This window comes from Panicum hallii, chromosome 3 (genome assembly GCF_002211085.1).
Source record: "Panicum hallii strain FIL2 chromosome 3, PHallii_v3.1, whole genome shotgun sequence".
Taxonomy (NCBI): domain Eukaryota; kingdom Viridiplantae; phylum Streptophyta; class Magnoliopsida; order Poales; family Poaceae; genus Panicum; species Panicum hallii.
The window spans coordinates 54,742,362-54,814,450 of NC_038044.1; the positions used below are offsets into that span (position 1 = coordinate 54,742,362).

At 45.0% G+C, this 72,089-nt stretch overlaps 3 protein-coding genes, 1 non-coding gene and 1 pseudogene across 6 annotated transcripts; 2 read left to right on the forward strand and 3 right to left on the reverse strand.

Moving 5' to 3' along the window:
* The first annotated feature begins 21,154 nt into the window (after positions 1–21,154).
* LOC112885724 (nuclear pore complex protein DDB_G0274915-like) lies at positions 21,155–28,602 on the forward strand. Of its 3 annotated transcripts, XM_025951351.1 has the most exons (8): positions 21,155–21,652; positions 22,026–22,075; positions 22,477–22,595; positions 23,457–23,625; positions 23,912–24,181; positions 24,551–24,634; positions 25,635–26,386; positions 26,788–28,602. In XM_025951351.1, the coding sequence occupies exons 1-8, from the start codon at positions 21,271–21,273 to the stop codon at positions 28,250–28,252; spliced, it is 3,291 nt and encodes a 1,096-aa protein (XP_025807136.1). In that variant the 5' UTR covers positions 21,155–21,270; the 3' UTR covers positions 28,253–28,602. The 3 variants fall into 3 exon arrangements, with proteins under 3 accessions (XP_025807136.1, XP_025807137.1, XP_025807138.1); XM_025951352.1 differs by lacking the exon at positions 24,551–24,634; XM_025951353.1 differs by lacking the exon at positions 22,026–22,075 and having other exon boundaries at positions 21,515–21,652.
* Positions 28,603–29,627: 1,025 nt separating this feature from the next.
* On the forward strand, positions 29,628–30,818 carry LOC112885506 (putative cyclin-dependent kinase F-2). The gene has a single exon (XM_025951110.1). The coding sequence runs from the start codon at positions 29,628–29,630 to the stop codon at positions 30,816–30,818; it is 1,191 nt and encodes a 396-aa protein (XP_025806895.1).
* Positions 30,819–31,000: 182 nt separating this feature from the next.
* On the reverse strand, positions 31,001–54,222 carry LOC112885507 (annotated as a pseudogene).
* LOC112888260 lies at positions 43,964–44,099 on the reverse strand. The gene has a single exon (XR_003227797.1). It is a non-coding gene; the product is annotated as a small nucleolar RNA Z247 (small nucleolar RNA).
* Positions 54,223–56,582: 2,360 nt separating the features above from the next.
* LOC112885508 (UDP-glucosyltransferase UGT13248-like) lies at positions 56,583–57,989 on the reverse strand. Its single transcript, XM_025951111.1, has one exon. It carries the CDS (start codon positions 57,987–57,989, stop codon positions 56,583–56,585), a length of 1,407 nt encoding a protein of 468 aa, XP_025806896.1.
* Between the last annotated feature and the right edge of the window lie 14,100 nt (positions 57,990–72,089).

Consider the following 72,089-nt stretch of genomic DNA (forward strand, 5'->3'; position numbering starts at 1 on the left):
TATTTTTAATTTGTTTCAGTCTAATTTCTGACCAATAAAACCATACAAACTATCAACCCCCTGCAAATTCCGACCGGTTCACTAACCCCTACTTACAAGAGCAAGAGTAATGCATTGATTGCAGACGAATACACAGTTGAGAAGGCTGCAAAACTTAAAGCACACAAATATTTGGAGGATTCCGACAAAAAGAAGTTCTATTTATAGGGAGTACTGGCTTCGGTTTTGAATTCTGTTGCAGCGCGCTGATAATAAAAATGAGGAGCTTGGCAAAGCATGGCAGTGTTTACAAGGTCGGCTGTATGTTTTGGAGGGCCCTAGGGTGAAATCAACACCATGATCCCTTAAGATTGAGGACATGTCAGATAACTGATTCTCTAGTTTTTTTTCTCAGTGCCTGACAAATATGGGCAACATTCTAACATCTAAATTATGAAGAAAAATAAATACATGGAAATTGAAGTTTAGAACCCCAAACAATCTAGCATGCCAAGGAAAAACTAATAATAAGCAAACGATTGAGCCATTGAGGGAATCACTACGCGAGGGCCACGTCTAGGCAGCTACTCACTTCCTACTGACTGAAATTGGGCATCAAATCCACTGAACAAATCTTGGGAGAAATTTTTAGACAGTTAGACTTCACTTTATACAATTCGACTTCAGAACAGAATGGGATTATATTACTGGAGGACAGCCACATACATTGAAGCCAGATCAAGGAGGTGGATGCACGCACCTATCGAGCGGGACGCCCCGCTGCGATAGGCAATAGCACGTGTGCACTGCACGATGCCATGATCTATCGCGAGTTCGGGAATCACGTCATGCATGTAGCACGGCCGCTTCGGTTTATTGTGTCCTTAAATCGCGATTCGTTGGGTGACATTCCGTCTCACGAGCAGCAACCAATCCTTGAATGCTGGAAGTCTACCGTCTAGGAATGAAAACGGTATGGATATTTTCCGTCCATCCTTCTGATCCAAGGGGGTCAGACACTAAATGGAGCAGGTACTATCCATACCGTATTTATACTCGAATACTCAAGTGGGATATATGATATGCTAATATGATGCATATCAATATCCAGCACATTTGACACTATTAAATCCAAGTAAAAATAAATATACGTATTCATATCTGTATATATCCTTTCGTATCCCATCCGTTTTCAGCACTATTGCCGATTGTAAGTGTGGCAGAACCGCCTGAATTATTCCGGCTTAAGTGTGCTAGTCATCATTATACAGCCGATACTAACTCAACGCACTTCAAACGGAATAACCCATTGGTCTGTCGGGTCTCCGCCCGATGCAACCACGGTTCAACAGGATCGAAGCAGGTTTACCTCGCACGAAGGCAAGTTTACAATCGCACAACAGCTCACCAACTTTTAATTCACATAATATTAAATATTATTACAATCATTTCAAACTTAAGTATACTTATACAAATATTGTTTAAAAACGACAAGCTATGCAAGCTTGTGTAGAGTCACAGCGGAAGAAATTAACATGCGACTACACACGTCGCGAGAGTTGACACCACGTTCAGCCCGAAACCTGGTGTCATTCCGGAGGGTCACTGCCAGCCGGGGACGGATCCCACTCCACGGACCAGCCAAACGGAACAGAGGTTGGCCATGTTGGACCATCCGTGGGGTTGTCAAAGGTCATACCTGAAAAGTAGACTAGCAAGACTGAGTATACTAATACTCAGCAAGACTTATTCGGGATCGGGTATACTTAGCCCATAAATAGACCATGGAGGATTCGAGAGGTTATGGTTTTCTTTTGCTGAAAAGCAACAAAGAGTATGATCTAACTTCCACGTTTTAACTTTCAAATTCTAGTTCCATTAACCATTCTAGGTAAGCACCTATACTAGACAAGCAAGGTAGAGATTAGCATCCATCAAGATTATTCCAACAAGAGTTACTGTTCTTACTCTATGTGGCAGAAAGAATAAGCAGTCTCAATCTCCACGAGAAACGGACGATTCTGAATCGAATTTCCAAACCTTACAAGGCAAACCTAACTCACACACTTGGAACATCCAATGATAATTACGAAGCAACCGTTTGCCTTTCACTCCGACTCGTGGAACAGGGCCACCACAAGCGACTGTAGGACCGTACGCACACCAATTGTGCAGGATATACGTTTGTAGCGCGACTACATGACCGTACTCCTGTCCGCTGCGCAGAACGTACTCCCGCACGTCGGTGCGTGAGAAAAACCAAATTACGAGTGGTGGGAGGTATGTCCACTTCTCGGGCCGATTGGTTACTAGGCTTACCGCTTTACCATATTTCACGGCATGTGGCTAGTAATTTCAAACGCTTAGCCACCACTACCACACACTGCGACCTTATCAACTTTTATCAACACAGACGGGGTTGTGACACCCTAGCTGTCAAATTGTACCATGATATGTATGAAATGTAAGGCATGTGTTGATTTGTATAAGATTGGGTGTATTTGTAGAAATAAGACCCTATGTGTAATTTTATAAGGATATGAGTCCTTTTGTGCAAAATGCATGAGTTACAAAAGTAATCTTCAAAAGTTACTAGGGGCCAAATTATAAGAATGCAAGTAATCATGACAGTTCTGAAAACTTGCATTAAGGCCCAAAATTATGTGTGTAAATATGTAGCAAGGACAAAATCTTATAAAACTTAAAGTTAGTCCAAAGTTTCAAAATAAAGTTGCATACCATGAGTTTTGGAGTTCAAACCCTAAAGCAAAGTTATAGAGCTTGAAAAGTTGTACAACTTTCATTTTGGTCATCTCTCCATTAGAGCCCTGTATCAGTGGGAAATTTAGTTTTACTTCCAGGCCCTTGAAGTCTTTACAAATTGCAAACAGGTCCTTGGCGCTCTCCTACCTTTCTTCTACCTCTGGCCGTTTTTCCTCTGCTCCTCTGTTTTTACTGCGCCGCCGCCGTTCCTCGGTCTCCAGTCACTGCAGTGCAGCCCCCCTGCCCTCTCACCCTCGTGCGCCGCCCCTAGCCCTGCCTGCCGCTTTAGCCTGCCTCCGTGGCCCCCTTCCTGCTCTGCCACGCGTGCACGCCGGCTGCCTGAGCGCCGCCGGCCCTGCCTCTTCACGCCACCGTGGTTTCCCGGCCCTGTGCCCTCCCTTATCTTCTCTTCCCTATAAGTAGTTGCCCCACGACCTCCTGAAGCTAAATTCCCACTCCCCTTGCGCCATTTCCCTCACCGGAGCACTGCACCAGTGCCGCCCCGCCGCCCCCGCACTGCCCACCACCGGTGACCATCTTCCCGGCCTCCCTAAGCCCGGCCAGGTCCTCAATCGGGTGCGTCGTAGTTCCCTCTTCCTCCCCACCCCCTTCCCCTTGCGGTTTAATCACTCCATCGCCGGAATCGGGGATGAACCCGAGCTTGCCCCGGTCGGCCATGGCAGGAGGGCCTATCTGCGAGAGTTTAGTTCTTTCCAAGGGTCTAAATGAAAGTTTTTGGGTCTTCTTCATTTCTAATGTGCTGAACTTTGAAAATCCCTAGAAAATCGTAGAAAATTCAAAAAAATGTGAAACCAGTTGGACTTGAATCCTCATTTCAAACTCTATCACTTTCATTTTATGACCATGCTGTGAAAATAAATAGTTTGTACTGTATTTAGAATAAAAGTAAATGGATGTTTGTTATTTCATGTGAGTGATATTTTTGACTTGTAAATTCAATAGAGAATTGTAGGAAATTCCAAAAATTGCAAAACCAGTTTTGTTTGAAACTAGGTTTTGAACTCTATAACTTCTATTAAGTGAGTTTGATTTGAAACCAAATAGTTTTGAAGCAATATTGAATCTAAGACATGGGAATGTAATATCCTATCCGTAAATCCAATTTTAATCCTATAGGTTAACCATGTGATCATGATTTTTGTTATGCAACCTCCATTGTTTAAATATGAAGTGATGTGGAAATTTCAAACTTAATCTTGATTTATAATTTAATTCATATAAGTTAATCAATTCAATTCGTTTTATATGAAAATTTGCTAAAGTCTTTTCAATAAAGCTTATTTGATTAAATCTTTTGATCAAAATCTTTTAAGTATGCAATAAAACTGTGTTTAAATTTTCAAAACTTTATAACCCTAATTATCTAGGGTTTACATTCAATTTTAAATTTAAATTTAAATATTTTAATTCTTGTTTCCAATTAAATTAATGTAGTAGTCATGAGTTGAATATGTATGATTCAAAGTTAAGTTTCTTTTGCACCATGAGTTCTTGGGTGTTAATCTTTTGGATTGCAACTTATTGTGAAATAAAATAAAAAGACTATGCATTCCTTAATTATACATTCTTGCATATCATATAGACCCGACTATTCTCGCTGGAGGAGATTACACGCTGATCGTGGACCAAGCCACGGAAATTCTTACAGATCCCGGAACCAGGAGGAGGTTGTTTTGAAGACCCTAAGGACTTCGTCAAGGAATTCTCGGAAGGCCCGAACCAAAGTTTCGGACGTTATTAACTTGACTAACCCCAGCCTCACCAGTAAAGGCAAGCCCCGGACATAACCTACTATTTTTATTACACTGCAATCTATATCTATTACGTATTCTATGCATTAAGTTCTTAGGAATTGCTTGACACCCTAGTTGCATTCTCCTAGGAACCAATGTGATGGATACTAGTACTTGAGTCCGACTAGCTGCTATGCTAATAGGGCCGGTAGAAGTCGGGTGATTTCCTGTCACTCGCGCGATATAGGAGTTGTAATGTTTACATTCCTGTTTTCACTATGAGGATGCCGGACGGGAGTTTTGTGAGGTATCATGGTTGAGGTGATACCCCGTCTGTGTTGTTGAATTGGATAAGGCCGCAGGGTGTGTTAGCGGTGGTTAAGCATCTGAAAGTACTAACCACATGCCGCGAAATATGGTAAGCGGTAAGCCTAGTAGCCAATCGGCCCGAGGAGTGGACATACCTCCCACCACTCGATTTGCTTCTTTTGGTTACTTATGTTCGACTGAGGAAATACGTGTTGCAAGGGCAACCAGGAATACGGGTTTTGTAGTCGCGCTACAGACGTATGTCCTGCACGAGTGATGTGCGTATGTTCCGGCAGTCGCTTGTGGTGGATCTGATCCACGAGTCGGAATGAAAGGTAAACGGTTGCTTCGGAACTATCGTTGGATGTTCCAAGCGTGTGAGTTAGGTTTACCTTGCAAGGTTAAATTCGATTCAGAATCGTCCGCCTCTCACGAAGATTGAGACTGCTTAATCCCTTTATCACATAGAGTAACAAGAGCAATATTATGGTTATCAAAGATGATGCTTGACCAAAGATTACACCATGCTTGTTTAGTTATAGGTGCTTACTTAGAATGGATAATTAACTAGAATCTGAAAGCTAAAACTTGAAATTAAGGATCCACTCTTTGTTGCTTTTCAGCTGAAACTAAACCCAGAACCATTATAAGCTTTCATAAGTCTAGTTATGGGCTAAGTATACCCAACCCCGGGTAAGCCTTGCTGAGTATTAGTATACTCAGTCTTGCTAGTTATATGTTTTGCAGGTAATGTCTTGAAGACCCTACTCTTCCCTTGCCCTGGCCCTGTGCTCTTTCAGAAGTTTGGTCCGTGGAATGGGATCCGTTCCCGGCCAGCACTGGAGATATCGAGCGATGTCGTGCTCGGGCTTAGCATGACATTCGTCTTATCGACGAGTTGTAATCATCGCGTATGTTTTCCGCTGCTAAAAACCATAGTTTTCAACAACTTGTAATATTTTCTCTGAAATTGAAACTTCGTACCTCTTTTGGAAACCCTTGTAATGTAATTCCCTGTGTTGTAAAATGTGATGGTGGATGTATCTCTAGACTCACCTTCATGTGAGGTAACCTTATTTGATCCTGTGTATCGGTGGTTTATCGGGACGTTACCCGACAGGCCAAGAGATTATACCATTTGAAGCACGTTGGAGCCCTCGGAAGTGGACTCGCGTACTTGAGCCGGTATAATTCAGGTTGGTTCTGCCACAGCTGGTATCAGAGCTATAAGGTTACCCTGGAGATACATTTTACCTTAAAAATGATTTCAGTATAAAAATTTGACCAACAAAGTATTTGGCAAAACTACGTTGGATTCGTTAAGGATTGTACTTAGTACGTAAAGCCCTAGGGTAATGTTTATAAGGGAAATAGAGGTGGCTATATATATATAACCCTAACTACCAGCATTACTTTTCTGTCAAAACTTAAATTCATGCACAACCCAACCTTACTTTCTGTAACGACATCTTCGATCGTGAGGTAAGGAGGTAAGGATCCTCAGCCAACTGAGGGAGCTTGGCCTTCCTGTCGGTGATGCGAACCGAACGCTGTTTCTCAAGCAGTGGCCTATTTGAGATGCTGCCAATGTACCAACTTTGGTTGACTACATTGGGAGTATATGGTTCGGCGCAGGATATGGCGATCGCTGTTCATATCCCCGCATTTTGCGGTACCCCCCGTGAATACGTTATCTCGATAACGTATGTTAACGTTGTCTGTACGGCGGTAATTGTACAGATGCTGTTTCTATAGTGAACAGTAATGATTGGGGACGCTTTCATGACATGCTGGCATGAAAGGTTCATTAGATATATATATTGTGGTTTTCTGCAGGTACACTAACCACGAATACGAAACTAGGACGGATAGGGTTTATCGACTAGTTAATAGTGAGAGACGTATGTACTATGCCACCGAAACTAACCACGTAAGTCCGAAGATATTCGGCAGTTGTTTTTGGTTTGTGAGGACGAGTAGAATGTGCATGCATAACTCATCATCAAATACATGAATGCAATGTGTGTTTTGGTTCTTTTAAGGAGATGTGGTAGGTTGTTGATCTTTGGTAGGGTTAGCGGGATTCTTGTGGTAGTGTTAGTTAAGTCTCTTAAGTATCTTCCTGCTTTCCATCCCTTGCTATATCAGAATCCATTGTCTCATCCTATTTGCCCTGTAAGTCTTTAGCAGGGTAAATAAATTTCATCATCCGAATCCTTGTTTCAGATGGTTGGAGTCACTCGTGGAACCCCGGAAGGTTTCCGGGCCGATCAGTCCAGCAATTCCCAACAACCATCCCTATCACTTTCACATCTAGCCGAGGTTATGGCTCGGCAAACCGAACTTCTCAACCTATTGGTACAAGCACAGCAGAATCAACAAAACCAGCCGTCACAAGGTCGTGATGAACCTCTGGTAGCAACCTATCAGGATTTCCTCAGTACTCAGCCCCCGCTGTTCAGCAAAGCGGAGGAGCCCTTGGATGCTGATGCTTGGCTCCGCACCATTGAATCTAAGTTTGCTCTTCTTACGATTCCATGTGCGGATTCCAACAAGGCTCGGTTCGCTGCCCAACAATTACACGGAGCTGCTCGTATTTGGTGGGATACTTATTGTGCTATGCAAACTGATGGCCATGTTATCTCCTGGGAAGAATTCCGTAATGCCTTCAGGGCACATCATATACCTGAAGGGCTGATAGAACGGAAACTGAATGAGTTATTAGCACTTACCCAAGGCACCCGCACCGTACTGCAGTATGCATAGGCTTTTAATCACCTGTGTCAGTATGCGGGCTACCATGCTGATAATGATGCCAAGAAGCAAGATCGTTTCCGTCGAGGTTTGAATACTAAGCTCAAGGAACATCTGAACCTTGTCAAGGCGAATACCTTCAGTGAGCTGGTCAACATGGCACTGACTCAAGAGAATTGTATTACGGCACACCGTGCTGAAAAGAAGCAAAGGATTTCCAGTGGACCCACGAGCGTTCAACCCTCGCAATATCAGTTAGTTCAGAATGGACCACCCAGAGCGCCACAGCGAAATGCTCCGATCGGCAGACTGGTTCTTAGGCCGCCTCAACAGCAAGAAGAGTATCAACCTCCTGTACTTCTACAACAACCACAACAATTTGGTCTATGGCCGAATATTCAACAAGTTCGCCAGAAAAGTAAGACTCATTGCTGTTTAAAGTGCGGAAGTGCGGATCATCTCCTTAGGAATTGTCCGCAACTCAAGAGGCCTAATCAAAGGCAGAGTTCCAGTCAGAATGATCAGAACAAGGGTAAGAGGCCAGTGATGCAAGTCCGGCAAGGACAAATCAATTTCACTACCCTTGCAGAACTTCCGGATGGAGCTCCTATTATGTCGGGTACATTCTTTATACACCATAAACCAGTTGTTACATTATTCGATTCTGGAGCAACTCATAGTTTCATCAGTAACAACTGTGGTACCCGAATAGGACTTGATCTTTGCTCTACTAAAGGGTCATATATGATTTCTACCCCTGGAGGAAAGATTACTTCTAACCAAATGGTTAAAAGTGTGCCAATTCAGTTCGGCAGTAAACTAATCAAAACTGATTTAGTACTGCTAAATCTAGAGGGTATTGATGTGATACTCGGGATAAACTGGATGACAGAACATGGAGTGCTGTTAGACATCTCATCCCGAGTTATTGAGATTAACTCACCACATCAAGAAGCTATTATCCTCTATCTGCCTCAGCAAGAGTATTTGCACTCTTGCACTTATGCCATCACAGACGTTAAAGTAAAAGATATCCCAGTAGTCTGTGAATATTCCGATGTCTTTCCGGACGATTTGCCTGGAATGCCACCCGACAGAGATATTGAGTTTATTATTGAACTCCAACCAGGCACAGCCCCTATCTCGAAGAGGCCGTATCGTATGCCTCCAAATGAATTGGCTGAATTGAAAATTCAACTTCAAGATCTTCTTGATAAAGGATTTATACGCCCAAGTGCGTCACCTTGGGGTTGTCCCGCTCTCTTCGTCAAAAAGAAGGACAATAGCCTAAGGCTATGCGTGGATTATCGTCCACTCAATGCGGTCACTATCAAAAATAAGTACCCTCTTCCCCGCATTGACATATTGTTTGATCAGTTAGCTGGAGCTAAGGTCTTCTCAAAAATTGACTTACGCTCTGGCTATCATCAGATCAAGATTAGGCCTTGTGACATTCCAAAAACGGCCTTCTCAACCAGATATGGACTTTATGAATATCTGGTTATATCATTTGGTCTTACTAATGCGCCGGCATATTTCATGTATCTTATGAATTCAGTATTTATGCCGGAACTTGACAAATTCGTCGTGGTCTTCATCGACGATATTCTGATATATTCCAAGACTAAAGAAGACCATGCTAATCATCTACGTGTCGTGCTTCAACGACTACGTGATCATCGCCTTTATGCCAAATTCTCAAAATGTGAATTCTGGCTAGATAGTGTGAAATTTTTGGGACACACTATCTCTAGTGAGGGCATATCGGTTGATCCAACTAAAGTCCAGGAAGTTATGGATTGGAAGCCTCCAACTTCAGTCCATCAAATTCGAAGTTTCCTTGGATTGGCAGGATATTATCGCCGATTCATTCCAGACTTCTCCAAGATAGCTAAACCAATGACTGAGCTACTAAAGAAAGAAGTTAAGTTCTGCTGGGATGCTAAGTGTGATGAAGCATTCCACACTTTGAGAAGACTTCTGACAACTGCCCCAGTACTAGCTCAGCCAGATAATACTCAGCCTTTTGATGTCTATTGCGATGCCTCTGGAACTGGCCTTGGTTGTGTTCTTATGCAAAACAACCGAGTCATCGCTTACGCATCCAGAGCACTTCGAAATCATGAGCAAAATTATCCAACTCATGATCTTGAATTGGCAGCGGTTATTCATGCTCTCAAGATCTGGAGACATCATCTTATGGGTGCTAAGTGCAACATTTACACTGACCATAAGAGCCTCAAGTATATTTTCACTCAAGCTGATCTAAATATGAGGCAAAGGCGTTAGTTAGAACTGATCAAAGACTACGATCTTGAGGTACACTATCATCCTGGCAAAGCCAATGTGGTTGCAGATGCACTTAGCCGCAAGGCACGATGTCATTGCTTATCCGTTGAGGCTTTCAATGACACTCTCTGCAATCAGATGAGGAAACTCAACTTAGAAATCATTCCTCAAGGTAGTCTGAATCATTTATCCATTGAGAATACCCTTCGAGATAAAATCATCAAGTCTCAATTACATAATGAGGGTATCAAAATTATTAAATCAAAGTTATCTCAGGGAGAAGCTAAATATAAGTGTTTTCACACTGATCATCAAGGAACTTTATGGTTCAACAATCGAATTGTTGTACCTAAAGATCATCAGCTTCGCAAGCAAATCCTTGATGAGGCACATCTGTCCAAATTCTCTATTCATCCTGGTAGTACCAAAATGTATCAAGATCTTCGGCAGAATTTTTGGTGGACCAGAATGAAAAGAGAGATTGCTAAATATGTATCCGAGTGCGATACATGCCAGAGAGTCAAAGCTAGTCATCTCAAAGCATCTGGTACACTCCAGTCATTACCCATTCCGTCATGGAAATGGGAAGACATCAGTATGGATTTCATTGTTGGTCTTCCCAATACCCCTCAAAAGCATGATTCTATATGGGTAATTATAGATAGACTTACTAAAACTGCTCATTTTATTCCCGTGCGTACTATCTACACCACTAAGAAGTATGCCGAAGTCTATCTAGATCAAATTGTTCGGTTGCATGGTATCCCTAAGACCATTATTTCTGATCGAGGGCCCCAATTCATTGCACGCTTCTGGGAACAGTTGCAGTCAGCTCTTGGAACTAAACTAATTCGAAGCTCTGCATATCATCCCCAGACTGATGGACAGACTGAGCGAGTCAACCAAATTCTTGAAGATATGCTCCGAGCTTGTGTTATCCACTATGGCACAAGCTGGGATAAATATCTTGCTTTGGCTGAATTCTCTTATAACAACAGTTATCAATCTAGCCTTCAGATGGCTCCTTTTGAAGCGTTATACGGTCGCAGATGTCGAACTCCTTTGAATTGGTCTCAGACCGGTGAACGCCACATCTTCGGACCCGATCTGGTTGTAGAAGCCGAAGATAAGGTCAAGGTTATTCAAGCCAATCTCAAAACCGCTCAGTCTAGACAGAAAAACTATGCAGATAAAAGAAGGAAACCTTTGCAGTTCCAAGTAGGAGATTTTGTCTATCTCCGAGTATCTCCTACCAAAGGCGTCCAGCGTTTCGGCATAAAAGGGAAATTAGCACCACGGTATGTTGGACCCTTTGAGATTCTTAAAGTCTGTGGCCCAGTGGCTTATAAAATCCGCCTTCCATCTCAATTGGCTGCCATTCACGATGTTTTCCATGTCTCTCAACTCAAGAAGTGTATTAAAGTACCTACAGAGATCATTGAAACCACCGCCATTGAGATTGAGCCTGATCTGTCTTACACCGAGCAACCTATTCAAATTTTGGATACCAGGGAAAGAGCCACCAGAAGAAAGACAGTTAAAATGTACAAGATTTTATGGGATCACCACACCGAAGAAGAAGCAACCTGGGAAACAGAATCTTATCTTCAACAAAATTTCCAAACTTCCTTCAAAGCCAATCCCCAAATCTAATCGTCTGATTCTTTCTGCCTTCGAATCTCGGGACGAGATTCTTTTTAGGGGGGAGGGCTGTGACACCCTAGCTGTCAAATTGTACCATGATATGTATGAAATGTAAGGCATGTGTTGATTTGTATAAGATTGGGTGTATTTGTAGAAATAAGACCCTATGTGTAATTTTATAAGGATATGAGTCCTTTTGTGCAAAATGCATGAGTTACAAAAGTAATCTTCAAAAGTTACTAGGGGCCAAATTATAAGAATGCAAGTAATCATGACAGTTCTGAAAACTTGCATTAAGGCCCAAAATTATGTGTGTAAATATGTAGCAAGGACAAAATCTTATAAAACTTAAAGTTAGTCCAAAGTTTCAAAATAAAGTTGCATACCATGAGTTTTGGAGTTCAAACCCTAAAGCAAAGTTATAGAGCTTGAAAAGTTGTACAACTTTCATTTTGGTCATCTCTCCATTAGAGCCCTGTATCAGTGGGAAATTTAGTTTTACTTCCAGGCCCTTGAAGTCTTTACAAATTGCAAACAGGTCCTTGGCGCTCTCCTACCTTTCTTCTACCTCTGGCCGTTTTTCCTCTGCTCCTCTGTTTTTACTGCGCCGCCGCCGTTCCTCGGTCTCCAGTCACTGCAGTGCAGCCCCCCTGCCCTCTCACCCTCGTGCGCCGCCCCTAGCCCTGCCTGCCACTTTAGCCTGCCTCCGTGGCCCCCTTCCTGCTCTGCCACGCGTGCACGCCGGCTGCCTGAGCGCCGCCGGCCCTGCCTCTTCACGCCACCGTGGTTTCCCGGCCCTGTGCCCTCCCTTATCTTCTCTTCCCTATAAGTAGTTGCCCCACGACCTCCTGAAGCTAAATTCCCACTCCCCTTGCGCCATTTCCCTCACCGGAGCACTGCACCAGTGCCGCCCCGCCGCCCCCGCACTGCCCACCACCGGCGACCATCTTCCCGGCCTCCCTAAGCCCGGCCAGGTCCTCAATCGGGTGCGTCGTAGTTCCCTCTTCCTCCCCACCCCCTTCCCCTTGCGGTTTAATCACTCCATCGCCGGAATCGGGGATGAACCCGAGCTTGCCCCGGTCGGCCATGGCAGGAGGGCCTATCTGCGAGAGTTTAGTTCTTTCCAAGGGTCTAAATGAAAGTTTTTGGGTCTTCTTCATTTCTAATGTGCTGAACTTTGAAAATCCCTAGAAAATCGTAGAAAATTCAAAAAAATGTGAAACCAGTTGGACTTGAATCCCCATTTCAAACTCTATCACTTTCATTTTATGACCATGCTGTGAAAATAAATAGTTTGTACTGTATTTAGAATAAAAGTAAATGGATGTTTGTTATTTCATGTGAGTGATATTTTTGACTTGTAAATTCAATAGAGAATTGTAGGAAATTCCAAAAATTGCAAAACCAGTTTTGTTTGAAACTAGGTTTTGAACTCTATAACTTCTATTAAGTGAGTTTGATTTGAAACCAAATAGTTTTGAAGCAATATTGAATCTAAGACATGGGAATGTAATATCCTATCCGTAAATCCAATTTTAATCCTATAGGTTAACCATGTGATCATGATTTTTGTTATGCAACCTCCATTGTTTAAATATGAAGTGATGTGGAAATTTCAAACTTAATCTTGATTTATAATTTAATTCATATAAGTTAATCAATTCAATTCGTTTTATATGAAAATTTGCTAAAGTCTTTTCAATAAAGCTTATTTAATTAAATCTTTTGATCAAAATCTTTTAAGTATGCAATAAAACTGTGTTTAAATTTTCAAAACTTTATAACCCTAATTATCTAGGGTTTACATTCAATTTTAAATTTAAATTTAAATATTTTAATTCTTGTTTCCAATTAAATTAATGTAGTAGTCATGAGTTGAATATGTATGATTCAAAGTTAAGTTTCTTTTGCACCATGAGTTCTTGGGTGTTAATCTTTTGGATTGCAACTTATTGTGAAATAAAATAAAAAGACTATGCATTCCTTAATTATACATTCTTGCATATCATATAGACCCGACTATTCTCGCTGGAGGAGATTACACGCTGATCGTGGACCAAGCCACGGAAATTCTTACAGATCCCGGAACCAGGAGGAGGTTGTTTTGAAGACCCTAAGGACTTCGTCAAGGAATTCTCGGAAGGCCCGAACCAAAGTTTCGGACGTTATTAACTTGACTAACCCCAGCCTCACCAGTAAAGGCAAGCCCCGGACATAACCTACTATTTTTATTACACTGCAATCTATATCTATTACGTATTCTATGCATTAAGTTCTTAGGAATTGCTTGACACCCTAGTTGCATTCTCCTAGGAACCAATGTGATGGATACTAGTACTTGAGTCCGACTAGCTGCTATGCTAATAGGGCCGGTAGAAGTCGGGTGATTTCCTGTCACTCGCGCGATATAGGAGTTGTAATGTTTACATTCCTGTTTTCACTATGAGGATGCCGGACGGGAGTTTTGTGAGGTATCATGGTTGAGGTGATACCCCGTCTGTGTTGTTGAATTGGATAAGGCCGCAGGGTGTGTTAGCGGTGGTTAAGCATTTGAAAGTACTAACCACATGCCGCGAAATATGGTAAGCGGTAAGCCTAGTAGCCAATCGGCCCGAGGAGTGGACATACCTCCCACCACTCGATTTGCTTCTTTTGGTTACTTATGTTCGACTGAGGAAATACGTGTTGCAAGGGCAACCAGGAATACGGGTTTTGTAGTCGCGCTACAGACGTATGTCCTGCACGAGTGATGTGCGTATGTTCCGGCAGTCGCTTGTGGTGGATCTGATCCACGAGTCGGAATGAAAGGTAAACGGTTGCTTCGGAACTATCGTTGGATGTTCCAAGCGTGTGAGTTAGGTTTACCTTGCAAGGTTAAATTCGATTCAGAATCGTCCGCCTCTCACGAAGATTGAGACTGCTTAATCCCTTTATCACATAGAGTAACAAGAGCAATATTATGGTTATCAAAGATGATGCTTGACCAAAGATTACACCATGCTTGTTTAGTTATAGGTGCTTACTTAGAATGGATAATTAACTAGAATCTGAAAGCTAAAACTTGAAATTAAGGATCCACTCTTTGTTGCTTTTCAGCTGAAACTAAACCCAGAACCATTATAAGCTTTCATAAGTCTAGTTATGGGCTAAGTATACCCAACCCCGGGTAAGCCTTGCTGAGTATTACTAGTTATATGTTTTGCAGGTAATGTCTTGAAGACCCTACTCTTCCCTTGCCCTGGCCCTGTGCTCTTTCAGAAGTTTGGTCCGTGGAATGGGATCCGTTCCCGGCCAGCACTGGAGATATCGAGCGATGTCGTGCTCGGGCTTAGCATGACATTCGTCTTATCGACGAGTTGTAATCATCGCGTATGTTTTCCGCTGCTAAAAACCATAGTTTTCAACAACTTGTAATATTTTCTCTGAAATTGAAACTTCGTACCTCTTTTGGAAACCCTTGTAATGTAATTCCCTGTGTTGTAAAATGTGATGGTGGATGTATCTCTGGACTCACCTTCGTGTGAGGTAACCTTATTTGATCCCGTGTATCGGTGGTTTATCGGGACGTTACCCGACAGGCCAAGGGATTATACCGTTTGAAGCACGTTGGAGCCCTCGGAAGTGGACTCGCGTACTTGAGCCGGTATAATTCAGGTTGGTTCTGCCACAGGGTAACCTTCCGAGTCATGATACTGCACATGACCCCGTCCATCATCCTTATAATGATTGCAGAATAGTAAACATTCAACTCCTATATCGCGCGAGTGACAGGAAATCACCCGACTTCTGCCGGTCCTATTAGCAGAGCTTCTATGCGGTAAGGACTCAGGTACAATACATTTGTTCCTAAGATTTATACATCTAGGGTTCCATTTCAACTCCTAGACTTAATGCAAGATATAATATATAAGTATAAAATTGTATAAATATAGTAATTTGAAGTAGTAGGTTGTGCACCGGGGCTTGCCTTCTTGAGCGGGGCTGGGGGCAGGAGTATCAAAGATTTCTGAACTTTGGTTCGGAGCTTCAGTTAGAGTCTCGACGATGTTTGCAGGATCTTCAGAAATCTCTTGCTCAGTTTCCGGGACTAGCTCGTAATCTCCGTCGTCGAGTGTCGTTGACTCTACATGATATACAATGATTTGATTTAGATGGTTCTCGAGTTAAGAGTTTTATTTCACGATAAAGTTGCAATCCAACAGATTAATACATATAAATTCATAAAGCAAGAGGTTTAAATATGAACTTATTATTGGTATCCTAATTCAATTATCCTAATTAGTTGAATTAATTGAATTAGTTAACAAGTTTGATTTTTAATTTGAAATATATAAAAGCTATGGTCTTGAATTTTTGTGGATAAGCTTATTCCTAGTGGATAAGCTTACTATGAATTTTTCATAATTTTTTGAAAATAGAAGCTATAGTGTTTGAATTAAGTTATTTCAAGTATAAATTTAAACCTTAGGCAAAACAGTGCCATAAATTCTTAAAAAATTAATTATGAACTAAATATCAACATATGGTAAAAAGATCTAAGCATGAAAAGCTTAGGAACATGTTTGAATAAATTTAAATCCTTTCAAGCTTGATTTGTACAAAATTAAATTAGCTAAAGCTAGGGTGCAATACTGGTGCTGAAATTTTTACACAAGCTTGTATTCACTTTAAACAGACTACACACCAAAAATCATAGGAAAAAGAGCTAGCACGCAAAAGTTATGCACAAGATACCCTTTTACTAAAGTTTAAAATAAATCAAAAAGTATTTAGTTTCAAACCAGACTCTATTAACAAAAGTTGTAGAATTAGACTTCTGGATTCCAACAAAACTAGTTTGGCAATTTTTGAATTTTTCTACAAATTCCTATGGATTTTACAAGTTAGCTGATTTGAATTAGAGAGGGGGTACTGATTTCCTACAGAAGGGCCCCTGGAAAGATTTGAATCGTTACAAATAGGTCCTTGGTCGGGTTTTACAGAGGGGGCAGATCGACGGCGACCAAATCCGGTGAGGGGGTTCACCGGCGGCGAGGGGCAAGTGAGGGGAAAGGTTCAGGAGCTCACAGCGGTCACGGGGGTGGCCGGGGTTGAGGCAGAGAGGGGCTGTGGCGGTGTATCGACGGCGAACAGAGACGGGCGGAGGAGCTCCGAGGGCGGCGGCGGTGTTCTGGTGGCTGGGGTGCCGGAGGGCGGTGAAGAAGCTGCTGGGAAGCTTCTACGGGATGATGTGGTGCTGCTGGTGCCCTTGGCTGGGGCTGAGGGGCTCTGTAGCGGCAAGTCGACGGTGAGGCCGAGCGGCGGCGGAGCTTGAGCTCGCCGGCGCTGCGAGGGACGACGCTCGGGTGCGGGAAAGTGAAATTGGATGGGCCAGTGAGCTGCAAGGAGTCGTGGTGCTACTGGAGCACTGGATCGCGGGTGGGAGGCGGCGTGGGCGGCTGACGACGGCGGCCAGAGGCTGCGGCGGCGCTCCGGCAAGGAGCTGCGCTCGGGGAAAAGAAATGCCGTGGAAGAGAAGTGCTTGAGTGAGTAAAGAAGATCGTGGAGCAGCTGCTGAGCATGTTTTAAGGCCGGGAGAGGCGCTACGTGCGCGAGCAGGAGCTGGCAACGCCGGCGGCACGCGTGGCGGCTCAGGAGGCGGCGGCGCGACGTGGAGAGGCAGCGAAAGGCCAGGGCGAGGCCGGGAAGGCGGCAGGCAAGGTGCAGGAGGGCACGTGGCACGGCTTAGAGCGGCACGGGGGCGGCCGGTGCGCGGCACATGGCCGGCGAGGGCGGCGGGGCGTCGGGCAGAGAGGAAACAGAGCGGAGAGGCTGGAGGTAGACGAAGGGGATTTAATTGCAATTTTCCAAAAGTGCAGGGACTCCACTGTAAAGCCTAGGTAACTTTCAAACCATAGCTCAAATGAAAATGTGCCCAAAAGCAAAAATGTAGAGTTCAACAAGTTCTACAACTTTTATTTAAGGTTCAATTTCAAAAGAGTTAAGGATTTGAAATTAACTTAAAACTTGGCAAAATTTTAAACTTTAATTAAATCCTATTTAAAATCTACACCACACTTGCATCCTTTGGGTAGTTTCACCTATATTTGCGGTTTAAAAGCAAGTTCTTAACTTTTACAAATCAACCTTCATATGTTTTGATTTTACCTCCCATTCTCACCCATTTAACACTAAAGGACCTAATTTTTTTAGAATTACATAAATATCCTTTTCCCTTTGCATTCAAGTCTTAGCACACATACAAAAGATCAAACATACATACTTTCTACTAGCATTTAGTGTGTTTTAATTTAAGTACCTGAATGTCACAGTAAGGCTACGCCTTCATTTGTGTATGGACTCCCGGGTCCCCTACCGGCCTTGGCCCTGGACCGTCACCCCTTTGGTCTAGGTAAAAGCTACTCCAGCAGACTCTCTAAATAATTCCTATCTTAAGTTTAGAGGGTAAAAAAAATGCACTCCACCGAACCCTCTACTAGGTCCTCTATTATGGAGAGGTCTCCAAAATCCCTCCTGCACCCTCTATTTCTTGGGGATCTCTAGGGAGCCTTCTATTAGAGCAACTCCAGTAATGACCCCTAAGTCAGACCCTCTAAACGTCAAATGGGCGTTGCCTCTATTTTTAGATGTTTTAAAATTTGCTTCAACTCCAGCAATAGCGAGAGCTATTATTGGAGTTGAAACAAATTTGGAAGAGAGGCAGCTTCATTTAGCATTTGGAGGATCTGATTTAGGGGCTATTGTTGGAGTTACTCTTAAAGCCGGCCCTGAGTGTTTAGAGTGAAGCCCATAAAGTATTTTTGCCGCATGGATGGTCGTTTATTTACGATTGCTCAATAATGATGGACCATTATGTTTTTTAAACATATAATGCCTCTTATATAAAGAAGTTTGAAGCCGGATGTTTTCCATTATCTAAAAATTATGCCAGTAGCTGTATTCAGTGAAGAAAAGGGGGTGACAAGAAACAACGATCGATTATTGTGATCAACAGGCAAACAAAAAAAATGACTGAAAAAGTGAAAATAAACTGGAATAATAAAAAAACGGCAGCGGTCCCCAAATATCCTTTGCCTTGGCAGTGAGGAGCAGTCCAAGAACCGGTCTCGCAGTAGGGGCTTGGGAATGACCTTGTTGGGGGCAGTAGAGAGGACGCCTTTGCTGCCATCGGTGAGCTTGGTGGAGGGACGTGAGGGTGCTTGAGGATCACGAAAACCCCCTTCCTCCGCTGTCGCTCATCCTGATGTCCCTTCTTCAGCTTGCAGTCAAAAACCAGATCCTCTTATCCAATCTTAGCTGAATCCAATCCAATCTGTGCAGGATAGCAAGATGACCTAGCAAGTGAAGGGGCAAGAACCGGACAGCAAGAGGTATGCAACTTAGCTTGCTGTTGTTCAGAGATGGTTAACAATAATTATCAATAACAAAGAGAAAAACAAAAACATAGAGTAATGATTAGAAATTTTGCTATAAGATTATATATATGGCTGACAAAAACAAAAACAATAGAGTATGATTACAGATTTTATTATAATATTATAATATGTGGATAGCTTAGATGAGGTGGAAGAACAAAGCAACCAGCCTTATGCATGACATATGGCGCATTTCTATTAAAGGAGATGTGTGGGTGATAATAATTAAAATTTAGTTGGAGTTGCAAACTTGAAATGTACTTTTATCTGAAACCTTGAATCGTTTTTTGTTCCATTTGAACCGCTATGTTGTTAAGAACAAATGTAACAATATATTGTGTTCAATATGATAATATTTTAAACATTTTCTAAAAAACACTATTCAGAATTTACTACTTCGACATTTTAAATATGCAATGCCACGTAAAATGTTAAATTAATTTTTCTGAAATATTGGTTAGGCTTTATATATTGTTGACTCAAGTTTGAAAGAATGTTGAAGCACATATAAAGTACAAGAGCATAATCCAGCAATCATGGCTAGTTCCATAGATTTGGAAAAATAAGTAAAAAAGAAAAATAGCTTGCACATATTTGTTGTGGTCACTGTTCACCTAAAAGATCGTTTAGTCCACTTAAATACCATTTAAATGCCATGCGATGACTAGTTATGTATATTATCTAGCTGTTTATCCCATTTAAACGGACATTTAGCCTCAATAAACACCTAAACAATTGGTGGCCTACTATTTAGCGTTTAGGCAAATACAAATTAGTAGTAAGTGAAACTATTGGGCTGTGTAATTTATAACCAAACCATCTTCCACGAGATGTACAGGTGTCCTGTGTGAAAGTCAACACCACCATCAGAACAATAGTCAATAGACATAGGCCTTTGAAGTTTACACATTATTAATTAATGTTTTTTCTAAAGTTGATCACAAACTGGTTGCATTTACAACAATATATGCTTCATATATAGATGTATCGAAGCTTAGTAGTTTATTTTGAACAAGGATTTTGGAAGCTTATAGAAATTATTGTTTTAACAAACAGGATTAGATCAACATAAAAGAATAACTAGGCTTCCTACTAAGAGCACGAGCTAAGAGGGCAGCATGGTTGATCCCTACAAAATACATCGAAATTCAAATTGAATTAAACCAAAGGATAAGCAGAGTAAAATCTACTAAAAGTACCACAAAAATGGAATTTCATCAACATCCGGATTTATATATATATATATTATTTATTTTTATTCTTTGTATCTAGCAAAATTGTAAGGTAGAACGACATAAAAGACCCTGGCTTCCCCATTTAATTTAGAGAAAAAAGTGAAATTCTTGTTCATGGAAGACAACCTTGCAATTTTTTTTGAGAATGTTTCTTTTTAAAAGTTATAATTTATTCACACACTTTTACACACAACTTTTTTTTAGACAACTCCTGCGAACAACTTCTCATGCTATCTCTTTTAGCATTTTTTATGACAAATTTCTATTTTTATAAACTTTTTTGGAAACTTATAGACAATTTATTTTGTTGTTCAAGTTCTCCGAAAAAAGTTATTCTAAATAACTTTTAGAATAACCCATTCAAATACGTTCGTAATAAAAATCTACAATGACTTCATCAACTTAGTATTGTAAACAACTTGTTCCAATTACGACCCCGCAAGACTTGTTGTTTTAGGTTGGGTGGAGCATTACTTTTTAGTTTGGCATTTACCCCTAACTATATTGTAATGTGCACAACAACCTTCATGCATGTGTGAGAAGGGGCAGGTAAAAAGGTTGCGTTTACAATTGCACATGAGTGGTTTGCTTACCTCTCATGTTTATTTTCCGGCTCCAAATTTTGAAAACAACAATACCAGCCATTTGATGCTTTTATAAACATGTTCTTGAACCTGTCTAACTTTTACCACTTAATCTAAAGCTATTATTTGAAATGGTCATGTGGAAATGATAACAGTGATTTTTCCATGTAAACAACTTCTATAATACAAAACTTTCATAGTTTCACTATTTTTTCATTAGAAAAGGTAATGATTTATAAGCTGTATATTTTAAGATCACATTGAAGTAGGAAAGACATAGAAAGCCAAATATATGCCGTTGAAACAACAGGGGAAGTTCTGTTGAAGTTTTACTTTTGGATTTTTTTTAGAAGAATTTTGGATTTGAATATAGTCAGGACGCACGCGCCTACCCGCGAAGTATCCACGAAAATTGTTTGCAGTTTAACCCACCTTAAAGTTCTCATTTATTTTGCTGATGACTCCTCGCCGCTTCTCCCCCCCCACCTAAACCCTAGCCTCCGCCCCGCGATCCGGCGAAACCCTAGCCCGACATCGCCGTCGCATGGAGCCCCGGGGCTACGACTACGGTGGCAGCTCCGGCGCTGGCGGCAAGATCCGCCGCCGCCCTCCCTCCCGCGCTGCCGCCGCCTCTCCCTACGCGCGCCCCGCCCCGGCTTCGGCGCCGACCGCGGCGGCGGCTTCGCAGGGCGGCGGGTGGTTCTCCCGGATCATCACCGTCGGCGCCTCGCGCCTCCTCCCTTCCTTATTCCGCAAGCCGCCGCCTCAACTCACTGCGCCGTCCCCCCCGCCGCCGCCACAGCTCACCGCGCCGGCCCCGCCGCCGCCGCCGGAGCCGCTCGAGGAGCCGCCTTCGCGCGTCTGGCTGCACGAACCGCGCCCAGAGGCGCTCGACGCGCTGCCCTCGTCGCTGCCTCCACCGTTAGGTTTGTGTCTTCAGCTTTGTCTTTTGCTTGCTTGTGACTGCTGTTGCTCTGCTGCTCAATCGGTTTTCATGCGGTCGTAGCCTAGCAATTAGTACCGGGGAGGATCATATGTATATACTGTACGAATAGCTGGTTTAGCTCTAATCAACACTAGATCATACTCATGCTGGTGCATGAGGGCTACTGGCTGTGGGAAACTGGGAATTTGAGTGTTTACTCTGTCTGTTGTGCCAGCTGAATAAGTTATACTGTTTGATTGGTGTGAATTTGCGATGCTATTGTAATCTAGTTTTCTCTAAGGAGGACTGTTTACCGTACCTCCGTTCGATGATTACTGACAAACTTACAGAAGTTCCCCCCCTGCAATGTACAGAGGATGATCTTCCAGAAGATGAAGAAAACAGTGAAACAATCGCCAATGATGTAAGCTGATTTAGTAAATACATCCTGTACTTGTTATGTTACTATATTTGAGTGACTGGGAAAATGTTTTTATATGTTATCACAACTAGACGCTGAGTTTGCCATAAACAATCTTAACTTCATTCATTTAATTCAATCCAAAACATTTCATTCAGGATCACCTCGCGAATCTATTTCAAGCCAGAAATTTTTATCCTTGCTTCATGGAAAACTTATTTCTGGAGAATCTTGAAAACTTTATTGATTTTAAGCTCTTTGACAGATATTTACTTGTCTAAACAAGGAAAAAGTTCTCAAGTTTTCTTTTTAGTAACATCCTGACTAGTTTGAGTGATGATTATTTTATTTTCAATTTATTTCTTCTGTAACATACTCCCATGTATGTGCTTGCTTGAATGCAGAATCTATGCACTCAAGATCCTCAAAGTTCTGCCAAGGAAAAAGAAGACATGCTGAGAAATTCTGAAAGCCATCGTGGTATGGATCTTGAAGAATTATTGAAGCAGAAAACTTTCACAAGGTAAGTATCTGGTATTTCAGTCCAGAATCTAAGTCTTAAGAGACCATGGTTGTATCATATTTGCTGATGGGAGCAGGGCATGGTATATATAGTCTTATAGTCTTGCATTAGGTGAAAAATTGCCAAATGCTTTTTTACCTGTTTCAGCCCTTACCAGATCCTAATTTGTATTTCCATTTATACCACATTGGTACTTTGTCCTAGATGTTTTTTTCTGAACCACATGCCTTCCTGGTTACTCTGATTTTTCTCTTACGTTTTTCACTCTATATGCAGCTACCTCTTTGTAATCTGATTGCATTAATATTTAAGAAATTTTAGAAACCTACCAAACTTTTGAGCTAATAATCAGAAACTTAAACATTTTGTGCCCATTTCACAGCCAGTATTTTGGGCTACATTCTCATAGAACTACAACTTTGTGATCAGCCAGGACCACATGTAAGCACCGTGTTCATGTCCAGCTGGCCCACATGTCAAATTTGATGAACCGTCTCTGACATCTGACATGTGGGCCTGATTGGTCATGAAAGGGGAATAGTCACAATGATGTAGTTTTGTGAAAAGAGAAGACAACCCAAGGTGTGAAATGGGAACAAAATGTGGTAGGTTTGCAACTTAACCTAGGATATTGGTTGGTTTGTTGTGAAATTTACTCAAATAGAATAATATTCAAGGTCTTCTTTTTTTCTCTTTGCTAACTTCATCTTTCCATGCTAGTTTATTGCCATTTTATTCTATGGGAACTACTAACATCTGCATTGGTCTACCTATTGCATGTTGGTTTCCTTGGTTTACCTATTGCATGTGGTTTCCTTATTTTAACTGTATGTTTGTCAAATGATTATCTGCATGTATTAGGAGCGAATTTGAACACTTGTCCAAGTTGTTATGGTCTAGAACTATTGGATCAAGTTCGTTGAAGCCAGAAGATGGTAGCATTAGGAAAATGCCTATTTCTGAGCAGGAAAATGGATCCAGATGCTCCAGCTTACCTGTTGATTTCTCCATTACAACATACAGTGTTGCTGTAAGCACATATGACTGGCAACTAGTATATAATTCAGTTGAATATTAAACTATTTGGATTCTGTTAATGAAATATTTATGTTTATTTAATAATCTGATCTGATCTTGAATGTAACATTTTTGATTCAGACTCATTATCTTAGTGAACATAATAGCTTGTATGATCTAATGTTCTGTTCTAGCATGTGTTTATATGTATCGGAAATTTGATCAAGCAATTCTATAGAGTACATATAAGTTGCTCCGTGACTATGTGCTTCATATACATCTGTTATGTCTCGCAACAGGATCACGTTGCCTCGCCAGCAGAAATTGCAAAAGCATATATGGGTTCAAAATCTTCTAAGGGGTCTCCTCTACGCCTTAGATTGCATGACCCCTCTATGCCTATCAAATCAATGGAAGCTAGTATGATACCAAAAGCTAAACCTCCCACAATCCCACTTCTCCAAAGCTCAAGATTGCAAACATCCAAAACTTCTGATCGTCTTGAAAGCAACTACACAACTCCGAATAGATCGGCAATCTACAAAATGTCATCATCTCCTTATTTTAAGGTATTTTTCCTATTCGTTTTATTCAATAGATTGTTGATAGCTCAAGTTATTTTTAGTATCAGCATGTGCACATATGCAGACAACAGATTCCCTAGAGTATCTATCTTTTCACTCATTTTTTTAACAACTTGAAAATTGAAGTTCAGATATGTACAAAAAATTGAAGAAGCATTCAAGGACTGCATTGTAGCTTAATTTCTCAGCCTGAGGGCATTATAGCAACTACTATACCAAGAACTTTTATGTTACATTCAATAGTTTTATCATCATATATGTTTTCACTTTAGATAAATAATTTCTTATTTTTGTTCCTTCATACGAGCTTGTGGGCAGTTTTTTTCTAATTTAAATTAATCATTAATGTTTCAGAGTGGTGTTTCATCGAAAGATTTATTTACTACTGTATCTTCACCTTATCAGACCCTGAGTAGTGTTCATACTTTTGGCAGGCAGGTACTTATAGAATTGAAGCACGTTCTGGATTTATAGCATTTTCATTTGTTGATTCTTACAAGTCTCAGGATTATAGTGTTGATTTGCAAATGTAACTTTTTTTGTAGACTTCTAATTTTCTATGCTGTAGTACTGCACTATCATTTGCATACAGAACCTTGGAAGCCAGTTCTTCATTCAAAATACTATGTGTTTTTTGTTCTTGAAAATAAGTTTGTAATTCATTGAAATCCAGTGTGGATGCTCAACTCTTTTTATTTGGGACCACTGTGCTAGCACTGGCAACTTTGAGGAGCATTTATATCCGATGCTCCTACAGCTGATTTTGATATTGATTTTGTCAACTAATTTTTTCAGTTTTTTGTGCTTGGATAAACAGACACAAATTTACATGTTGTAGACTTCGGATATAGTGGCTAAATTACTGCTAGTATTTGGACAAAATTGTTTTCCAGTTCTAAAATATTTTTTGAAACAATCACTGTAATACTGCTCCAGTTAGAGTTCAGGACCACCTATGGGTTAATACTGCTCTTTAGGACGGTTACTTAGATGGTTTTGCACTTAGGGTTCATTTATATGGTTTAATGTTCATGGGTGTAGGTAGAATGGTAGTAGGTTCCTCTTTAATTTGACTTGTATAAATGGTAGAATTCATACAATTAAATTTGTATTACTTTAGCAGAAAGTTGCTGTAAACAGAAACGGAACTGAATATGTTTACCATATTTACATCCTGCACGTTTGTATAAAAGATATGCACTGCCAATCAGATAGTCTGAGATGACTGGCACAAATGATGATATCATTCAACTGAAGCAGTCTTAAGTTTTAGAGGCCCAAGCAGGGCTACTAGACAGACAATTTTTAACCTCCCTGTGTAATTTTTCCAACGTTATGCAACCACTTTGTGGTACCTTTTGAAGTAATGATGAATCTTACTTCCTGCAATCCTGCCTACTTTTTTTTTCTGAAGCAATCTTGCATTTTTACTTGACAGGTCTTGAAGAGAAAGAGTAGTGCTATCCAAAATGAGATTGTATCTGTTGGTCCTGTGCGCAGAGTGCATCAAAGATTTAACAGAACATCACCGCTGTTGGAAACACGGCCAGGTTACCGTAGATATCTTGGGGGCCATGGAAGCAAACTTGATGAAGGTTCTGAGCAATTGGCACGAACTCAGAAGCGTCGTTGTCTGGAAGTTGGTGATGCAACTCTTGGCAGCTTAGACAACAAAGCTCACGCGAACAGTTTTGGTCAGGCTCCAGTGCAATCAGCTGAGATGGCTGCTAAGATACTGAAGCAGCTTGACACATTAGTTCCTGCTCAGAAGGAAAACATGTCAGAACTGAAGCAGAAACATAGGAATGCTATGGATTTCGGGAATCTTATTTTTCCAGAAAAAGAAGCATCAGAACAGAATATTCAGTTGGGACTTCCATCTGTTAAGGATATCCCGGCTGCAGTGTCTGAAAAGACTGTTCATGCTACATCAAACAAGTCTGATAGTGAAAAGGCTCCAGTATCTTCATTGAGAAACCATCCTCCTAATCTGGTATTATTGAGTGAAAATAACCGAAACAAAATGTCAATTCCATCAAATGGCTTTACCTTCCCCGTCCAAGCTGGTCTTGGTGCCCACTCTCTGGCCCCTCCAACACCTACATTGGCATCTCCGCCTATACTACCTGTTGAGAAGCAGCAACCTTCAGCAGTATTAAGTGCTACTACTTCCATGGAAAGTCATCCCAGGTTAGTTTCTCATGTGGTCTGTGCAATGGCATTTACAGTTGGAAAGCTTTATCACACCGAGTGTTACTTTCTAGCAATGACCCACCCCTGTTATCATGTACTCCCTCCGTACCAAAAAAAATCATTCTAGGAATCCTATGACAGATTTATAAGGAGGTAAAATGACCTTGCTTGCCCCTATTAATTAGCCATATTTGGCACTGATTGATTGCTGCATGCACATGCATATACTAAATGGGGGTAAAACGACTTGTTTTTGGGACAGATTTTGATCCTATAATGACTTGTTTTTTGGGGCAGAGGGAGTAGGTTGGAGTATGCTACTTTTGGCTGCTTGTCAGTAATATATTTAAGCATAATATAGCAAAGTAGATTCCTAACACTGATGTCTGTCTTTCCAGGATTTCGCAATCTCTTAAAGAAGAAGGATCAATGTTGCATAAAGTTGATGACAAATTAAATGCAGATAATAAACCAATGCCTTCTAAGAATTCTGGGCAAGGTGCATCTTTCACAAGTAACCCTGTATTTAATGTTGTCAATGTGAAGCCTGCATCCTTAAGCAATGGCCCTGGGCATATGTCGAACTCTACTGTCTCAGCTATACAACCTTCTAGTGGATCAACTAACTCTGCTTCGTTTCAATTTGCTGGCTCTACCATCTCCACCACAGCTTCAAAGTCTACACAGAGTAGTTCAACTGGAGGCAGTTTTACTTTCTCCAATACTTGTGTGGGTAGTTCGGCCGCCTCAAATGTGATTGTGAGCACTTCTCAATCTGTTGTGCCACCATCATTGGCATCTTCTGGTACAGGAAACTCCAGTGCCCCCTTTGGGACTGCTAGTTCATCAGCTGCTCTGGACAAATCTAAATCAGTAAGCAGCAGTACCCCATTTAATTTCTCCCAGAAGTTTGAAACTGCAAGTTCTTCAGCAACCCAGGACAAATCCAAAACAGTAAGCAGAAGTACCCCTTTTAGTTCCTCCCAGCAGTTCGGCATTGCAAGTTCTTCTGCAGCTCAGGACAAATCTAAAGCAGTAGGCAGCAGTACCCCTTTTGGCTTCTCCCAGCAGTATGGCATGGCGAGTTCTTCAACTGCTCAGGATATATCCAAGGCTGTCTCTGCTGAACCTACAGTTCTTTTTGGGAATCAGAATGGCCATTCGGGAAATAGCAATTCACTGTTCACACAGAGTTCAGTGAATAATTTGAGCTTCAAGTCTTTAGAGGCATCAAATAATGGTAGCTCGCAAAGTTTTGCAGATTCACAAGTTGGTTCGGCACCTTTGTGTTCTAGTCCTTTCAACGCAAGCTCTGTGTTTCCTTGGGCCGCTGGTTCTGGTTCTACTTCTGTGGCTGCGACTGCTCAGCCATCTTCTGCTACAAGCTCAGGTTTTGGGTTCAGTTCAGCATTGTCAGCATCACCAATGTTTGGCAGCCAAGTGACTACATCTGTTCCATCTTCGTTTGGCTTGCCAAATACTGGCCCTGCTACTTCACTTTTCAGCCCAACCCCAAGCACTGTATTCTCATTCACTTCATCGACTCCTTCAATACCAAATCAATCACCCACCACACCATTTGGTGGCCCTACTTTACAGATTAATGGAGGGAACATAGGTGCAGACAGGAGTGGGTCCCCTTTCCCGACAACTTCGCCGTTTGGCTTGCCAAGCACCTCGCCATCAACTCCAATTTTCAGTACTCCTGCAACCCAGTTCGCTTCCAATACATCGTCCTCGCCTGGAATTTTCGGATTTGGTCAGCAGAGTCAAGCTTCTTCAGGTGGTTTCTCAATGGGCACTGGTGGTGGCGGCAATGACAAGTCCGGCAGAAGAATTATCAGAGTTAAGAAAAGGAAATGAGATGCCAATACTTTTAAGTGCATGAGAACATGCAACCAGTTTGGCTGCGGCCACCCACCCTGCATTGCAAATTGCGCTGGTTTTCAGGGCTGAGGCGTCGGCATGAAAGGCTTTTCTGATTCTCTTTATTTTGTTGAGATAGCAATGAGCCAATGAGAGCCAGTTTTCCTTTGTTGATCGCAATTTTGGCACAGTAACAACAGTGGAGGTCACTGAACTGATATTGTTGTACCGTTCATCACTATGGTGAAATTCATTTGTCGATGTAAAACTTGTATTAGATCTGTTCAGCTATCAATTCATCCATATTTTTTTGCAGAACATGATTCATATGCTCTGCAAGGACGCCATTCCTTCTCAAGTTCTCATTCTCTTTCCCTCTTTGACCTGTGTATAGTTTTGTTTTTTTCCTTTAATTTTTTTTTGCCCAGTGCGCCCTGCTCTATAGCTCCGTTACCTCAGTGGATTAGGTATGGCCCTGAATGTGGTGGTTCAAAGATAGCTTTGTGTTTCTCAGATTATTGAGACCTTAGAAAATGGATATATTTCGTATTGCTCATGCCAGCTCAGGATGTAAATTCAGTGATCTGCATCATTCATTTGTTCTTTACTATGGTGTGATGAGAAGATACTCGTGTGCGACTCAGGGCATCTCTCCGCAAAATGATGCACCGTGTCGCAGCAGCTTCGTCTTCTGGCAATTCGTCTGTTCCCAACTTCCCATCACAAGATTTATCATTGTTGTTTCTCCACGCACAAGTTGAGGTGTAAGTTAAAACTTTCCGCGGTGGTAGAAGACGTCATAATATGTCTAAAAATATGTTACGAGTTCTTTCGTCATTATTTTGATAGGCTAAGGCATCTAATGGTAAATTAATCCTTAATTAGGATATATAATTCTGTACAAAGTAATGATGAATTTTTTTGATAACTAGGTTGTGATGATGTCCAATACCTTCCAACAAAATTTGTACTTAGAACTCCACCTGTGCACGGACAAACGTGAAAAAATAAATCTTGTTAAGGATAAATTGGTCGAATTGACATGGTTGCAAGGATAATTTGAACCAAAAATAGTTTAGGAGTTTGTCTGAACATTAGGTGAGTAATATCGAATTTTTCCCTCTTATTATAAACAACAAAATAAATCATTCTTGTGACGAGATTGGCCTGAGTCGACCACGGACAATTTCCCGTGTCAGAGGTCCTCCGAAGTCCGAACACGCTAAATCGGACTCGACCGGTAGCCGGAGTTTCCACGATGGCCGATTAGTTTTGAAGTAGATGCAAACGCCAGTACACAACCACCATCAACCTCTCCCTCTCCAATCTCCATGTCCGTCGCCACCATGGTAACTGGTGCCGGCTCGCGGACATGACCGCGGTGGCCACCCGAGTCGCCTCCATCTGCGACATGATCGAGGAGCACCGAAAATCGGGGGCAGCCATCTGCTCTAGGCGCGCTGCCGCCATCTCCGCCATGATCGACGACGTAGCCGCCACCGCCGAGGGGAGGCCGGGGACAGGCGGCAGGAGGAAGCGGCGTATGGAACGCGCCTGCTCGTACGAGGAGCTCGGCGAGCTCGGCGTCGGCTTGTCTGGCGTCGTCGTCAGGGCACGCGACCGCGCCATGGGCGAGTGCGTGGCCGTGAAATCCCTCCATCCCGAGCGCGCCGGCGGCCTCGGGAAGCTCCTGAGGGAGGCCTGTTTCATGGCGGCCAGCGGTGGCCACCCCTCGCTCGTCGCGCTCCGCGGCATCGCGCGGACGCCCGGCACCATGGACGACCACTCCCTCGTCATGGACTACGTGGGGCCGAGCCTGCTCGACGTCCTGCAGGCCCGCGGCCGGCCGTTCCCGGAGGCCGACGTGCGCGGCGTCATGCGGCAGCTGCTGGCCGGCGCCGTGGCGATGCACCGGCACCGTATCGCCCACCGCGACATCAAGTCCGAGAACATCCTCGTCGGCGACGGCGGCGCCGTCAGGATCTGCGACTTCGGGAGCGCCAAGTCTATGGCCGAGCGGGATCCGCCGGGCCGCATCGCCGGGACGATGGAGTACATGGCGCCGGAGGTGCTGGCGAAGAACGCGGACCAGGACCTTCCCGTCGACGCGTGGTCGCTCGGCTGCGTCATGGCGGAGCTTCTCACCGGCGAGCTGCTGTTCAGAGGAGAGGACGAGGCGGACCAGCTCCGCGAGATCTTCGACGTGCTCGGTGTGCCGGAGGAGCGGGTGTGTCGAGCCCTGGGGCCCCGGGCCCTCGCCGGCGAGGTGAAGCAGTGGCGCGCACGGCAGCAGCGGATGCGGCACCGCAACCGGCTGCGCGAGCTTCTCCCCGACGAGTTGCTCTCCGACGACGGATTTGTGGTGTTGAAGGGGCTCCTGACGTGTGATCCCAAGAAGCGGATGACGGCGGCGGCGGCGCTCCGGTGTACGTGGTTCACTGACAATGTTGAAGATGCTCGTGCACGACCTGCTGCTAGTGCTGTTTCCATGATCGACGCCACTGCCAGGAGACGTCGTGTTGACTGCTCACATCATTTGCTCCATGACCTTACGACTGCTTAGTGCTTAGGCATTGTTCAAGTAACTGCCGTTGCATCCACACACAGTTTCTTATCAGCGATGCTTGGCACCAATCGTGCTTTCTGCTTGATGACATTGCGAAGCTTATTTTGCTTCGTCACTGTGAAAATAGTTGGAACGGCTTGAGCCCTTTAGGCTGCCGTGCATCTAACAGACCCCTTCAATCACAACTTGCACAAATTGAGATTGTTTCTAAACTCTTGTAGCCGGCGCAAAGGTTGAGCTTTTGTAAATCCATCAGCCGCTTGATCGTTGAAAGAAATAACTCTGATTTCCAATAACTTCTGAGCAACTCTTTCTCTAATAAAATGGTAGTCAACTTCTATATGTTTAGTCCGGGCATGAAATATTGGATTAGCAGATAAATAAGTTGCACCAATGTTGTCACACCAAAGAACAGGTGTCTTCGGTTGTGACACACCTAATTCGTCGAGTAAGGATTAAACCCAAATAACTTCTGCAGTTGCATTAGCAAGTGCCTTATACTCTGCTTCAGTACTTGATCTAGACACCGTTGCTTGTTTTCTGGCACTCCAAGACATTGAATTTGCGCCTAGAAAGATAGCAAAACCACTTGTAGATCTTCTATTACCCGCAGCCCAATCAGCATCAGAGAATGCACTGACCAAGTTAGACTTGGATTTAACAATCTTTAGTCCATAGTCTATGGTACCACTAACATATCTTAAGATTCTTTTAACTGGTGTATAATGGAACCGTAGTAGGACAATGGAGATACTGGCAAACTTTATTCACCACAAAAGCTAAGTCAGGCCGTGTAAGCGTTGAGTATTGTAATCCACCTACAATACTTTTATACCTTGTTGAGGTTTCTCCATCCAGAACGTCTCCAACATTCATTGCAAGCTTTTCTGAAACTACCATATAGGCGTGGTAACTGACTTACAGTCTTTCAATCCAGCCTTGTGTATTAGTTCATTCGCATACTTAGATTGAGATAGCAACAAACCTTCTAAACAGGCTGACACCTCAATTCCCAAGAAATAATGTAGATGACCCAATTCTTTGAGAGCAAAATCATCACGCAATTTGAGTAAAAGTCTCTCAACAGCCTCATCACTAGAACTAACAATAATGATATGATCAACATATACCAGAAAGTAGATAGTAACTCCACCTTGCTTGAAGAAGAATAAGGATGTGTCAGCCTTTGAACCTTGAAACCTGAGCTGTTGTAACTTGTTACTCAATCAAGAGTACCATGCCCTTGGAGCTTGCTTCAATCCATAAAGAAATTTATCAAGCTTACAAATATAATGTTATAAGGTTTTATCTTCATACTCAGGGGGTTGTCTCATAAACACATCTTCCTCCAGAACACCATGTAAAAACGCATTCTGAACATCCAGTTGTCGAATACTCCAACAATTTGACACGGCTAGAGACAATACCAATCTGATGGTTGCAGCCTTCACAACAGGGCTAAATGTATCCTCGTAATCCAAGCTATACCTCTATTTGAAGCCCTTGGCAACAAGTTTTGCTTTGTGCAGATCAACAGTGCTCTCGGACTTGTGTTTGATTTTATATACCCATTTTGCAGTCTATGATATTCTGCCCTGGCTTAGGAGGAACAAGGTGCGAAGTATTGTTTCTCATAAGAGCATCGAATTCAGAATCCATTGCAGATTTTCATGTTTCAGATGAAAGTGCCTCTTGCAAAGAGGTCGGTTCTTTGACTTCACTTAATAGGCCATAGCGCATGATGCCATCTGTATAGACCTTGGGCTTTCGTATATTATCCTGCAACCGTGTTCTTGTCGTCGTGGAGAAGTTGTGATAGGAGCATGGATTGGTCTCGGTGGCCCCGGCGGCGGCGGAGGCAATCTCCTCGAATAAACATGCGGGACAGCAGCAGAACTGGAAGGCACAGAAGATACCGGAGCAACCACAGGCGATCCGTGTGGCACATGAGGCGAAGCAGGAGAAGCCACAGATGGCCCCCTGCGCAGAGACATGCGGTGCAGCGAGCGACAAGGCTGGTGGCACAGCTGGCGCTGCCAGAGTCGTCGGGAGCGAGGCACACGACGTAGAAGGCTGTTGCTGGTGGACAGCTGGTGGAGAAGCATCGGGTAAAGTTTGCTCCGGCATGTGTACGTCCTGAGGCAGGTCGGCACCTGAAGCATCTCCGTGTTCAGCTCTGCTATCTTGTTGATCCAAAACGGAAAGGCCACTAGCAGTACTCGTCAATATAGGAAAGGTCACCAAATTTGACACGCAGCTTGAAGTACCTGAAACAGGATCAGCAGACAGCTCAACTGGTTCGGGTAAAGTATTAGACATACTAGTAAAATTACGATTCATAGCTGAAAGAATCTAGAAGTCAACTAGAGGGGAGTGAATAGTTAAAACTGAAATATTATAACACTTAAAATAATTATGGGTGAATAGTCAAAACTGAAAAATTATAACACTTAAAACAATTGTATTATTAACTTTCGGAGTCTCCGGATATTTGTCCGGAATCTCCGCAACTTTAGGAGATTCCGAAGAAATATTCGGATACTCCGGAGAAATGTGCTTAAACCAAATTCGATCAATCAAACCTTAACCAAGAGTAGATCGTGTTAGTTTGATCTCCTAGAGACCCTCGGACCCCAACGGGCCCGATGGGCCTCCTCTCACCCCCGCCCTGATCGGGGGCGCTCCAGCTCGTTCGTAGCTGGTGGGCCCCCGTCGCACTGCACTATAAAAGAGAGGTGGGGGCCAGCGGCACAGGATACGAGGTTCGCCGCCGCGGCCACCCCACCGACAGTCTAAACCCTAGCCGATCGAGGAAGCGCAGCAGCGGCGGGAAGACCCACCTACGGCCGTCGTCAACATCGCCGCCTCATCCCGTTCCCTCGGTTGCGACCCAAAGCTCGGCTACCCCTAACATCACCGCCGCCCGCGACGATGACGGGCCCCTCTGCAACACCCGCGATGCAGGGCCACGAAGGTATAACTCCCGTGCCCCCTTCTCCTCTCCACCTCTCTCGCACTCGACTAGTTTTAGATCTACCTGATTTCTTTCGACTCCATCACGCGGTAGACGATCCGCGGTTAAAGTAGTCGAATCACGACTCTAACAATGGTATCAGACGCTTAATCTACTCGCGTTGATTAGAGATTGGGAGAACCCACAGAAAAGAACCCACGGAAATCCCTAGAATAAACCCCACAGAAACCCTAACCCTAGCTAAAACAGAAAAGGGGCGGCGGTCAGGGGGAGAACTTACCTCTTCTCTCCTTGCGCCGTCCACCGTCGATGCCCTCGAGACGCCAGGCGCGTCGACCCGACCTTGTGAGTCTATGGGCCTCGCGCGGACAGAAGCCGCGCGAGCAGCCGCTGTGCCGCTCGCCGCGCGCCAGATCTGGGCACCACGGTGATGCCGCTCGACGGCGGCGCGCTCACCTTGCGGTGGACACGCTCGCTGGCGAGGGGGCTCACCGTGGCGTCGCTCTGTCGCCGCCGCTCTCGCTCGCTCGGGTGGAGAAGACGGAGGCGCCGGGGAGAGAGGAATGAGCTAGGGTTTCACGGGGCGGCCGCGCGGGGGGGTTTTTGTTCAGCCGAAAAGCATGTGTGGCCGTCGATCTTGGTTCAACAGATGAGATCGCCCCATGCCCTATCGGGCTTCTTTCGGCCCAGGCGGGATGGGGAATTGGCGGCCCGGGCCCAGGTCGCCTCGCGCACGGCCGCGAGCGCACGCGCGGGCGCGCAGGCCGGCCCGTAACGGGCCGTTGCCCGTGGGCTGCCGCACGCGCACGGGCCAGTTTTCCCCGCCGAGCCGCCGCGCACAAGATGGGCCGGCTGGGCTAGATTCAAGGAAAGAACAGTGCATCGGGTTTCAATTTTCAGAAGTCCTTTTTCAATAGAATTTCAGTGAATTTGATGCATTTCAAATTCAAATTTGATTGAACCTTGATGCAATGATTCCAAAAGATAATTTTGATAGAATTTATTTTCCGCTGTAAAGATTCAATAGACTATTTTTCTAATGATTGTTTGTCTTGTCATTTAAATTTGAACCAACGGGAGAATTTAAAATTTCAAGGCAAATAGATTATTTTTTGAATTGTAATATTGTTATTTTTCGACCAACATTGACAGTGACAATATTGCAATTAATATGCTATTTGATAGATATTTTTTCATGGATTAATTCTAAATTTTGCCCAACGGTGTTTTTAGACTTAATACAAAAGGTTATTGCATATTTTAAATTCTGACCAACGTCATTTTAAAATATGCAACAATATATTCGAATTCATTTTAATGTTCTCACAACTCATGAATATTTTTCAGGAGGGTTATCAATGATGTTTTCCATCAATGATATTCCTATCTTAAAGGGAGATAATTACCATGAATGGTACAGAAAACTAGACCTGTATTTTATTATGGGCGAACTGGATTAGGTTCTAGCTACACCAACTCCTACAGAGCCTATAATTCCTGTGAGGGAGGACACAGACACAGATGCTTTTTGGAAGCAAACAGAGCTTTCTTATAAGAAAGCAAAAGCAGATTATGAGAGGCTTTATGCTAAATGGTTCCCTGCTAACAAGAAATGTTTGGTAGTGGTAAAGAACACTATTGAGCCTGCTATTATGGGCTCAATACCAGATTGTGCCACTGTCACAGAGTATCTTGAGAAGTTAAAGAACCAGTACACTGGTTCTTCAAAGACTTATGCAACCCAGTTGATCAAACAACTGGTTTCAGAAAGATACAATGGAGGTGGCATCAGAGAGCACATTCATTGTATGGTCAACCAGAACAACAAGCTTAAGTCATTGGACCTTGCCTTCAAGAAGGATCACATTGTCCATTTAGTTTTTGCTTTATTGCCTAAAGAGTTTGACACTTTTGTTGTCAACTATAACACCCAACCACATACTTGGGATATAGAAAAGACCATTGCGATGTGTATTCAGGAGGAGGAGAGAATAAAATCCGCAACTGGCGGATCTTTAAACTATGTGAACAAGAAAAAGAATGCCAACTTTAAAGGCAATTTTTCTTCCTCCTCTAAAGGAAAAGGCTCTCATCAACACAGACCTCAAGAAGGACAGGTTCTAGTAGAAAAGGACCAGTGTCTCTACTGCAAAGAAAGGGGACATTACAAGAAAAACTGTCACGGATACTTAAAGATGATCATGGAAAAGAGAGGTGAGAATATTATTTCATTCGTAAATGAATCCTTGTATATAGAATATTCAAAAACCACTTGGTGGATTGATTCAGAAGCAACTATTCATGTTGCAAATTCATTGCAGGGATTCCGTTCGACGAGAACCACTCAAAGAAGCGAAAGGCAAATTAAAGTTGCCAACGGAGCCCAGGCCGATGTTGAAGCAGTGGGTGATGTTCATTTGGAACTCGACACTGGCTTTATGATAATTCTTAAAGATGTTTTATATGTACCTTCGTTACAGAGGAACTTGATTAGTGTGTCTTGCCTGGATAAAGATGGTTATACCTGTCTTTTCGGAGATGGCAGGTGTTTGATAGAATGTAATGATACAGTTATTTCCATTGCATTCAGAAGAAACGACCTTTATTTGATATCGTTGCGTGAAAGTGTGAATTCCGTATGCGATAACAATGTGAATGTATTCTCATCTACACTCGCAAATAGAAAACGGAAAAGAACTCATGATGCCTCGTCGAAATTATGGCACTGTCGTTTAGGCCATATTTCAAGGGGGAGAATAGAGAGATTAGTTAAAAATGAAATTCTTGCTCCATTAGAGTTCTCTGACTTAGAACAATGCATTGAATGCATAAAAGGAAAATTCGTAAAGAAAATAAAGAAAAATGCCAAAAGGAGCACAGGTGTATTAGAGATAATTCACACAGACATCTGTGGTCCGTTCAATGTATAGAGTGTGGATGGTTATGACTCATTCATAACATTCACAGATAATTATTCCCGTTATGAATACATTTATCCAATTAAAGAAAGATCTGAAGCTTTGGATAAATTTAAAATATTTAAGGCTGAAGTAGAAAATCAATATGATTTAAAGATTAAAATCGTAAGATCCGATCGTGGAGGGGAATACTACGGTCGACATACCCCATATGGCCAAGTTCCAGGATCTTTTGCAAAGTTTCTAATGGAGCAAGGCATAGTTGCCCAGTACTCAATGCCGGACGAACCTCAGCAGAACGGAATGGCTGAAAGACGTAATCGTACTCTATGTTGCCAGTGAATTTATGGATGGAGGTTTTGAAAACCGCCATTCATATTCTCAACAGAGTTCCCAGTAAATCGGTGCCGAAAACACTGTATGAGATGTGGACAGGTAGAGTACCCTCAGTGAATCACCTGCGGGTGTGGGGGAGTCCTGCTGAGGCAAAAGTATTTAACCCGACCATTGCAAAACTAGATCCCAAAATAGTGTCTTGCCATTTCATTGGCTATCCAGAAAGATCAAAGGGTTTTTATTTCTACTACCCAGACAGATCCACAAAATTTGTAGAAATGAGACACGCAGTCTTCCTTAAAGATCAAATGATCCGGAGAAGCGGAACAGTTAGGAAGATTAATCTTGAGGAGAAGCGGATGTATACACCCAATCCTGTGATTCAAGAACCTTTCTTCTCGCTGCCCGCCGTAACCGCACCGCCAGTGCAAGTCACTGCGATGCCAACACCTGCAGTGGCTCCTCCTGTGGTAACAATGAATGAGGATGTGGAACCTGTCAATCAGACTCCTGAAGAACCTGTTGCCACACAAGGAGGGGAGCAACAGCAGCCCCAAACAGATGAGGCACCGCAAGCTCAGGACTATGGGAGACCCCAAAGAATAAGGAAGTCCACTATTCCTGACGACTATGAAGTCTATAATAGCGAAGAAGTTCAAATGGAGGATGATCCCACTTCATTTGAAGAATCCATGAGAAGTGAACACTCATCCAAATGGCTTGATGCCATGAAAGATGAAATCAAATCGATGAGTACCAACAAAGTTTGGGACTTAGGGGAAATTCCAGGAAATTCCTAAAGGAGCCAAGACAGTAGGCTGCAAATGGGTTTACAAAACCAAATATGACTCCCAAGGGAATATAGATAAATTTTAAGCATGACTCGTAGCAAAAGGATACACACAAAGAGAAGGAATTGATTACAATGAGACTTCTTCTCCAGTCTCATGTCAAGATTTTTTTTCAGAATTATAATGGTCCTTGTGGCTCATTATGATCTAGAATTGCATGAGATGGATGTGAAGACAGCATTCCTAAATGGGGATCTGGATGAAACCGTCTACATGGCACAGCCGAAAGGTTTTGTCATGAAAGGAAAAGAAAAATTGGGATGCCGTCTAAAGAAATCAATTTATGGGATAAAGCAAGCTTCAAGACAGTGGTACTTGAAGTTTGATAAAACAATAAAAAAGTTCGGGTTCAAAGAAAATGTGTAGGACAATTGCGTTTACGCAAAGTTCAAGAATGGGAAGTATATCTTTCTAATCCTGTATGTGGATGACATCCTACTGGCAAGTAGTGATGTCAGTGTGTTACAAGAAATGAAAAGGTTTTTGTTTTCACATTTCGAGATGAAAGATCTTGGTGAAGCAAGATTCATTTTAGGAATCGAGATTCATCGAGACAGAATGAAAGGGGTATTAGGACTGTCCCAAAAGATATACATAGAAAAGGTTCTAAAGAAATTCAATATGCGTAAATGCAGCGCTTCACCTGCACCTATAGTTAAGGGCGATAGATATGGGGAATTTCAATGTCCCAAGAATCAATATGAAATTGATCAGATGAAGACGGTACCATATGTTTCAGCTATGGGAAGCTTACAGTATGCACAAGTGTGCACACGCCCTGATATAGCTTATGTTACCGGGTTGCTTGGTAGATTCTAGAGTAATCCAGGATGAGAACACTGGAAGTTAGTAAAGAAAGTTCTGTGCTATTTGCAAGGAACAAAAGGCCTCATGTTAACATACAGAAAAATAGAATCTCTGCGTATCATAGGATACTCAGACTCCGATTATACAGGGGATGACAGAAAATCCACGTCTGGCTATGTGTTCACCCTTGCTGGGGGAGCAAAATCGTGGAAAAGTTGTAAACAAACCGTCACTACATCATCCACAATGTATGCCGAGTTTGTTGCGTGTTATGAGGCTACGGGGCAGGTGAACTGGCTTAAGAAGTTTATACCCGATCTGAAAATGGTCGATAACATATCTAGACCATTAAAGTTGTACTGCGATAATGAGCCCGCAGTAATATATGCACACAACAATAAGACATGTGGTGCTGCCAAACACATTGACATAAAGTATTATGTTGTGAAAGATAAAGTCTGAGATCAGATTATAAATCTCGAGTATATAAGCACAGTAAAGATGCTTGCGGATCCATTAGCGAAAGGCTTACCACCCAGCGTGTTCAAAGAACACGTAGCCGGCATGGGGCTAAGGGATAGCCTGTGATCTTTGGACTATAAGGGCCCAAAAGGTTAAAGAATCTGTTTCAGAACGGAGGCGTGCATTGTAGCTGTTAAATCTATCGGCAGATGACTGTGACGATGAGGCATGCTCTATGCATAAATCCATGATGAAATGAGAAAAAGTAAATGGAAAGAAAAGAAAAGGTACAGGGTGAGATAAAAGGGGAGACTGTTAGTTTGATCTCCCAGAGACCCTCGGACCCCAACGGGCCCGATGGGCCTCCTCTCACCCGTGCCCTGATCGGGGAAGCTCTAGCTCGTTCATAGTTGGTGGCCCCCTGTCGCACTGCGCTATAAAAGAGAGGTGGGGGCCAGCAACACAGGATACGAGGTTCGTCACCGCCGCCACCCCACCGACAGTCTAAACCCTAGCCGATCGAGGAAGCGCAGCAGCGGCGGGAAGACCCACCTATGACCGTCGTCAACATCGCCGCCTCATCCCGTTCCCTCGGTTGCGACCCGAAGCTCGGCTAGCCTAACATCACCGCCGCCCGCGACGATGATGGGCCCCTCTGCAACACCCGCAATGCAGGGCCACGAAGGTATAACTCCCGTGCCCCCTTCTCCTCTCCACCTCTCTCGCACTCGACTAGTTTTAGATCTACCCGATTTCTTCCGACTCCATCACGCGGTAGACGATCCACAGTTAAAGTAGTCGAATCACGACTCTAATAGATCGAAGTAATTTCCAAGGTTTCTAGGCTTGTTTCTACCTTTTTCTCCAACTACCTTCAGTCAAAACCTTTCCAATAAGTAGATCGAGAGCAAACCTAAAAATTCTAGTAAGAAACAAGAACTTCAACAAATTACAAAGTAAATGCGCAGAGACACAAAGATTTATTTCAGGAAGTTCAGTTCCCCACAAGGAACCTACATCTCAGTTAAGGTACCCAAGAAGAACACTTACTTCTTGAGCTATGTAGCATCCCCTTAGCAACCCCAAGGTTACTAAGATCATTTACTAGAATGTCGAGGTCGTACAAATGTCCCAGGGCACACCACAAGCTTAGGTGCTCGACAGGCGACGCCTAGCCGGCTAGGAGCTTGAAGCTCCAAGAGTAACAAACACGAAATCTACCGGCTCGACGAAGAACGAGGTGCTCAAGAGATGGGAAATCAACTCACTAGCACTCACACTTGCTCTCCCTCCAATTTCCCCTCAAACCCCTCACCAAATCTAGCTTGGAAGTTAAAGGAGGGAGTGAGGAGGGCTTTTGAATGCTCAGGAATGAGGCAGGTGAGTTTTTTGCTGGAGAGAGTTAAGGTGGAGGGGGTGAAGGGGTATTTATACCCGAGCTCCCAAAAATAGCCGTTAGTAGGTTAAGTTCTAGAGACTCCGAATAATTCTTTGAAGATTCCGAACATCACCTCTCGAGATTCTAGAGATGTGCGGAGACTCCGCACATGTCTGGACTCCGGACACTCTGCAGAAACCCCATATCCGGAGTCTCCAGAAAAATCTTCGGAAACTCCGGACTTTTCTGCAGGAACACTCTAAACAAAATATCCCATGTGTTGTGTGAGTGCAAAGGTGTCTCTCATAGGTTTGTTAGATCATCTTGAGCATCTTATTCTACGTAAAGCGAGTATATTTCATATTCCTCTTGATAGTACGGTATTCCTATACTCAATTTCAAAAGATGAAATAATTAAATCATCATGATTCTTCACTTTGCAACTTTCATTTCCTTTTTTGTAGTCATCTCCTTATATTACTTCATCTATCAAAAATAGTACCTGCTCATCATGCTTATAGATAACATTAGTTCCACAAGCGTATGTTATTAATCAACCAAAACCCACTAAACGGGCCTAGATGTTCTTTCAATAGCCCCATCATGATCTAACAAATGAGGTGGTAAAAGGAGAATTTCTTTTTGAAGACGAGCACCAGCATTGGAGTGAAGTTTGGCAAAAGGGAAGATGTTTTCATCAAAAACAACATCACAAGAGATATAGACTCAGCCCATGGAGATATTCAAGCACTTATAGCTCTTGTGAAGATTACTATAGGCTAGAAAAGCACACTATTTGGAATGGAATTGAAGCTTATGGTTATTATGAGGATGAAGATTAGGCCAACAAGCACAACTAAAAACACGAAGAAAGGTGTAGTTCAGTTTTTCATTAAATAAGTGTGCTAATGGAGTGGAGAAAGCAATGCCACGACTGGGAGTGCAATTAATGAGATATGTCGTAGTTAAGAAAGCTTTGTCCCAAACTTAAGAGGTATGGAGGCTTGAGCTAAAAGTGCGAGACCCACTTCAACAATATTCAACAATAGGTCTATGTTTACGTTCAGCGAAGCCATTTTGTTGATGAGCATGTGGACAAGAAACATGATGAGCGATACCAGCTTGTTGAAAGAAAGATTCAATTTTTGATATTCACCATCCAGTCAGTTTGCATAGTATGGATCTTCCTACTTAGAAGACGCTCAACAAGTTGCTGAAAATTAAGAAAAACTCTAAACACTTCAGAGCCATTTTTGAGAAGAAAAATCCATGTAAACTTATTGAAATCATCAATAAAGCTTACATAATATTGATAACGACCAACCAACGAGTGAGCGGGACCCCAAACATAGGAGTGAACTAATTGTAAAGGAAAAGTAGAAATACTTTCGGATCTAAAATAAGGCAACTGATAACTTTTAGCTTGCTGACAAGCTGTTATCGCCATAATTTGGCTGGGCCAGAAGGTGGGCCGCGAGCAAGATGGGCTCAAAAGATAATTGTAGTAGGCTTGCGAATCGGCCCCTGCGCGGGTAGTTTAAGGCCAGGTTGGCCATGTATCTAGATAGATATGTGCATTTAAGTTAGTTAGATAGAGATAGTCAGGATTCGTGTCGTAGTCAGTTAGGATTCGTTAGGGAAGGCAAGTCTCTGGACTATAAATATGTACCTTGGATTATGAATAAACAACGAACAAACAATCATTCACAACAACTCTCGGCGCATCGCCACCCCTGTTCTAGGGTTTCTCGGGCTGCCGTGATCGGGGCAGCATGGTTCCTACCTATCTACCTTTGTGTTTCTCGTACTGAAGCGTTGTTGATGGCGAGTAACACTAGTTATCTTGGCGTTTGTAGAGTAGCATCAGCTCTTTCATGCTTTATTCATGCATCGTTTGTTACCTATAAACGTTTAGCTATTCTCGTGCTCGATCTCGAATGTAAAGGCAGCACCTTGCTCTATTCTTGTTTAGTAGATCCAATCTGTTATGGTTAGTCTTTGTTCATCGAGGATTTAGCTTAATATCTGCATGATTAGGCCCTTCAAACGGGTTGAACGCTCCGGCAGTACGCTCCGCTTGATGCTTTGTATCAACCTAAAGAGGGATTGTTCCGGGAATCGGCTCTTTCTGTTGGTTTTTAGGCCTGTGTCTAGGTTGCTGTTCTGTTACCTTTCGTATCTGTTAGGCTCATTCACGTGTAGGATGTTTCGGTTATGCAGTGAAGGCTTTAACCATCGTAGATCAGATTAGGTTAATGGTTCCAGAGTAAGTTTTATTTTACCATCGGATATGCGCATTTTATTCGAATACTTAGATCCGATCTGATACAAGATACAATCGGCTCTTTACAGCCGATATCGGGAATCACTCGATGAGCCGATCACAGCTCGGACTAATGTTTATACGTGTCTGTGCATATAGGAAACTAACATAAATCACTTCTACACCTTCCTGATTAGGTACAAGGTCAGGTGGCACGCCTAGTGACCCAGACGCCAGGTCGTGTGCCGGATCTCGAGCCGTTGACCGAGGGACCGGGGCCTATCAGCAGTCCCGGGAGCCTCCCGGCTCCTTATGTTGCTTGTCGCTGCTCGCCGGTGGGTTTTGATCGACAACACAAGCATCACAAATAGAATCACTAGACTCTGGAAGATAAATTATTATCTTTCAGAATACGATCAACTATGATAGTTGAAGGATGCCCTAAACGATGATGCCACTTAGATGCTGAGGTTTCGTCACGTAATGGACTTGAAGAAGGAGCTTCTTCGTGCCCAGATCCTTAACACAGAAAAAGGAAGGACGAAACTCAAGAAAAACATTGTTATCAGCGGCAAATTGATGAACAGAGATCAGATTTTTCGTGGCAGCAGGGACGTGCAGGACATTATTAAAGGAAAAATCACGGGAGGGGGTAAAAAAGTAGTTTAACCAATATGACTAATACTCATACCTTTGCCATTAGCAGCTTGAATCTGATCCTATCCAGCATACCTATCCCGTGTAGTGAGCTTATCCAAATCATGAGTAACATGATCCGTGGAACCCGAATCAAAGTACCAATTTGTATCGATAACATAAGAGGGCACAATAGCTGACGCAGATTTCTGTTGAGAACCAGACCGATTTGGCCTGGAACCAGCATCACGAGGGGGGATATATTTCTTATTAAATCTGTACCAGCAATCGTGAACTGTATGCCCTGCCCGTTCACACAATTGGCAAAGCGGTCCATCATCTTGGTCATGGAAACCACGGCCACCAGGTGCTCTTTGACCGCTAGGATTCATGCCACGGCCACCAGAACCACCTCCGCGACCTTGGCCTCTAGCAGCACCACGACCACCCCGTCGGGAAGCAGTATTGACGGAAGAATAAAACCGTCCCTCATCACTGTGCTGCTGGTTTAATCTGGCCTCACAGGCAAGGAGTTGAGAATAGAGATCACTCAAGGATAAATTGTCTTTCACCGTCATCGATGATACGAACGGATTGTAATTGGCATCTAATCCGTTCAGGATATAGCTGACGATATCATCGTCATCAAGCTTCTTCCCGGCTGCTCCCATCTCATCGGCAAGTCCCTTCATCTTGCCGTAATACGCAGAGGCAGGCGAGTCACCTTTCGTCTCCCGGGATAACTGTGATCGAAGCTGGAGGAGCTTGGACTTTGATTGAGAAGCAAACATCTCATTGACTGCTGTCCATACATGAGCAACATGTTCGAGAGAAGAGACTTGAACCAGGATGTCCTTTGTCATAGACGACGAGAGGTAGGCAAGAAGATGTTGATCTTGAGAAATCCATGTGACATATGCTGGATTTTCAACCTCAGTAGATTTATCTGACTTCTCAAATTGGATTGTTGCTACTGGTTGCACCGAGGATCCATCTAGAATTCCCATAAGATGCGAACCACGAACAGCAGGAAGAACTTGTGCTCGCCACACAAGAAAGTTGTCCCAGCTAGTTTTTCCGAGACAGGGATGCTGAATATTGTTGAAGCTGTCGAAGAACTTGTCCAAGCCATGAAGATCAACGAGAGAAAAAAAATTATTGTTTGCAACTAGATGTTCTTGGAGGAAGAGGCTCTTGATACTATGTGAAAAAAATTGGAACGGCTTGAGCCCTTTAGGCTGCCGTGCATCTAACAGTCACAACAACTTAACCTTTGATCAACAGTACTACACTACTATATTATATATAGGTTTCTATTCAAAAGTGCTTACTTCTGATTATAAATCTTTATCACATAGTAACGAAATGTCAATGTTTTGGCGTAGCTCTCGCTCAAAATTTTAGGTGGGGTGGACGGCGACAAACATAACTGCTGTACATTCAAACTGATTACTGAATCAAGCATGGAGGCCCTTAGTCCCTAATTTATGATTTCAGATGAAGAGCCCACTCATAACCAAAGAAAACTGCTATCAGGATGCATGAAACAACAAAGCCGGCTGTAGTGATTCACTTAAGAGTGTTAAGGTCGGAATTTATTCCTTAATCTAAAAAAAAGAAACAACAAAACGTAGACCAAAGGATCACACCTAGATTCGACAGCTTGTTGCATATGGGCAGCACCTGCAAATAAAAAGAGGGAGGTGGAAACAGGGTTTTGGGATTCAAAACACAAAAAATTTCGGTTGCTACCAAAATGGTTGACTTCCAGAAAATTCAAAAATTTCGGATCGGGATTCACTTGCTTGACCGGTCAAGGAATTTATGTTTCAATAAAATTTGGATAGAACTTGATAGAAATTTGGGCATTGACCACTCTTGTAGAACATGGTGGGGAGAATTGGGGAGATATGGTGAGAAGCTAAGGAGAAAGATGGTGAATCATATTGTTTCAGCATTCTCTAACTATTATAAAGTGAGAGAGGCACAAAAGAGGTTTATAATTAGGATTTATTAACATTTTTATACCTAGAGGAGTATGTCACTACAAGAAATATGAGTATCCATCACATCGCTAAGATAAAAATAAAAAATGTCACAAAATAGATGTCATTTTGCAATGATTTATGCGATTTCATCATTGATTTGAGGTAGACAAGTATCTTTGTGATGAAACGATTTTTCATCGCAGAAGATGCAATAATCTGTGACGATTTGACAAATTCGTGATAAAATATTATAGCATTAGTGACATTTCCATTTCATGACATCACGAAATGTAATTCTACTTTTTTTATAGGAATAACTTTGACTTTGAACTACCTCTTTTATGAAATGTGTAAAGAGTATATCTTTAAATGTCTTTATGTCATATGCTTGTTTATGTAAATAATTTAGTTTTTATTTCTGTGAATAATATATGTCTAAGATATTTAAATGTATTTATTCCTTTCCATCGGAGTTATTTCACATTTGAACTATATGTATTGTCAAAAAATATATTTAAATTACAAACATATCGTTAGTTTGGACTTGTACGGTGCACAATCATGGCATAAAAATTCAACTTCTAGGATTTAGTATTTTTGGAGGGATTCAAACCAAGGATTTGGAAGGAAACGGAAGAAAGTTTTAATCTTTCTGGAGGGATTCAAACCAAGGATTTGAAAGGATTTCAAATGAGATCAAGGATTCGGTTGCCACCAAAAGGTTCAAGGAGAAACGAAACACCTAAGAATGCATATTATGTTCTCGCAAATCAAAAGAATGCATATTATGGATTTTTGATATAAAGTTTTTGAAAATAGAATTTTGAAAAGGGGTGATTGTACACAAAACAAGCAAGCAAATTTTAGTTTATTAAAAATTTATAAAAGTTCAATCTTTTTTGTGGTTTTTAGCATGAGAGAAAACACAGAGTGTTACAACAAAGGAGTTGCTATGTTCTAGATGATTAGAGTTTAACAGCCTTTAGATGATATGCCGGGTTGCAACATTAAAAATCAATATTTTAAAAACATCAAAGAACAAAGATATACCATTATTGTGGGAGAAAACACAACATATATTACATCCATCTACAACACGTCAACATTGAAGAGCTAGTCCGCAACATTAAAGAATGTAGTTGTTTCGAAAATTCCAATCACCTGAAACAGGAAAAATATATCTAGCTACCAACTGTTCAAGTGATAGAATTTGAGAAAAGTTAGCTTGTTCTAGCTACCATAAACATATATATATATCTAAAAAGGTGGAATAAATTAGTTTCAAAGGGCTCCCGTCTCCGCTGACTACTCGGATTTCATCAACGATGCACCACACTTATCAAACGGCCACAAGGGCCTGAGGGCGCCTCCAATTTGGTCAGCCGGGCTCGGGCATCGATAGGGCACGAAGTCCTCTAAGCTACCCGGCTCAGCCCACCTTTCTGCGCCATCAACCCCGACAACCTGTCGGGCCTAGAACTGTTCCAGCAAGGCAGGACCCTCGATTTCTCGATGACTACTTCACCCTCGCGAGGGCACTCGGCGATCCGCTGACGACTACTTTGGCTACACAGCTAGTCGGGAGCAGGACTTACTCCATCAGTGACTAGTTGGAATTGATTCCGACTAGTCGGATTTCATCAACAAACCGTCATGGCTCCATCACCGAATGATACGGCTTCGTCGGCAATTACCCACAAATCAAGATCGACAACTATCCACACTCGTCTGGTTTCTACGCTCAGGGGCTGAGCGCAACAACACGGCTGCCCACGTGAATACTAAGACCCGATTCAAGGAAGTTTTATGGAGATCTTTAGGGGACTTATTTAACCATTGTCTTTAGATTTATCTTGAAACAAGGGGTTTTTCCTAAAGAATTCGTTCAACCACTCAGTTAGGAAATCAAGGAATTTACCCAAAATAGGGCGGCTTCGTTCATCCATATTTCATCGCCGTACGAACTGTCTTGACCTGCCGAAGGAATTCCTTCGGGCTAACTAAGACATTTTCGTATGGCAACATACGACTTGTCTTGACCCGCCCAAGGAATTCCTTCGGCTAGCCAAGTTATCTTCGCACAACGACCACTTTCGTAATAATGCAAGTGAAGGATTGTGTTATCACTTCCTTTGGGCTAACCGAGACATCTTCACATGGCAACGTACGACTCATCTTGGCCCGCCTAAGAAACCGATCCAGATCAAGTGAAGGACCTCGTCATCACTTCTTTGGGCCAACCGAGATATCGTCGCATGGCAACATTCGACTTCTCTTGGCCCGCCCTAGGAACTGATCACCCCACGTGAAGGACCTTGTCATCAATTCCTTCGGGCCAACCGTGGAGTTTTCGCATGGCAACATGTGAATTCTCATGGTCCGCCTGAGGAATCGACTGAATCTACCAGCAAGATTTATTTCTCCCTTGCTAATTGACTTCCAGTCACCTTCACATGCTTCTAGTACTACTCTATTTACTGGTTCACGACTGGTATCCATGCAAGTTTGCTGAAGGGGCCTCGCTCGCATACTTCCAGTACCAAATTACTAGTTTCCGACTAGTATTCTATGTTACTGAAGGGGCCTCACTTCCATACTTCCAATAAAACTCCGTTTACTGATTCACGACTGGTATCGGTGTAAATTTACTGAAGGGGCCTCGCTCTCTTCACGACTGGTATCCGTGTAAATTTACTGAAGGGGCCTCGCTCTCATAGTTCCAGTAACGCTCAAATTACTAGTTTCCGACTAGTATTTTATGTTACTGAAGGGGCCTCGCTCCTATACTTCCAGTAAAACTCTATTTACTGGTTCACGACTGGTATCCGTGCAAGTTTACTGAAGAGGCTTCACTCCCATAGTTCCAGTAACGCTCAAATTACTAGTTTCCAACTAGTATTCTACGTTACTGAAGGGGTCTCACTCCCATACTTCCAGTACAACTCCGTTTACTGGTTTATGACTGGTATCCATGCAAGTTTACTGAAGGGGCATCGCTTCCACACTTCCAGTAACGCTCGAATTACTAGTTTCCGACTAGTATTCTATGTTACCGAAGGGGCCTCGCTCCCATACTTCCAGTACAACTCCGTTTACTGGTTTACGACTCGTATCCGTACAAGTCTACTGAAGGGGTCTCGCTCCCACACTTCCAGTAACGCTCAGATTACTGGTTTACAACTAGTATTCTATGTTACTGAAGGGTCTCATTCCCATACTTCCAGTACAACTCCGTTCTACTGGTTCACAACTGGTACTACGTGCAAGTTTACTGAAGGGGCCTCGCTCCCATATTTCCAGTAACGTTCACAGTACTAGTGTCCGACTAGTACTCTATGTTACTGAAGGGACCTCGCTCCCATATTTCCAGTAATGCTCAAACTATTAGTTTCCAACTAGTACTCTATGATACTGAAGGGGTCTCGCTTCCATACTTCCAGTTCTACTCCGTTTACTAGTTCTCAACTAGTTATACATGGAGTTTACTGTAAGGGTATTGCTCCCAACACGGTCTCATGTATATCAGTTACAACATACTTTTATGTTTACCTTGCAGGGGATCTGACATGGACCGTGCTGCTTGGCGAGTCGGATTCAACTCAGACTAGTTGGCTTCATCAACAATCGCCAACAACTACTTCGACTTCGTAAGAACGCTCAACTACTCGTCACAAACTACAACGACTACTCGTCGGATTTGGCTTCGACTAGTTGGGTTCATCAACAACCGTTGGCGACTACTTGACTTCGTGAAGAATGCACGGCGACATGCTGGCGACTACTTTGACTACTCGTTTCGCCTATAAGACTAGTCGGAGACGACCATGCTTGGCGACACGCTTGCAACTACTTCGACTACTCGTCTCGCCTACAAAGCTAGTCGAAATCAACTCTGCTCGGTGATACACTGGCAACTACTTTGACTAATCATCTCGCCTACAAAACTAGACAGAATCGACTCCGACTAGTCGGCTTCATCCACAGCTTAAGATTCAGCAGCAGCTTGGCCGATGCCTAGGCTCAGGGGCCGATGTCAACGACTACTAGGCATATACTATGTGACACATATAGCTCCCAGGCTCGGGGGCTGGACGTGACACGGCACTCAAGGCAAAGGGTTTGATTTGAGACGTAATTTAGGGTGTTTTTTTGGAGAAGTTATTTGTTTAACCATTTTTTCAAGGAATTCATCCTGAAAAATTAGTTTTTTCGAATTTCTAAACCAATTTGCCCATCTTAACCATCAAAACTTTACTGTCATATATTGCATGCCATGATTCTTTAGATCCTTTATTCCAAACCTTGGAGATTTGGATACAAGGCTCGGGGGCTGCAGGGACACGTGTCATCGACGACCTATTTTCAAATCTTTTGGAAGATAAAGACAGAAGACTCAAGACTAAATTGACCATCAGCTTGATTCTATAAGTCAACCTAAGGGTCTGGGGCTACTCCATATGGAGTGCGAGTTCAATCGCACCCTATATAAAAGAAGACTTGACAACTCGGGGTATGAGCACCTCATAGCTTCGATGCAGCCAAGGAAGTACTCGGAATACACCTTCAAGATGGAGTTCAGGAGAACTCGAAAACGCCTCCAGAAGTATTCAGAAGCCTGCAGTACTTGACTACGAAGAGCTCGGGGGCTTGTCAGACCTAGGCCTATGGGACTGCGCACATGGCCTACATCATATAGGATAAGGGGTGAGACATGGGCCACACCCTACACCAGTTGTAACTACTTGTAGCGTAGTAGAACTATACAGTAGTAAAACTAGTCGGATACAATAGTAAACTACCTAAAAAGTACTTGAGTAGGACTCCTGGGCTCCTATCCAACTAAGGACTTCCATGTAACCCTATCCCCTAGACTATATAAGGGTGGACAGGGACCCTCCTCGAACAGGAGCATGTGGGACAACTCGTGCCGCATGCAGGAGATCACCCTACGCTCTCGGCGGTCCGAACCTGTCTAAACTTTATGTTTTTTACACCTTGGAGTTTCTGATCTCGGCGACACCCAACCTACAAACTCACCACCTCAGGGGTATCCCTCGGTGGGCGTGGCGGTAAAACACCGACACCTTCCACGTATACAACTTGTTATCTCATTAAGCTTTGTCAAACTGTTGTGATCCTTTGTGAGATATATTTTATACTCCCATGATCAAGATCACGTACACATCTCCACCATATGCTAAGCTTCTAAACTGCAAGATAGCAAACACTACATCCATCCACCCACAAAAAATTAAAACTCCATCTTGTTACATGCCCACTCTCTCTCTCTCCAAAGCTACCATGAAAAAAAGGATATGGGCTATGAAAAAAAGAAAAGAAATAAAAGGCATGCTCAAGAAAGCGTGGTAAAAAAGAAAAGAAAACGAAGAGAGAAAAAGAAAGATAGCTCATATCTAGAAAAAGAAATAGAGGAGACAGATGGTCCATAAAAAAGGAGTTCATACACCATACACCAAAAATATCCACAGACATGCACATCTTGATCAAGGTTTATGACTTATTTTCTCCTTTGGATCCAGTTTTTGACTTAGCAAAATATGAGAAACAAGTGTGCCTTCAAATCCTCCATACCTACTGCTCCACCAAAACAAGCTTTTAGGAGTAGGATGAGAAAGAAAGGCATAATAAAAGCCTTGGTGAGGAAGCAAACACATTGGGCAATCCGAGAGATCATTTGAGGGACTTTACCTTTTCTTTTGAAAAATTTTACAAAACCTCCAGATTGACGGTTGAACAAAAAGGAGTGAGAAAAATTGGCACTCTACGATGAGGTTAAGCTATATGCCCCACAGAAGCAAAGAAAAGGGTAAGATCAAGGCCAACGTATTCAGAGTCATGGTAAGAACACTTTGTTGTGCCTATGGTATTACTTGGAAATGCTACATTCTAGCAACTCCTGATCAACAGCCTAAGTCTAAGCTTTGCTTCGGGATGAGCAAAGGGTTAGCTTGGGGAAGTTGTTGGCGGTCCTTAAGTGCAAAATCTCATCGCCAACTATAATCAGGAATAAAGAAAAACCACCTCACTTACTCATATATTTATATCACTAACCTAGTTCCACAGATGTATTTGTATGTTTGGCCATTTCAGGATGCAAGTCCAAAATAAGAAGAAAACACAAGGCAAACACAAAAGAAGTACAAAAAAGATCCTATCCTGCGTCACACTTACAAGAAGGGCCCACCCAGCAGGCCAAACCGACGTACAAAGGCAGCAAATGATAAGATCAAGGACGAGGACCCACCTGCAGTGCCCTAGCCAAAGGCGGTGGCCAGTGGCCACACATGGGGTTCGGCCGACCCTGGATTGAAGCCCGTCCAGGTGCATTTTGGCAGGAAGCCTCCTACCGCCATCCTGTGTTGGTTTCTAATTGTTTCCATCTCTAGCTCCACCAGGAACCGCTCTTAGAGAGTATAAAAGGAGGAGAAGGAGCCCTCTCACAACACATACCACACTTGAAGCATCTCTCCCTCTCTACACTTGTGACTTGTACTCCTTAGGCTAGTGGAGCTAGACTAGTTATCTTCCTTAGCGAATCTAAGTTGTCCTTGGGTCGTTGAGCAATCTTCAGTCTTGGTATGGCTTTGTATTCAACTCATCAGTACTCTACTCATAATACAGAGTTGATTCGTGGCTATTCTGCTATCTTGATAGTATGCTTTGCCATGTCTTATGCTCCATCAAGTTATATAAGCATGTTTAGCTTAGCTTTAAGTATCAGCATTGTTTTGGTATGCTTTCGGGCTTGCTCTAGTCTAACGCATGTCCATCATCATGGTAGGGGTGCTGGAGGGGCTAGAGTAGTGATCTTGTGCATGGGCATTGTGGTCTGGGCATGAGGGATCTGTCGAATATGACTGTATCTCACGGTCTGTCGGGTAGGTGGCAGGTGGTGACAACCCTATCCGTTCTTCACAGTCCCCAACGCTCGAATGTGGTGTAGGAGTCTAAAGTGCTGGAACATTCCAGATTGCTGGCATACCAGTACTTGGCAGTCTCCTCGTTTGTTGAATGCTTAATGCTAATCCTAACCATGTGTTATATAACCCTTGCTAACTTGAGTAGATATCACTAGGATCCCTCTTATGCCTATACTCCAACTAACCTTTGGTTTATTTGTTATTCTTTATTCTTGAGATTGACTTGTGTGTGTCGCATTACCCTTATACATCATTTATCATAACTTATCCCTGTATGAAATATAGTCTATAGCTTAAGCATCTTGTCCTGAATATCTACCTAGTAAAACTCTTTTACACCATGTCATCCTACGGGAAAATATAATGATACCCGAATACTCTTGGAGTGAAATGCTATAATGGTATATCCGTGCACTTGCGGATTCTTCTGTAATCATTAACCGACATGGTATTTCTTGGTGCCTTTGTCAAGGACTAACAATCCTAATAGTGATGCTAAGAAATGCCAACAATACCCTTCTAAAAAAATAGACGGCTGCCCCGCGCTGCCACGCCTCGAGGCGCGGTCCCGATCACCACGCCGTGGATAGGAGGGGAAGGGAGAGGAGGCGGCGGTAGCATGAGAGGTGAGGGGAGGGGAGGGGAGGGGAGGGGAGGCAGCAGTGGGGAGAGGAGGGGAGCCGGCAGCGGGAGAGGAGCGGAGCCGGCTGCAAGAGCAGGGACGTTTATTTCTAATTTTTGGATTAATTGTGAACTTGCATTGCAGCATATGAATGCTTTGCTTGGATGTGAAAGTGGCACTCTTTTGTAGTAATGCAAGACTCTAAGGCGAGTAGACGGGGAATTCAAGAAAAAGAGAGCACGAGGAAGCAATGGTTGGATACTTGGATCAGTTCTCCCGTGAAAAAATAAATCAAAGAGCTGGGCTCACGAATTGGCAGAAATTTAAGTTTTTTACAATCAATTTTTGGAACTGTTGGGTGTGAGGATTTTTCCTCCTCCCAACAATATTTTGCAAGGTCCCAAAATCAAGTTTTTTCTGTCTCTCTTTTTTTAAGCACTCTTGGAGATGTCCTTAGGAATACTAAAAAACCTTCCAGTTGGCCACATTCATCTACCTATCGCATGTGGGACCAGCTTTTGTACAGCTGGATATATATGCATGCACAAGGTTGGGTGGATCATCGGGTTTACATATCAGACCATTCTCCCATGCACTCTTGTTGACTGTGCTACTCTTCCTCCAGCTGAGCGCTTGCCACAACCGAATTTGCCGTCGTGAAGCTCGGATATTAATCATTGTGAGGAACACAAATTATTTCTCTCACCCACACCCTCTTGCCGGCACGCTGAGCACTTCGAAGATCTTGTACAGCTGGCCCCTCATGTCCCCCCATAGGAACGGTATTTTGTCGACGAGGAGCTCCGCCATGACGCAGCCGAGCGACCACGTACGAGTCCACGAGCGTGTCGTGGCGCCATGCCGCCACGTAAGGTACCGTCCCGTTAACTGGGTACGGCGGGTCCTGCTTGCCCACGTACTTGGCTACCCCGAAATCACAGATCTTCAGGGTGCCGCCGTCGCCGACGAGGATGTTCGTGGGCTTGATGTCGCGGTGCACGATCCCGTGCCGGTGCATCGCTTCGGCTCCGGCGAGCAGCTGCCGCATTACGCGGCGCACGTCGGCCTTCGGGAACGGCCCGTCCCGCCGCCGCCGTCTCCGAATGACGTCGAGGAGGGTCGTCGGCTCGACGTAGTCCATGACGAGGGAGTAGTCCCTCGTTCGCGGCGAGTGCGCGACGCCGTGGAGGCCGACGTGCGAGGGCTCGCCCCGGCATGCCGCCATGAAGCAGGCTTCCCGCAGGAGGTCGCAGACGCCTTCGTCGCTGCTCCCAGGCTTTAGAGACTTCACGGCGAGTCGGCGACGACCTGGCCCGTGGCGCGGTGGCGTGCCTTGGCGACGACCCCGAACTCGCCCTCGCCGAGCCGGCAGACCTCCTCGTACCGGCAGGCGCTGCCCATGCGGCCGGTCCTCGGCCTCCCCTCAGCAGCCGTCGCGGCGACGTCGTCGATCATGGCGGAGATGGCGGCAGCGCGCCTGGCTCTGATGCCTGTCCCCGCGTTGCGATGCTCCTCGATCATGTCGCAGACGGCCGCGAGCCGGCCGCCGACGGAGCTCGCTTCCCTTGCGGTGCCGGTGACATCCGCGGTGGCGGTGGACTTAGCGGGCGCAACGGCGTACATGTTGGCAGCAGATGCTGGAGAACTGGAGCGTCTTGGAGAAGATGGATCGATATAAATGATGGATCGATACGTATCGTGAAAAAACTGGTATGTTAATATCCGTATCGGACTTGGCGTTAATCTCCGTACTTCACGAAGAGGTTTTTTTCTCTTTCGGAATTCCTAACCAACACTAAGTAATTTTCAGTTTTCTCCGTGAAATTCAAGTTTTCTTGTACTTACTATTATTTAATCGGTTGTTGTCTTCTAGGCCAACTGGTGTGTGTATTCATCGTATCTTTTCTTTTCTCTCTTCTCCTACGAAACTATTGTAGCAGCAAATTTCAACCTTTTTAGTATCTCGCAAAAAATACTTTGCTCTATATTTAAATCACAGCGGTAATAGGAAGGAAGAAGAAAGAAAGCCAACTGCCCGGCATTCGATTTTATCCGTAGAAATACTTTGCTCTGTAGGAGTACTTTGTTCTCGGGACAAGAAACAGAGTGCTCTATACTCCGTTCTGGAGATAAGAAACAGAGTATCTACAACTGTACAGCCTTTTTGACAATTTCGTTTTTTAGACAGTGGAATTAAGTTCCCGTATTTGCTTTTTTCCAAAGGATCACACTGCTCAAATTATTACAACCGGATCCTTGAAGTACCACACAAGTGGAGTGGTGATGATTAAAGAATATTAACAAATACTACAATAGTTCCAATAACAGTAATTATTGAGCAGATATCCCCTACCTGAATTTTAACCTGTGACAAAAAGAACAGCTACAGCACACTTAGTGTCCAGTGCTCCTCTGCTCGACATGCGATGCAACAACCTTGTGATTTGATGGTGCGATCACTGCACTGGAAGTTCTGCCGAAGCTGCAGCAGCAACTGCACCGGTTCTTGCTAGTGCAGACGGTCTAATTTGCTTTGTCATGAACATCACCGTGGCCTTTGCTAAGGTCTTCTTGAGTTTTTTGGTTCCTGCACTTTTCTCATGCCTTCCATACCTACTTGAACTAATTTTGGATGAATCGAGAAAAAAGTTTGGAAAAAGTTGGGGGCTTCCACGAGATACATCGCCAATTGACTACGAGGCCATAGCAAAGCATATATCGATCCATATATAAATTATATAGATAGATCTTGCGACAACAAGATATATATTTATAGGAGGTAACTATAGGGAGAGTACTCTCCTTTTGACGCTAACGCGAGACCGTCTACCGACCCACGTGGAGCCTACTCTACCTTATCTTCTTCCTCCCTCCCAGCACATCTTGTTGTTTCATCGTGAATGCATCTTCTTCTCCTCTCAAATCCACGCACAAGCCCGCGCCGCCCGACCGGCTCCGGCGGCCACGCCACCACCACCTACCACGGCCGCCCTCTTCGATGCCGCTGCTAGCACTCACGCTCCCGCTACTCCGCTGCCGGACCGGCTCCAAGTGCCACTGGAGCCACCGCCCTCGACCACGCCGACGCATATCGACAGGGTTTGTGCCCCACCACCTCCACCATCCACCAGTTATCTCCCAACTCCCTGGCGGGTGGCACCCCCGCCGTCTCACCGTCCCTCCCACAATCTGCCTCCATTGCCGGGCTAGCAGCCACCTCCGGAGCTCCCTCTACTCTCGATAGCACAGTTAGCTCCAAACCCCCGAACCCTAACTCGCTGGAGCGCCGCCCATCGTCGGAGTCATATTTTTGCTATTACTTTTTCTTGTGGTAGAGTTACTTTCTCGTATGGGCTTATAGAAATAACAAAAGGGATCATGAGATATCCTTAAATCCTTAAATGGAGAGATCTCTCCGCGTAACATTAGAATGTTTATATGTATAACGGATTCACAAGCATTGTGGACAGATTCACAAGCTGAGCATCACTACATTATTTTTGAACGACGTACGCAGTACACATCATTATTGTTGTGGAGTTATTAAGAACTAGCTACATCTACCGTACAAACTTAAAGGGACCTTCAATTCACTTGTAGAGACCTAAACTTGGAGATGAACTCCAAGATGTTGATGTCGGAGCTACCACCTTCGCTTACAGCCTTCTTCGCTTTGCGGCTCCAGTCCAGAGCACTCCTCCTGAACCCAGCACCCGTTTCCCCTTCCATCACTGTACGCACGCACCTCTCCACCTCTCCCCTCCCCACCACCGCCGTCGCCTCCGTTTCCGGCCGCGCCTGGACGCCGACGTGCCACACGTCCTCGACGCACATGGCGTTCATCGGCTGGTCCGACCACTGCGGCACCACCACCATGGGCACTCCGGCGGCGATCGCCTCCACCGCCGAGTTCCACCCGCAGTGCGTCACGAAGCACCCGACCGACGGGTGCGCCAGCACGTCCAGCTGCGGGCACCACGGCACGACGAGGCCTCTCGCCGCCCTCGCCCTGCCGCGGAAGCTCTCTGGCAGCTTGGCGGTCTCCGTGGCGCGGACCACCCAGAGGAAGGGCTTCCCGCTGGCACGGAGGCCCTGGGCCAGCTCGGCCAGCTGGTCGGCGGCCAGGGCGACCATGCTCCCGAAGGAGACGTACACGACGGAGCGCGCCGGGTGGCCGTCGAGCCACGCCTTGCTTTCCGCCGTCATCGGGGTGTGAAGCTGGATGCCGTAGGACACATCGTCCGGGAGGCGGTTGTCGAGGTACGCCGACGGCACGGTTGGCCCTACCGTCTTAGCACCCCATGTAGACGCCAGGTACTCCGATTCCTGCGGCTCCAGCTCGTGGAATGAGTTGACGAGCACGGCCTCCGCGGTGTCCAGGCCCTGGAACTGGTTCAGCACCACCTCCCGGAAGCTCCGGGGACAGCTCCGGTCGACGAGGAACGACGGGAGGTCGCCCGGCTCGAGCTGGGCGGGCAGCCCCCGGAGCCCGGCGAGCTCCTCCTTCGCCGGCCGGAACGGCACCCGGCCGGCCCAGGCGTGGGTGTAGAGCGCGTTCACGGCGCACGTCTGCGTGAGGAACGCCGCGCACGCCGCGCCGCGCCGCCGCGCCACGCCCTGCGCCCACGGCAGGAACGCGTCGTACACCACCACGTGCACGGGGCGGCCGTGCTCCTCCGCCTCCGACACGAGGAGCGCGTCCAGCGTCTCGGACCCGGCGGACTCGAGGCGCTCGAAGTAGGGGCCGCCGGGACCGCCGAGCTCGTCGGGGCCGCCGCCGTCGCAGCCGTCGGAGAAGACCGCGACGTGGACGGAGGAGCTGCCGGGGGCCGGCTTGGTGGAGCTGGCCACGAAGCGGGTCGCCGCGAGGGTGCACCGGACGCCCTTGTGGGAGGCGAGCCGCTTGCCGAACTGGAACAGCGGGTTGATGTGGCCCTGGACAGGGAACGGGAGCAGGAGGATGTGGAGGCTCTGGTGGTCGGAGCTCACCATGGCGTTTGAATGCGATAGTATTGGTAACCTGATCGATGTTCTGAAGAAGATGAGAGTTAGGTGTGGGCTCTATATATAGACGAAGGATAGTTTCAGTCTTGAAGATAGAGTTTCCACACTTTGAATTTACCAAACTTTGACCCTTGATTTGATTTTCAGTGGAAAAATCCTTCCAATGCACATTTGAATCGAATATCCGCCAAAATTGTTGCCGTCCACCAGACTGATTTTCAAATGAATCTGAGGGCAGTTTTCCAGCCACAAGTTTCACCAACGTCGTTCCTACCAAATTGTACAAGCTCACATGCTGCCTTTTATTCAGAAAAATGTATTGCCGTTATGAAGCTCCCCTTTCTTCAATGCTCGACGCCGTTGCTCTACTTCGGTTTCCAATTTTATCAGGCACGTACCCAAAGCAGCTAGCCATCTTTACACCTTCAGCAGAGGCCATTAATTCATCCTGCAGAGCTGAAGTTGACAAGAGTTTCTATCTACACAGTTAAATTATACTCCCTCAGTTTCAAAATGTAGTTCGTTTTAGCTTTTCTAGATCTATAATATTTGCTATGCATGTAAATATAATATATGTCTAGATGCATTTCAAAATCTATAAATTTAAAAAATCCAAAACAAACAATCTACGTATCGAGGGGTGTAGCATAAAATGAAGCTTAAGATGTACCTTCAATTATATAACTTGGTAGCTAGGTGTACCAAAATCCAAGTTATAATTTATAATGCATAAAATTAGCAAAGCCTCTGTGTCGCAGCCATAATAAACTGTCCGTGGTCGTCTCGTCTATCGCAATTGCTCCATTACCACGTGCTATTTCCAGAACCATCAGTATCTATCTATCATTAGAAGTTCCATAATATAGGTTTTTTTCTGAGAATCACGGAAATTTTCATTACAGGAGTACAATCCTTGGCCGCTAATCCAATAACCATTCTGGGATAGCATCAAGCCAAAAGTGGGAACGATCAGTAGCCGACACCATACAAGCACAGTTGTGAGCTACTGAATTAGCATCCCTACTCACCCAAACCAACCTGAAAACAATAAAACTCCTGCCTAACTCCGGCCGTGATATCAACGTAGAGCCTGCCAATGGAAGATCTCCTGCCATCACTTGCCTCTAGTAAAGTCTTCAGGCCACTGCATTCGACTTCAAGGATAACCTTGTCATAGCCGCATTCAATTACCGGTTCTAGGCCTTTCTTTGCCACCAGTGCTTCTGCCGTTAAAACGTCCGGAACATTGTCAAGCCATCTTGCCACTGCTGCCAGGACCGAGCCACGCTGGTCGCGAATGACCACCCCAGCGCTGCTTGTGCAATTGTCTGAATCAAAGGCGGCATCAGTATTCACTTTCACCCACCCTTGTTCAGGCATCTTCCAAGTACGGCTCCTTCTAGTCTGAACAAGTTTTAGTTCTGGCTTCAGGGAGGCAAGATCCTCCAACATAGAGGAGATATAGCGTACCATAGCTCCCGGCTCCCACGTCTTCCTGCCATGGCGCCTGTCAGACCACAATGTCTTGTTGTAATCTTTGGCCCGAGCAAAACTCTTGTACTAGTTTAAGGCGGGCCGGCGCACAAAGTCTTAATACAAAGATGCGCAGATTTCCTGCGTATTCAAGAAAAAAAAAAAGACCACAATAACCACGCTCCGCAAACCACCAAAGATGCCGTATTCGCTGAGCATATATTTGTATCAAGAACATCCATTGCCCACGTACTTGGATGATGCAACATAGGAACGGATATCCCCGGGAACTTTTTAACTTCAGCCCAAAACCTTTTAGCGACTGGGCAATAGAAGATCACATGAAACACCGTCTCCTCTGGATCACCACACAATTCACAGTAGCTCTCCGGGCTGATATGCCTCCACTTCAGTTCAAGTGTTGACTCAAAAAGTTTTGTAGAGCACACCACCAGAACACACGCACCTTCGGAGGCACTTTCAGTTTCCAGATCAAGTTTCACGCTCAATCATCCCTCGAACCTCTTGCTTCATCAGATTTCGCCACAGCCATAGCTGCTTGTTCATCTTTCAGCAGCCTATATGCCGAGCACACCGAGTAAAAGCCATTCTTCTCAAGCGCCCAAGCCCTCACGTCCTCTGCTAACATGGTTGACGGCTTGATCTTTAGAATTTCTGTCGCCTCCAATGCCATAAAAGAATTCCGCACAGCCTCCTCATCCCACACATGGGTGCCACGAAAAAAAGATCACACACCAATTCCACATCAGCAGTCGGTTGTCTAACTAGCGGCTTGAGAGATTGCAGCCCAGGGATCCAATTTTTCCGCCAAATACTGAACTCCCCCGGCCTGACCCTATTAATCAGACCCTTCATCAGGACGTTGCGACCATAAAGAATCGATCTCCATGTCTCTGAACTCCGCCTTCTTCTGGTAGCTGAGAGAAAGTTGCCATTCGGATAATATTTTCCACCCAGCACCTTTGCACACAGCGAGTCCGGCCTCAATAATAAACGCCAGCCTTGTCTCCCCAACATAGCTTGATTAAACAGAGTGAAATCTCTAAAACCCATGCCCCCCTTGGGCCTTTGAACGTGTCAACTTCTCCCACCGTTGCCGGTGAATCTTATAATTGTCCAAAGAGCTACCCCACCAATAATTTGACACAGCCGACGTAAGTTTACGGCATACTGCCGGGGAGAGCTTGAAACGAGACATTGGGTATGTTGGCACCGATTGAACATTAACCTTGAGTGAGACTTCCCAAGCCGCAAAGCTAAGAGTCTTCTCCACGCAGCCTCCAATAAAACCATGTACCCAAGCCGGCACATAATTAAAAGTACCGGAATTGCCTCTTCCAACAGCAGTTGGCAACCCCAAGTATCTTTCACCGAGTGCTTCATTTGAGATCTGAAGGCTCAAGTGAACTGCATCCTTAGACAGTTTTGGGAAAAGAAAATCGCCGACTTGCTCTTATTCACCAGCTGTCCTGAGCCCTTATTGTACGCTCCAAAATTGAAGCAACCCGATCGATCAGCTCCTCTTGTAGATGCCTGAGTGAAAATCATGCGATCATCAGCAACTAAAAGATGAGAAATCCACGGGGCACTCCTGCTAACACGTATCCCTCCGAAAACATAAAGAGGCCCGATGTCCTTCAGCATACAAGAGAGACCCTCTGAACAAATTAAGAAAAGATTTGGCGATATTGCATCGCCCTGTCTTATGCCTCGAGTCGGTTTGAACGTGTGTGAGAACATCCCATTAACTCTGACGGAGAACGAAACTGACAAGACACACTTCATGATCAAAGAAATCCACATCTCAGAGAAGCCCATCTTCTCCAGTATCACCCTCAGATAATCCCACTCAACTCTGTCATAAGCTTTCATCATGTCCAGTTTAATAGCGCAGCTTCCCGATTTGCCTTTCATATTCCGCAAATAATGGCAGCATTCATATGCTATAAGAACATTATCAGTAATCAACCTTCCCGGGACGAAGGCACTTTGCTCCTCCGAGATAATATCATCAAGAATCACTCTCAGCCTATTTTCCATTGTCTTGGAGCAAATTTTGTACAGAACATTGCACAAAGAGATCGCCCGGTACTGTGAAAGCTCCTGCGGATTGCTTACCTTCGGTATAAGAACAAGGAGGGTTTTATTCACCTCATCTGGAAGATCTCCATTCAGAAAGTCCAGCACCGCACTGACAACACAAGTTTTGACCAGCTGCCAGTGAGTCTGAAAAAACCCGGCATTAAAACCATCGGCCCCTGGGGCCTTGTTGGGAGCCATCTGGAAAAGAGTTTGCTCCACCTCTTCCTCCGTAAAGGGTCTGTCCAGCAACTCACACATTCCTGGAGTAATTTTACGAGGAACATGGCAGCATATCAGCTCCGGGTCGAGGACCTCCTGTGCCTCAAACAGATTTTGGTAGAACCCACATACCAGCTTCTCAAGTCCCTCTTGATCCGTAACCATATTTCCATCCTCTCCCACAAGCATCTCGATTCTGTTGGATCGATGTCATGCTCGGGCTTTATTAGCTTGGAAAAATTCTGTGTTAGGGTCACCTTCCTTTAGCCAGGACTAGTTAAATGCCTGTGCTACAGGCAACAAAAATTATATTAATCCATGTATGAGTCATCAAACTTTGTAAAAGTTATGCAAAAATTGAACTCAAATATAGAGATAAAAATTTGGAAACTATCAGTTTCACCACTCACATTGCAATAGACAAATTGCAAATGTACAATGAATATTTGAATCAATCTTGACATATTATCAGAAGAGCTGAACTGATGAAGCCTATTATACATAACATCTCTATGGCTTCTTAAAACTATTTTGATGTGAATATGTATCAGGCATAGACAGCCCAAGGAAGCAATCACCATCTTCGTTTATTTGCAGCTCCTGTTTATGCTGTCTCTCTATCTATTCAGGATCTTCTCAACAAAGTGGATTACTTATTGGGGCCGCGTGAAAGCTACTGAAGACATCTATAATAGAAAATGTGCTACAGCTCATATGGACTTAGTGGTAATATGCAAAAGAATTGAGAAACTTGGCTGCTTCCTTATGATAATGTGATCTGCATTGGAGAGCCAGAACCAAGAAGCCAAGACTCACATCTTTCACTATCGCTGGGCATCATCGAGCCATAATTAAGAAGTAAAAGGACAGGGTGTACCATTGCAATTTGTTCAGCCATATGATGGTTTACTTCTTCGAAGATGCAAGTCCTTGTTTGTTTCATACTTTCATCATGTGAAAATGGAGTCAAAAAAGTCAAAAGCTGAATATAATATATGCCTCAAGTAGAATTCACCTTGAAATCCCATCTTGGTTGAACAAATTTGACGTTTCAGTAACACTTCTATTCATAAACTAAATTTATATAGCACCATAGTCTTATCATCTCACTATATTTTTGCACAAGATAGCGCCCAAGAAAACAAGTAGCTCCAACCACCCCTGCTACAATTCCAATATAAAGGTTTCGAGACCCCATTTATATCAAGAAGAGGGAGTAGTCCCTTGTGCCCGGCGAGCGCGCGACGCCGTGGAGGCCGACGTGCGAGTGGTCGCCCTGGCAGGCCGCCATGAAGCAGGCCTCCCGCAGGAGGTCGCAGACGCCTTTGTCGTCGTCTCTGCTCCCAGGCTTTAGAGACTTCACGGCGACGACCTGGCCCGAGGCGCGGTGGCGTGCCTTGGCGACGACGCCGAAACCGCCCTCGCCGAGCCGGCAGACCTCCTCGTACCAGCAGGCGCTGCCCATGCGCCGCTTCCGCCGGCCGGTCCTCGGCCTCCCCTCGGCAGCCGTCGCGGGCGACGTCGTCGATCATGGCGTTGATGGCGGCAGCGCGCCTGGCGCTGATGGGTGTCCCCACGTTGCGACGATGCTCCTCGATCATGTCGCAGACGGCCGCGAGCCGGGCGCCGACGGCGCTCGTCTCCCTTGCGGCGACAAGTTCGGCGCCGGCGCCTTCGACTTCTTCCGCGGTGGCTGTGGACTTAGCGGGTGCAAGCGCAACGGCGTACATGTTGGCAGCAGATGCTGGAGAACTGGAGCATGCGTGTTTGGAGTAGATGGATGTTTTATATCGAGGGAGATCCATCCATGCTGCCGACTTCAACTGCATACAGTTCGGAGTCGGAAAACCGTATCGGACATGGTGCTAATCTCTGCACTCTTCGCTAATTTTTTTTTCATTCTTGAAATGCATGTACTCCGTACACCGACCAGGTGTTAGTCACTATTTCTCCAAACTAATTTATTTTGTTACTAATTGTCTTATATTCCACCGTTTTTCTCAAATTCCATCACTTGAACAGCAGGTAGCAAGATATATTTTAGGTGATTGGAATTTTCGATCGAACTACTTTCTTTGATGTTGCGAACTTGCTCTTCGATGTTGACATGTTGTAGATGGATGTAATATATGTTGTATTTTCCACCATAGTAATGTTATATCTTTGTTCTTTGAGTCAATTACGCACAAACCATTATGAAAGTTTCGAATTCCTTAACTGCCATTAAAAAACTTGTTTCTCCTTCCGGACCACTGACTCAACTTTTACTGGATCTGAGTGTCATTTCCGTGTATTTTAGCTGAAACGGGAGCTAACAGAGGGACACCATGTCTATTTTACCCTTGGGGACAGACGGGAATAACAGAGTGCCACTCTCATCTTTGAACATACCAAAATGTCCATTTTTTTTCCTAGCTGCACGGCCGAGGAGGTCGGTCGGCCACCCGCGCGACGGAGGTTGCCGCTCCTGCCCGCACGGCCGTGGCCGAGCTCTCGGCAGCGCCGCCCAACACCGTGGCCAAGCTCGGTAGTTCCTGTCCGCACGGCGCCGCGGACCTAGCGGCTCCCGCCTGTACGCCCCCGAGCCACGTCGCGTGCGTCCACCTCCGGCTTGTCGTCCACCAGCGCCTGGTACACCATGGCAAGGTCCGGCTTCACCGAGTCCGCCGCCTGCGCCGGGGCCGGGTCCACCATCACCGTCTGCGCCTAGAGCGCGAGCGCCGCTGAGGGCGCCGTCACGGACGGCGCGACGTCGAGGCCGCCGCGACAACCGCCGAGCGCGGTGCCGCCGTCATGGCTGCTCGAATCGAGTCCGTAGTGCTCGAATTGAGGTTTGCAATGCTCAAATCGAGATCCGCAGTGCTCGAATCAAGTCTGGTGTCGTTGAGTCGAGGTGCGGCCTGGCAGCGGGCGGGCCGGAGCTTCGCAGGTGGTGTGCGTGCGGGAGCACCGCTGGGCTCGTACATAGTGCCGTGGCCGCCTGCTTCTCCCGGTACCACGCCCTTGGACTCCAGCAGCATGGCGAACTGCAACATGGGGTGCATGTAACCTATGGCGGAGAACAACACGATGAGGACGCGCGCGGTCGCTTCTAGCTTCTTCTTCTCCAAGTGTTAGCTGCAAGGGAAAGAGCCTCCGACTGAACGGGCCCACTTGCAAGAGGGACATTTTGACCATTTTTTATTACATTTCGAATCGGAATGATCTTTGCTCTCCCCTCCGCGCTTCACGGGCAAAAGTGCACACGTGTCGTTCAGCCTAGCATTTGGCTATTTTGGAAAAACACCGTCCGGTTTTCTAAAAATCACAACTAAACCCACGTTCTTACATTTCCCACGCAGCCCCTCAAACTAATGTTTATTTCGACACAAAGAAGGAGAAATTTGATAATTCTATTATGTTTGCAAAAACACCCCGAGACACTTTTTTATTTACGCCCTCCCGCAGAACTGAACCTAACCCTCTCACTCTCCTCCCTGGCTCCCCGGCGCCCTCTCCCTCCCGCTCCTGCTCCCCGCCGCCACATTCTCCCTCCCTCTCTGCTCTCTCTCGCCCCGCCGCCGCCTCCCCTCCCCTTCTCCCTCCCCACCTACCTCTGTCGTCCCTCCCGCAAGCGCTCATCCTGCTCTCCACTGCCGCCGCCCGCTCCCACGGGATCCAGATCGCCAGCAGGTAGTGGAGTGTACGCGCCGCATCGGAGGGAGAGTTGGCGACGCCGCGGAGGTCCGCGTCGGTGGGGGTCAGCGAGAGAGAGAGAGAGAGAGAGAGAGAGAGAGAGAGAGAGAGAGAGGGAGCGGGGCGCGGAGGTGGAACACGCGCGGGAAGAGGCGGAGGAAGTGGAGCGGGCCGTGTCGGTGGAGGCGGCGTGCGAGGTTCAGCAGCGCGAGCGGCTCGGGGAAGGCCCGCAGCGCGTTGACCAGTGGCGACGCCACGACAGCAGGGAGGTGCTCCACCGCAAGGCGCTCAAAGGCGTGGTCTATGTGCATAGACGAAGCACCCCCCTCCCACCCCCACTCATTCGGACTCTCTCTCCTTTCCGCCTCCCCGATCCCCATCACCATCCCCACAGCTGCAGAGCCCTGCGTCGAGGTCAAAAGCCACGCCGCGGCTTGACCTTGGGGCGTCCCGGCACTGGTGGTGGCGCGGAGATGGCAGCGGAGCGGGACATCAACGACCTGCCGCGGAACGACGCCAACTACACAGCGCTCACGCAGCTCTGGTTACTCAAGCGCGCCGCGCTGACCCACCCGGCCAGGGCCTCTGTCTTGCACGGACCCGTGCGCTAAACTTGGGCCGACACCTACAGCCGCTGCCGCCGCCTCGCTTCCACCCTCGCGCGCCGGTCCTTCGGACACGGAAGCGCGGTGTGGCCTCCGTCCCTTCCCGCTCCTCTTCTTTGTTTGCCTGTGGCTTTCTTCATTGGTGTTCCAACTTATTACTAGATTCAAAGCTATTGATTAATGGTGCATTGGATTGAGTTAAAATAGAGGGAACAAACGAGCGAGTAAATAATTAGAAATCATCAATAATTCTTTATAGCATCTGTAATAAAGGAGAAAGTTTATCTCATGTGGTCATGAGCTAGATAAAGGTTTCTATTCTTTGCAGATTTAATAAAGCACTTAGCATGGAGAGAGGTAAAAAATGTTTATGGTTGTATCTCTATTTCTTCCTCAGGCTTTGAAGCTTTGAGTTCTGATTGGGTGGGTTGGGTTAGTAGTTGTGGATTCTGATTGCCCCTTTTACTAAATCTTGAATAGTTGCACCTCAAGTATTTGTTCTGTTCGTGCATTAGTTAAGTTAGCCTTGCCAGAAGGTTTCTGATTTTGGTTGCTCCTGTGGTCCTTCCCTCTCTACGTGTTCTACTCTTCTCTGTGAGTATTATAATCATGCCTGCTCATTCTTCTTGCTTGCAGGTGTTTTTTCGCCAGATAGTTCAATTTCCAAGAATATCTTGATCATCAGTTGAGGTAATGGATCGAGATATTCCAAATCAGATATTGTGAACTCCCTAATTATCTTTTTATGCAATGCTAGAAGATTCTATTACTAAAATAAAGTGTTGTAGGACCGCAAAATCTGGTCTCCTGCTGCGCCTTTCGTACAGCAGGCGTAAGGTAAGAAATTGCTTACACCACCATGCATGTCCAGTCTCTCTCCCTCCCTCCCTTCCTCCCTCCCTCCTATTTTTCACTTGGTAAATTGTACCTGCTGTACGAACGATCTATGCAGACAGATGAAGCTATATACAAAATGAAAAGTATTGTTGCTTCCTTTTATTCAAGAATGCAAAACAAGCATGATCTAAGCAAGACATAGTTATTTTGGTACTTTTTGTTAGTTTGATCTCATCCCGGATCGGTCCAACGACTGATCCGGAGTCCGTTACGCGCCCTAATCGGGGGCGCACAGCCAAGCCAATGGCATGTGGGCCCCCGTCGCGCAGCGCCAAATAAAAGCAAGAGGTGGGGGGCCGGGGCACGCTGTACGAAGTTCGCCGTGTCGCCTGTAGCCCCACCAAAAAAAACCTAGCCTAATCCGATCTAAGGGGCGCTGAGGCGACGGGAAGCACCGCCGCCTCTGCACCGCATCACCGCCGCAATATCATCCTCGACCTCAACTCCAGCTCGGCTTCATCTTCGCCATGGCCAACAATGGCGAATCCGTCTCATCGACTGGAGGTACGCCATACCTCTCTCTCCCTCTCTCTGTTTCACTCTTGGTTAGTCCTAAGTACCATCATTGTTTAGCTAATCACCAAGCCATCTAGCACTTAGTCGATCCCTAAGACCTAACAATGGTATCAGTAGGCCTAACTAAGTGTAGTTAGGCTCGGGTAAGAACATCGAACAGCAATTAGAAGGAGAGGATTTCGTATCAACTCAAAAGAAGGCAAGAACAGAACGATTGAGCCCCTTTCGGGGTGAAAGAATCCAAGCACCCCGTGCTAAACCCTAACCCTAACCCTACCCCTAACCCTAACCGGGCAAGCAATGAGGCTTACCTCGCCTCCGGGAGCTCCCTGATCCACGGGATAGCAACGCCGAGGCTCGGAAGCCCCGGCGGACCACCATCATCGAAGGACCGAGACATCCCGAGCTCGTCGGGCTCGCGGATCTCCACCGTGCCGTCACGCGCGGGCCAGCTAGCCACCTCGGGCCCACTCGACGGCGGCGCGCTCACGTACAGGCGAGCGCACTCGCCGGCGAGGAGGCCCGCGGTGGCGCCATCGCCTTCGGTCGCCGTCACGAGGAGGAAGAAGGAGAGGCCGAAAGGGAGCGAGCAAAATGATCTAGGGTTTGAAGGGGAGGCTACGGACCGGGTTTTGCTCCGGCTGCAACGGCCGGACGGCTGTCGGATCTGATCCGACGGTCGAAGGGAGTCCGGAGCAGCTGGGCTCCTTTTGGCCCAGGCGGGGCGCCGCTTTCCCGGCCCAGGCCCAGGTGGGGCGCCGCTTTCCCGGCCCAGGCCCAGGTTGCGGCCTGGTGCGTGGGTCAGCGCCCCGCGCGCGGTTGACCGCGTTTTGGGCTGGGCCGTGATGGGCCACCATGTGGGCTGGACTAGATGAACAGTAGTTTTTTCAATTAAGTAATTTTTCAGAAACCCTTTTAGCCAATTCTTGTATGGTTTCATCTCTATTTATTTTGCACCAACGTGATAAATTTTATAGAGAGATAGTAAGTCAGAAAGTTTATGAAAGTAAGCATAATTTAATTTTTCCGCCGTAAATTTAATTAAGTTCTATCCTTTAATTATTTTAGAACCAACGGGACATTATAATTAAAGGAGTCAGTTTTATGTTTTCTTTAGTTATAATATTGTTATTTTCTGACCAACGTTGATAATAGTAGTATTATAATTTTTTAGTAAGTTTCCATGCATCTGTTCTAATTCTGCCCAACGGTGATTTAGAATTAATGCAGCCAATTATTTGTATGTCTTAATATTGACCAACGTTGAATTGAGATATGCAATTATTATTTTATAAAGTAGTTCTCACTTTTCTTGATTTAAATTTCAGGACCTAATGCAATGACTTTCATTAATGCTATACCTCCGTTGGATGGTTCCAACTACAGGATATGGGCACAGAAGTGTTGTCTGTCAAAACCCCCCGGCGAGCAGTGACAGGCAATACGAGGAGCCAGGAGGCTTCCGGGACAGCTGGTGGGCCCCGGTCCCTCGGTCAACGGCCCAGCGATCCGGCGCGCACCCTGGCTTGAAGTTGCTAGGTGTGCCACCTGATTCTGCACCTGATCAGGAAGGTATGACGTGTCAAACTCCTGCATGCACAGACATATATAAAGATTAGACCGAGCCGTGATCGGCTCATTACCTCCTCCCCGGTATCGGCTATAGAGAGCCGATTGCATCAATACCGGATCGGATCTTTGGAACAGGCAACATACGAACATATATATATATTTAAATAAGACTTGCTTCATAAATATCAATCTAATCCAACCCACGATAACTAAGCCCTCATTGCACGATCGGAACATCCTACACGTGATTGAGCCTAACAAATACACGAAAGCATCGGGATAAACAATCTAAACAGAGATTAAAGAAACAACTGAAAAGCCGATTCCTAGAGCAACCTCTACTCAAGTGATAAGCCGATACTAAAGCGTACTGCCGGAACATTCAACTCGTTTGCAAGGCCTAATCATGCACATCTCGAACCAAGCTTCTAAACAAACAGAAACCAGTCATAACAGATCGGATCTACTAATAAAGACGAAACAAGATACAACCATCGCATCCGTGATTGAACACGACGATTAAGCACACGAGAGCAACGAACAAAGCATGATTGAAACACAAAGGAATAACGTTACTCTAAGCATGCTAAGATAACTAATGCTACTCGCCATCTACAAGGCTTCAGAACGAGCAACATATAAGCAAACGAGCAAGGGTAATGCTACCCCGATCACGCGGAACGTGACGGGGTCGCATGGCACTTACCCGATGAAAGCCCTAGAACAGGGGAGGCGATACGCCGAGAGTTGTTGATTAACGATTCTGTCTTTCTTGTTTATTCATGGTACATATTTATAGTCCGTAGACTTATCCTTTTTAACTAACCCTAACCTAACACGACACGAATCTTAACTGCTTATTCCTAATTTACACGGCCTTTCTGGCCTCAATCACCCGCACAGGGCCCGATTCTCAAGCTTATCGTGACTGTCCTCTAGGCCCATCTTGCTCCATGGCCCACTTCTGGCCCGGTTAGATTATGGTGATAACACATGCCCCCCTGGTTTCGGCAATGGTAATTCCAAAAGCACCTTATTTTAACACAGCCTCGACCCTTCAGCTTCCGATCCGTACAGTCACGCCCTTTCGACTTCCGATGGATGTGACCGCTCTGTGCCAGTTTCCTAGGGAACCGTCATGGTGCCAATTCACTTCACCTACTTGTTTGCTTTTATAAACTTACCCCCGGCATCTTCCTCAACCATTTTCCCCTCACAGCCATCGTCAATTTCGCTTCTTCTCTTCTTTTGCTATGGCCTCTTCTTCTTCTGCTTCCTCCATTATTTCTTATGAATCTGAATCTTCCCGAGAACCAACTCCAGAATACGACCCGATTGCCGCTTACGAAGTCCGTGCCCCCCTGCATTGGGATGCAGAGGAATGGGACTTTCGTTCCCAGTCAGAGGATGACAAATCCCTGACTGACGGTGAAGACCTCGCGCTCCTCCTTGGAGCTGAGCTGGAGGAAGATGAAGACGACGCATCTTGGGGGGAAGACCTTTCTTCCTCGGAAGAAAGAAACGATTCCTACTCCTCCGAGGAAGATCCGATGGCAGGTACCTTCCTTCTTGGCAGGTCATCGGACGAAACTCTCGACGACACCGAAGAAGCCGAAGACGATGACAGCTTCGCCAGCGACAGTGGGGATGACGACGACGACAACAGCAGTGGCGATAGTAGCGATGCTAGCGTTGCTCCGCCAGCCAAGCGCCGCAAAACCGATGGTGTGTACTGGTGGTAGGCCGTAGTGTCCCCATTAGGCTTTCTCAAGGAGTAGTTAATCCTTCTTTTGTATCTACTACCTTGCTATGAATAAAATCTTCTTTTGTATCCATAGCTTTTCTTGCGCACAACAATCTGCTCAAGAGCCGATGGCAACGCATCGGCCCTAGAATGTACTGATACGGATCTGAAGTAACCTTTCAACTTACTTTACCCTCCACCAGTCCTCCAAACCGACGCAGATTTCTGGAGGTCCTGGGATCTAGGTTAAATCCGAGCTCTTTTTGCCCGCAAACCCTAGCTGTGAGCTTCTCCTCTGATCCTTGAGACGCACATTCGATCTTGCGCCACCAACCCTAGATCCATTCTCCAAAATCCCGATTCAGGACTCTCGATGGCGGAATCTTCGAACGCCGCCGCCGGCGGCTTCGGTTTGAAGGTAAACTTCGACCTCCATTAAATTAATGCAGCATCCGTAAAATTTACTGTGCGGTTGAGTGACTCTTTTTTCGGCAATCTTGTTTTCTTGGGGTTTTTCAGGCTTCCGATATCTTCTTACCGCACCCTTCTTCCCCCAATTCTTTCTGCCTCGGGCCTCATTCCTACGAGAAGCCCATAGATCTGATTTCATCTAAAGCCAATCGGATCCCTTTCGTAAGTCAGGACATAGACCTAGAATCTTGGTCGGATAGCCTCCGCGCTTGGCCAAATCCCCCTGAAGGCTGGATAGTTTGGTACAACAGAGTAGCAGACACCTACCAGCCCTTATGGGAATCCATCGGGATAGCTGATGCTCTGTCTTTGTCCCTTTCTTCTCTTGAAAAGGATGAAAACCTTCTGAAGACCATCGGCTACTTTTGGTCCGATGCCTTGAATTGCTTCCTTTTTGGGCATGGTCCAATGACCCCAACGCTGCTAGATGTTATGATGATCACTGGCTTGGACATATCATCAGCTTGCCCTTTTGCTTACAGGCTCTCCGTAGTCCCCTTCAAACTATCCTCCAAAGCAGAGTGTACTAACTGGAGTACATACTTGAGCCAACACCAGAAAAGCAAGGGTCCTGTATCGAAGAAGGAGCACACGGCTTTTCTCAATCTGTGGCTTGAGCATTTCCTCTTCTGTGGCCCTTCTCTTGCCCCAACCAAAAATTACCTCTCTCTGGCTTACGAGCTGGCCAAAGGTATCCCTGTTGGCCTTGGTAAACTATTTCTTGGGGAACTTTACAGGTACCTTCATTTGATGACTTCTAGCTTGCTTTCACAGAAAAAACTCAGAACTGGTGGTCCGTGGTGGTTCATCCAA

What these genes read in the sequence shown, in the direction of transcription:
- LOC112885506 (XM_025951110.1), top strand. Translation starts at nt 29,628, where the DNA reads ATGACCGCGGTGGCCACCCGAGTCGCCTCCATCTGCGACATGATCGAG.
- LOC112885508 (XM_025951111.1), bottom strand. Translation starts at nt 57,989, where the DNA reads ATGGTGAGCTCCGACCACCAGAGCCTCCACATCCTCCTGCTCCCGTTC.
- LOC112885724 (XM_025951351.1), top strand. Translation starts at nt 21,271, where the DNA reads ATGGAGCCCCGGGGCTACGACTACGGTGGCAGCTCCGGCGCTGGCGGC. An exon ending in CATCATCTCCTTATTTTAAG is followed by an intron (nt 24,182 to 24,550) that starts GTATTTTTCCTA and finishes TTAATGTTTCAG; the next exon opens with AGTGGTGTTTCATCGAAAGA. An exon ending in TCCATGGAAAGTCATCCCAG is followed by an intron (nt 26,387 to 26,787) that starts GTTAGTTTCTCA and finishes CTGTCTTTCCAG; the next exon opens with GATTTCGCAATCTCTTAAAG.